Here is a 71,467-nt window from a genome sequence, read left to right as displayed (position 1 = left end):
TCAAGATGGAAGAGGGATCATATGATGGACAATTAACTCACATGACATTCATATATAAGAAAGCTTCCAATGTTTCCCCCTTGTGTTCTTGGGCACTTGGGCTGGAAGGCACAATTTTTTTCTCTTTTATTTTATTTTTATTGTTATTGTTTTTTGGCCCCTTATTTATTTATGGGAAAAGGAACGATAACTGGTGCTGTGTGTGCCCGTGTACATGCGCACAGACACAGCCCGGTGCGAAAGACCGCCACACCCCTGGAAAGGTGGAAAGGTCCAAGGGTGCGATGGACTTTTCATACTGGACTGTGTCTGGACATAGATACACACAGCACTGGTTAGCGTTCTTTCTCCTTTTATTTATTTTCTATTTTTTACTTTTCTTCTTGCTCTCTCCGGAATGGGGAAAAAAATGCTATCACAATCTATAGTGGCAATAAACTATGAAGCCCACACTTAAGACAATATATGCCCACCATTTCAAGTAGGTTTAAAAATAAATATAGAATTCAATAGCCCCTTGCACAAGTGGCTTGCAAGGGGCTGTTGACTTCTTGTTCTCTCATGAATGTGGAGAAAAAATTGTGATGAGAATGTGGAGAAAAAAATGCTTTCACAATCTATAGTGGCAATAAACTATGAAGCCTACACTTAAGACAATTATTTAAATGTTAGTGGTTGTGGCCCCACCTTCACGTAGGTTTAAAAATAAAATATAGAAGTCAATAGCTCCTTGCTCAAGTGACTTGCGACATCACTTTGGACCTCGTACAATTGCAGCCCGGCCAAGTTTGATCCTTCCACCAATGCTAGTGATGGATGTTGTAACATTGTTGGATGATGCAAGGAATCACCATATAGTCTGTATATCACCATGTAGAGAGAGACAGAGAAAGAAATTTTTGCCATCATTTTGATATGGAAAGATATGTGGCCAATTATGCAATCACAAATTTGTGGTTTTCAGATGCAGATTTTACAAGATACCTCGATAACAGAAAGTCTACTTTAGGTTATATTTTTTTGCTAACAAGTGGGAATATCTCGTGAAGAAGTGCAAAACAATCAGTAATTATAATCGAGAAAGTCTACTTCAGGTTATCTTTTTTTGCTAACAAGTGGGATTCAATTGAGATTGCATATAGGAGACTTTGACATTAATATTATACGATTCCTATATAATATTTTAAAGGAGAAATGTTAACGTTTACCAAGATAGGTGATTTTGTAGTTCTCTATGAAAACATTATGCATGTAGGAGACTTTGACATTAATTTTGATAGTTCAAAATGAATATAAAATTTACTTGTAGGCTAAATAAAATTATCTAAAAGGGTAAACAATGAAAGATTTTCTTAATATAATTGCACTTAGACTATAAGTTTAGCAATGATCTAGGCATTTCATAGTAGTTGATATCTCTTATTCACAAATTATAATATAATTCCTCGTACTTTAGTTTAACATAGTTTTTGCTTGGGGATGATTTAAAATTTTCTTAATGATTGACCAAGCCTATTAACCTACTTGTTAATACATTGCCCACTCAAGAGTCTCTTGAAGTTTCTTTGGCAGATTGCATAAAAGAAGGATGACATCTGGGTCAATTGGTTATAATCTAGATATCTTAAATCTGATTCAATTTGGATAGTCTCATGTGCCCCTAATGTGTCATGGACATAGAGGAAGTCTCTTAAGCTTAGAAGTATTGCTTCATATGTGATCAAATGTGTAATCGATGATGGCTCTACTACTAGGCTCTGGTTTGAAAACTGGCACCCATGTGGAGTTCTCCTTTCTACCTTTGGTGAGAGGATAAGATATGATACACGTTCTAGCAAAACGGCCCTTGTACCCTCCATCATAAATGGTGGTATATGGGATCCGAGTCCGCCAGGTTCTTTTGACCTAGCTTTGGTTTGGGATCAACTGCATTTGATCTCTCGAAGACTCCCTAGCAGTGGGGGTATTGTTCAGTGGGCTCTTAGCTCTCCACATCTAAGTGTTTCACCTTTACCTTAGCTTAGGAGTTTGTTAGATCCAAAAGTACTCCCGTTCCTTGGTGGTATGTTGTATGGTTGAAGCATCATATCCCAAGACATAGCTTCATCTCTTGGAGGGTTTTAACTTATACATTACTCACTTAAGAGTTTCTTTCCCATAGAAATATATGCATTCCTAACTATTGCCTTTGTTGGAATGCCAATGAGGATATTGACTACCTATTTTTCAAATGCCCTTTCTGTACGAGATATTTGGAAAGGGGTTCTTCGGAAATGTTGGTCTTCTCATAACCCTCTATGATACACACAGTGCATCAGGCATATGTGTTGTTGTCATTGTTGTCAATACTGTGTATGTCTATTGGTTGTTGTTAACACAATGCATCTTGATGGTATACAGCCAGTAGAGGATCAGTGGTATATAGTAGAGTGGTACATAGCAATACAGGCAGTCACAGGGTTCACAGTGTGATATAATGTGTACAGTGGTAGTCCAGAGCAGTGGCAGCATTAGGTCAGTACAGACAACTTTATGGATGAGTTGACAGACTTCTGAGAGTACTGGCAGTGGTTGGATAATGTTTCCAGTATCTCGAGCAATTATCAGAGTGTTCACAGTGGCATTGGCACTATTACAGGAATTTGGCAGTGTACATAAAGGTCCCACAGTGATTGGGATTCATCTAGGGGTATTTCTATTATTTACGGGCATGTCAATGCATTACAATGTGCAATGTGACATAGCAGTGTTATACTAGTGTTACAGGCTGAGATTAACAGTGCAGATGTAGCACAGGTGATGTGGCAGTGGATATTGGTCAGTTGGTAGAGCTAGAATGGTAAGTGTATGACTTGGTAATGCAGAATGGACACGTGGTAGTTGGGCAATATTTTAGAGGCTTGTGGGCATATCAGGCAGCAAGTGGCAATTCAATATGGCCCACAATGTTGTACATTAGTGGTACAGGAGTCTTGGAAGTTCTGGGAAAGACAAACAATCATTGTGGGCTTCTACACATAGATAGGGTATTTTTGTCATTTTACTTGTTCTGACATTGTGGTTAGACCATATGAAACAATGCAACATACTGTTTTATGGTGTTTGGCAATGTTCTTATGTATCAGGTGCATCAAGTATGAGCAGTGTGCAGTGGAAGCATTGATTTAATAGGTTTTCGCACTAGCAGCAGTTTCTTCAAAAATTTCAGAGGATCTATAGGTTGACCTATGTTTTGGACTGTGGATGAGTATTCTAGTTTGTCGAGTCTTTTTGAAACACAACTAGAATCGCATAATTTCGAGTTCGGACGATGAAGTTATAGCGTTCCCAATTGTTCACTTGTAAATGAAGGGCATTTTAGACAATCTGAATTGTTTTTGGGTTCCATAAGAAAAACAGTAACGATTTTGATGATGTGGACAATTTAGATTGGTAGTGCTCATCGCCATGAACATGTGGCCCCAAGCGGCGCTCAAATCGGAGCTAAAATAACAAACAAGAAATGAGCAAGATACCCTTTTGAGTATTCTGGTTGGCCTATACATAAGTTCTATTTTCCGAGTTTTAACTTGTCCGTGCAATCATATGTCATAAGCCGCGCCACACAGAATCCAGAGGTTGTTTAGATGTAGCCGAGTGCACCACCATGCTTTGTGGAATGATTCCTCCAAAGCTTCTCCCATAGGTGGTATACATATCTGTCCCTATGTTGCATCACACTGGATCAACTCTATTAACTATTAAACGCACACGGCACAATTGAATCACTTAAAGTGACTTTGAGCTAAGAAATCTGGGCCACTCATTCTCTATTATAATCCGATTATCCAAATTGAAGATGCTCCCAAGATCCAATCAATGCTCGAAAAGTGTCCAAGTTGCTTTTTGAATGACATTTGCTGATGTCATGAATATGCAAATCCAAGGGCTGTGTTATAACTTAAATCCCGGATTTTCAAGCTGACGAAACTATGAAGAAGATCTAACGGTCATAAGGCCCTCAAGTGCCATACAAGGCTCAAAGATTCCTTTTGAAAGCCTCTCATTGGCCCAATTTCATTTTTTGCTCATATCTTCTTCTTTTTCTTTTTTTTGGTAATATTGCGCATATCTTCTTCATCCTGTATTCTGACATCTCTACAGAACTTTTATCAACAGGAAAGGAAAGGGCAAAAAAAAATAGAGGGAAATTCTAAATGAGAAATTATGAAAATAAATAGAAGCCTAGAAAGAGAAGAGGTAAAGAGACAAGTACAATTATTTGCCTACAAAATTGGGAGGTTTCTGCTTCTTCTCCTCTTTCTAAACAGACCAACTGAGTATCAACAGAGACATTAAAATTGAACTATCAAATAACCCCAAAATGAAAGGTAGAGATTTCGAAGAAGAAGCTGAAGATGAGAAGATCAACATGGAAAATTCAATTAGCATAAGTCATAAACAGTGGTTCAGTAATATGAATTAATATAATGTCATAACCAAATGTAGATCAAAGCCCCATGCTTTGCTGCCTCACCTGACAGTGAATTCCTAGATCAAGGCTCCCATGAGAATAAATAAGACCCTCAAAGGGTGGGAAGTCACAGTCCATAAATGGCCAGTTTCAGCTTTGCAGTGATAAAATCAGATGCACCAAAATAACCTGAGTATAATCAATAGATTTGAAAATTCTCTAACGTCTCTTTAATGTTCTCTGCTCCAGAATACCCAAGCTGGAGTAGATTGTGCATTGGTGTATATATGCCATGAAGTTTGGTCTCCTCTTTTCTTATGCAACACTCCAAAAATCTGAACAACCCAAAACTTTTTTGACAAACAAATTTGATGGGGAACAACCAACCAGAGCATGTATGACTGAAGAACCTTACTTTGTACATATAAAATTAAAAAGTCTTAATTCAAACTACGAAAACTGGAAATAACAACTATCATGAATAGGAGTACTTACAAACCTAGCTGAAATTAAAAATCAACTAACAACTAAGGTACTGTTTGACAACGTTACTAGTGTTTCTGTGCCGTTTTTGATAGAAAACGTATTTTGGTGTTACTGTTACCAGAATAACGTTACTGGCTTCCTGAAAAGTGTTTGATAAACCTGCTCCAAAAACGTATCCAGAGCACTATTAATACTGAAAGGTGTTTGATAAAACATGTTTCTGTAACAGTTTTCTATTGAATAATATAAATTACAAAATTGGCATTAATAGTATAATACATATAAAGCCAATGATGTTAGGACATTAAAATTTATTAAAAATCTAAATAAAGTGTATATTAAAAAAAAAAGACAGAGATGTACTAATAGGTTTCTATAAATTACAAAAATGCCATTAACACTATAAATTACAAAAGTTCATAGATCGAATAGGCATACAAAAGTTTTAAAGAATACAAATAGGAAATGTCTCATTCGTTTTTGCATCTTCAAAACCAGAGAAGCAACAAAATTCGTTCAAACTATCAACATAAAAAGAAAAAAAAAAAAAAAAAAAAACACAGAGAAGCAGACATTGTATGATGGTCATGATTGTCTTCTATGAACAGTTGAATAAAAAGGGTCATGGTGGATTCAAACCACCATTCCCTTGGAACATGCTTGACACATCCTCATGTTCCAAGTGCTCTACCAATTTGAGCTAAAGACCCAACAAGTAAAGTTTGAAATTTACAAGTAACCATGAGCCCTTGCCACAAACCATGTTTCAATGATAATACCCAATGGGGACCTTGCCACAACCCTTCTTAATGTTCTCACATATATTGAACAAAACAAGAGATCATGCAACAAAACAAGAAAAATATTATTGAAGAGGAAGATCAAAATCAATTGTTTCTTCATTAGATAACAAGTCACTGATGAGCAGTACACCACCCATAACTCAGCTAATCTAACCTTGTCCAACACCTTATCTAGTGCTAGACTTTTATTAAACCATAAGCACAATGTATATGTGAAGTGTTCCACTACAGCATTCTTTTCCACTCAGGTTCATCTTGTATGGCTTATCTACTTAGCAAAAGAACAGCAAAAGAAAGCAACAAGCGCATACCGGATTCTTGATTTAGTAAAAGGCACATGACACAAGGAAGAGGCATTGAGTTGCAGAGAATTCAATTCTGATGTGAGTGAATCCAAGCTCCAATTAATTTGGCTGTGATAGATAGTTACAAAGGGACACACTGATTTTTTACACAATGGACATTGTGAGATTCTTGGCTGGAGGAAGCAAAGCAACAGCTCTGCGTTGTGGACCTGAATATTTCTTGTAAACCCCTTTCAGCTTGCTCTCTGCTGCCGATGAGTGGAAGCTAACTAATAACTTTGCACACTCCCTATCATAGAGAAGGATATAAATACATTATACTATAAAAACACACATACACAGTTTTGGTGCAATGAGAAAGAGAAGAAGAAGAAGAAGAAGAACATTACATAAGCTGTGCTTCTGTGTAACCAGTATGCAATTTAAGCATTTCACTCCACAGAGGGGTTTTGCTCAGTGTGCATCCAGCAGCATAGATTGCTGAAGCTGCTACCATAGATGGACAATACATAATACTTGCATAACACACCAGACCAAGCTCAGCAAGAAAGAAGACCATGTTTTCCATCTATTTTGAATAAATAAAACTTCATGAACATCCAACTCAGTAGAAAATTGGTTAAAAAGAAGTCTGAGCAGAGGAAAAAGTAAGGATTTATTACCTCCTGATCAGACCCAGCAGCCTTGATAAATCCGACAAGGAAGACACGAGGTGTTGGAAATGTCAATCTCCATTCAAGCCTGTCCAATATTGCCTTCTCCATCCCCAATATCTGTTCCCTAGTGTATGCCGTCTCTAAACTGATAATAAAGTCGTTGACCTGCAAAAAATCACAAGTAGCCAACATGCACCTCCCTTTCATAAGGCTGGAGGTACCCCTTCATCATGCACCCTCCTGAGTCCCAACATGCACATTTTAGAAAGATCTAAATTTCCAGAAAGTTCCCTGGCCCACAGATCCTGAGAATGAATAAACTAGTGGATCTAGTAATGGAATTTTATCCCCTTCTTTGCCTATCAATAAGATTCTGCCCCCTATTCAATATAGTTCAGAACTGTCATATTTGCATAAGTTATCTTCCTAAAATTGAGTACCAAAAAAAAGTTCTGATCCTCATATATGGGGGAGTTTATCAGGGCTCTTACATTTTGGCACACTATCAAGCCATTTCATTCCAGCCACCTGTCTTGAATATAAAACCCCTTTGAAAATAATGATGCAATCATTCAATTTGTGTTGAATGGTTAAAGCATATAATACTAAAATGTGGTTCTAGGCCGCCTAAGAAAAAATTCCAGAAACCAACAAAAACCAGAATCGCAGACTCAGAAAATATTTCAGATTTGAGGAGAAAACTGATAGCAATCAATCACCAACTCAGATGCAAGCAATATTCAGATTGAAGGCAATCTTAGATAAATATACAATTCTGTAATTTTTTAATGAAATCCCATGGGTAAATTGAAAAATAGGTAACAGTCCTTGATTTAAATGTCTTAAGAATACAACAGAATCTGAGATTTCAAATAATAGATCAGTGAATCTGATCCAAATTCTGGTCAAAGACCCGTTCCGTAGGGTAGATCAGAATCTCAGATTAACCCAGCAATTGGATTCTGAGATCAGGGAGTTTCCTTGCTGCAGTTTGGAATCTCAGAAACAGAACAATAGAAGCAGATTTCGATCTCAAAAAATTTAGCACTCAGAAGAGAAGTAATCGATCAGCCAAATGTGCAATGACAATCAGTAACTAAGATCAAAATATCACTCACGACAGAACCAATTTGGGATCACAGTATCCAATTGAATCAGATAACCAGAAACTAGCAGAACAATGGTGCACAGGATACTTACATCTAGGGTTTCATAGCAGCAGGTTTTCTTTACAAGAAAACCAGTTCGTTCCACCATGAATGAGAGAGAGAGAGAGAAAGATATTTACCTTGAAGTAGGGAGGGACAGCAGCAGAGCTCCTCGAGCTTGAGGTGAGGACGATGATGACTTCAGGTCCCAACTCAAGCAGTGGAGCTTGAGTGTGTGCCAAAGAGAGAGATGAGTGAGAGAGAGAGAGAGAGTTGGAGCTTGGGGATTTCTAGGGTTTGGATCTTGAGTGTGTGCCAAAGAGAGAGGTAGGTTGAGTGAGCGAGAGATGGAGACAGCAAAGAGATATCGGGGGGACAGTTTTTAGTAATTGGGCCAACAAATGTAAAAACAACAAATTGTTGTCATTGCAAAAACGTTTTTAAGTTCATAAATTGGTATAAATTTCTATTTTTGTTATCAAAAACAAGTGAAACAAAACAGATTTCTCAAACGCGTTTTCTGTGCTAATTGTGTTTTTGAAACATTAATAGCACAGAAACAACAGAAACAAAATGTTGTCAAACGGTACCTAAATTCCTACTTGAATTAGGAAAGAAGTAAACTAATTCACTAACTAAAACTACTAAGAAGCTCATGCGAGCTTGATGAATCAACCCAGCCCAACTGGCTGCTGTCTTTCTACTGCCCTTCTTCTTCTTGTGGCTGTAGTGCAGTCCACCACACTTATCTATATCAAAGTTTCTACCTGCAGCTTCATATGATGTCTTTTTTGTCTAGCTTTATTTTGGGCTCAACAGGGTCTTTGATTCCCCTTAGTAGACTACAAACTAAAAGCAAAAAACCTTAGAAAACTATGGAAAAAAATCTATTATCCTTGAGTTTAATCAGTCCAACCAAAGATCTACATGTTTCACATATATCCAAGTACAAATATGTATCCAAAGATAGTTTATTCAATAAACCATGCAATTGAGAATTGATGTAGGTCCAAGCACTAGGAAGAAGAAGTAGCCTTGAGAAGGCTGTTGTTTTGTTTTTTCGTTGGAGCCTTTTCCCATACTTAGTTTTATTTCAAGTACTTTAACTAAGGGCAAATTACTTTTGAAAAGAATTTTACCCATCCCTAGGCCTACCCTTGTCTTTTGAACAAGACCTTGCTCCCTACGGCTTCACTTCGTGCTTTGTCGCTTTGTCACGTATTTAGGCTTCACTAAAAGGTAGTGAGTGGAGTTAGGCACAAAGCGATCCTCAGCAGCCGAAAGAAGCCTTGTTCGGTCTCCTACTGAAGTGGTGACTCACCTGCAACATATGGTAGCCTGCGACTTCAAAGACTCCGTAACGGACAACGGACCGCTGTGGGGCAAGGGCAACCCAATGCGTTGCTCGTTACATAACATCTCAAGCTCCGGATCACTATCATTCGGCTGACCTGGATTCGATTCCACGTGCCCCAAGGTAAGAGCATAGTGAGATACATGAATGGGGTATATAGCAAATCAAGAGAACAAGCATAACAGCCTTTGCTTCTCAGGTGGTGGCAAACAATGTTGCTTGCGTTGCGGGAGATGCCTGCCCGTAGGGCTCGGCCTGCTTCCCGCCCGAAAGAACCGCTCACTAGCTAGCCGGACTAGTGGGAGGGGGGCCTGACCGTAGAAAACCATGTCCTCTCTGTTAGTTTGCGACGCGGCCCTTACAAAAGAGTCGTATAAGGTCTGCCTCCGCCTCCCCTCTGCCTATGAATGTTTTGTAAACCCCATAATGGTCGATCCCTATCGAAAACCCTTAGTTTTATTTCAAGTACTTTAACTAAGGGCAAATTAGTCTTTTGGCCTTTAGTTATTTTAGTTGTTTTATTTTACTTTTATTTCCCCTCCACGATTTCTTTTAGGAGGATTGCTTTGTTTTGGAATCAGATTTGGATTACAAGTCTGATTGATATGTTTGAAGGAATCAGATTGGGATTTCAACTCCTAGTCTGAGTAGGATTTGATTTCAGTGTTGATTAATAAATACTCACCATCGTGGGAGGCTTCCCCACAGTTCAATTAATCAAATTTTGCTTTAAAGCTTGCTGCTATTTCTGCCATTGTTCTCTGAGTATTACATCCTTGTGGATCTCAAGGTGGATAGAGTGGGTGGACTCCTGCGACTCCTTGCATCGTGAAAATCGGGAGGTTTACTTCAAGTATTCAAGTTGCTGCCCTTGGAGTTTCCTTCAAACCAGTAAGTTGATTCTAATTTTTGTTAAACCTTCTACTTCTCATCCTCCAGCCCAAATCTAACCTCTCCATCGATTCCCCATCAGACCATAAACCAGCAATCCATCCCCTCCATTAAACCTGCAACTTTCTCCCATTCGATCCATAGCTTGATTCTCAAGCAACCCACTTCCAGCCATCAAATCATTCCCAAATTTCCATCAAATCCTTCATTCCTCCCTTCCTACACTCGACCCAAGTTACAGCCTCTAATTCCTACCCTAACCCCTCCATCACCATACTCCATTAAAAACCCAAAACCCAAACCGATAGTTAATTCTGCCCTAAAATTGCAGAATTTTCAAACTTCTCCAAACCCTATTATTTTTATCCCTTAATAACCCCCTAGACCTGCCCATCAAAACCCCATAAACCTCAACATCAACACTTCACTTAAACCCTAGTTTTGCCCTAAATTACTAAACCCTAACCCAATCGGCCAGCCTTGTTGGTGATCCTAGTACACTGGTCCCTAGTGGGAATTATTCCTACCTGGACTACATTAAGAAACTTTGATTTATATTGGCATGTCATTGTAAAAAACTCGGGTTACAAACAAAATCAAGTTGAGCTTCAGGATCTGTTATCTTTCTTGATTCTAAAAAAGAAAATGTTAGAGATGAGAAAATTATTCCAAAAGGCAACAGAAAATAAGAACAACACACTACTGGATATGGATGTGGATGTAGATGCATATTCAACAAAAAGAAGAGTCAAGGCTGCAGTAATTATCTCAGATGTAATCCAGTGAATCAACATTCCTGATCATGTTTGCAAGTGAACTAAACAAACATGGGGATTGCATGTCCCCTGTTTTTAATATTAATAAAAACTAATATTAAAAGACTGTCTGTGGTCTGTAGTCCAGCTGTGAAGTAAATTGAGGATGACTATTAAGGGTGGCTCTTTCACAGACTTGGCAAGCAAAAAAGAGAAGCCGTGTCAATTTTTGTCCTGGCTTGTATTAATTTTTTTTTATTTTTTTGGTTCAATGTTAGGATCAGGAAAAAGAGGAAAAGAGAAAAGCAGAAGCAGTAAGGAGTTCTCAATTCAGACATTAGAGATGATACACCTCCCCTTCCAATCTCAAGGAGCAGAACCCTACCCAATGCACATTATGATACTCAACAAATAAGTGAGGATATTAATGGCCCCTTCCCAACTTCCACCCACCTTTGATAGTCGATACTATTATGGTTGGTTCAGCCATTGCCCATCCATAACCAAGCCAAGCATCATCATTCACCAAAGTAGAAGCACCCCCCCCCCATCCTCAAATTTAAACTGATGTTAAAGGAATGAAATCACTTGCATTCTTTATTACTTCCACCACCCCAACCAAAAAAATATTAATCAAATGAGAGAGAGAAAGGGGACAAATGTTTCATTTTTCCTTATTTTATTCTAAAATTCTAATAACATACTAAGCAAAATTTTGGTGTTTGAATGAAGTATTAATGGACTAAACTGATTAAGACATTAACAATTATAATAACAATGAGAATAATAATAAACAAATAAACAAGAACAGATATTCCTTTTTCGAAATAGGAATATCTTGAAGGTGATTCAAAACCAGCGTACTCATTAACATACTAAACATCATTTTAGAAGCTTCCAAGCTCATTAATTTTGCAAAGACAAATACAGTGGCATATAAATTGGCTACTAAATTATGGAAGGGATAAAAAGAATTTTCTAGCAATGGATATTGTTGTTTCCAGAAGATGTTAAGCAGATGGTTGTGGAAAACAAATGGGGTCATGCTATCCCCCAGGATTGCTTAGTTGAACATTTTTGTATTGTAATTAAAAATGTTAAAAATGAAAGATAAACAAAAAAAAAAAAAAAAGGCAAATTCCCTTCTAACTTTTTTTCCTGGTTGAAGAGAATTTATTCAAAGAGGCCTGAAGAACTCATGAAAGACGGGCCCTCCTAGCCCTTCAATTAGTTGTTCATAACAAAGAGTTTTGTTGGATTGAAACACTATAGTTTAAACAAATAACTAGACTTCACAAACATGATGCGACTATGCAAGAACTTCAAACAGAATTATAATTTCAACCCTATCAGATCATAAAAATCTAAATCTTATCATGTTTGTCACTTCTATCACCCTTTAGATCTACATATCAATAACCCAACTTCTGTTCTATATTGGTAACTGCCCTGTTTACTACATTTTCTATCTTGATCTTTTCTTAACTGAAATTGGGTTGAAATATCTTCCATCTGAAAATGAAACCTATGTGATCTCATGCAAGCCATTGGCCGTTGGTTTTTTGTTTCTAGGTTCAGTCATGAGAAGATTGGGAGCTTTTTTTTTCACTTTTAAACCTTCAAGTTGCTTTTGTTTTACTTTTAAGTGTTTTATGTTCCGATTGAACTGGTGGGTCAATGGTTCAATTTAAGTTACGTTATCTTATCTGTTTGTAGTTCAAGTGATTTACTACTTATAATGGAGGTCAGCTAAGGGTATCTTAGTCTAGTTACAATTGTCTTTAGATGTTGTTATAAATAAAAAACAGGGCAGCAATTGCAGCCCACGATTTTACCCTACAGAAATTTGTTTTCTTGGCTATGGTGAAGCAGTGATCTCTGCCTTTAGGTGATTCAATGTGACAATTGATGATGAAACCAAAGCCCATAGATCCCCATTGCTAGTATCAGCCTCCTAGCTAATTTTACTAAAAGAGTCCTATTATAGTATTATGAGCAAATGCAACTCTAAGTTCTAAGCCACCCAAACACTTGGGCATTCAAACTTTGCTCCATGCAATAAGAGAGGTTCCTCTACTTCATTAGAGCCAACTAAGTATAATTGTTAAAATTGATGTGCAATGGCAACATTCCATCAGAAACAGTTAAGGGTTGCATGTTTCATACCATATATATTGGTCTAAGAGGCACCTTTGAGTTTGACCCGTGGAGATCTCAAGGAGAGAAGTCATAACAATATTTCCAAGATTATATCTCTTATAAAATATTCTGGCCAAGATCCCATGCCTTAAGGCTAACAAAGAGAAGAAAATAATAAGCTGCAGTATCTCAAAGCAAAGTTAAATGAATCCTAATGCAATACCAAGCAGAAAATACTAGACCACTTCTTCCTCTTCTTCATTACTTTCTTTCTTTCTTTCTTTCTGTTTCACCGCTGCAACCTTCAACTACCCAATAATAGTAATTCTGACCGAAGAATTGCAGCCGTGTTGCAGTGCACTCCCTTCACCATCTAGCTCCATCTCCAGCTTCATCTCAGACCATCCATCCCTCTCCTTCCCTGCAACCCCGCCCCAGCCCCTTTCCTGCAACTCCACTACCACCCCTGCTGCCGGCTCAACCATCTCCCCACCCCAACTCATGCTCCCTCCCTGTCCTGCCCTCTTCCCCCATTACTACTGCTGTCCTGTGCTGGCCTACTGCTCCTCATCCTTACAAAAAAAAATTTTTTTTTTAATCCCTTTCTTGTTGTTTGTTTGTGTTTGTCTGGGGGATAACCAAAATAAAATAGGGAAAATGCAGACTAAATTTAGATATAGTAAATGGGGTTAGGCACTTTATGCTTGAATTTTAAGCACAACTGTCTTGGTTTTCTGATTACATTAGTTGGTTGAGACACTTCACAAAAACGTTTCTGAAGGTTGAAGAAAAGGTGTCTTTCCCATTCAGTTCCAAATCTGTCAAAAGATCACGGTTTTTTTGTTTTGACGAGAGATCTTTCTCAATGTTATTGAGGTAGATGCATGTTCAGTAAGCTAGCTAATCTTCATCAGGCTCATAGTTTTCTAAATTGTTTCTAATTTCTCTTTATCTTTTCAGACTCTTGATGTTGGGATCGAGTAGAAAGCAGGAATGCAGAATTTGTTTGTGGAACTATGATTGTCCTTAATTCTTTACAAGCATCAAATCAAAAAAGAGTATAAATGCCAGGGTTCAAAATTATACAACACATATAGTGATAGATCAAGATATAGACCTAGAAATACCTAGATTCAATACTTGAAATTTGATTTTGAGCTCCTAACCCAAGGGAGATGGCCTGCTACATCAGGCCCGGCAAGGTGGCTTTGTACGAGCTGCCCTACAAGTATGCGTTCAGGCTCCCCATCCTCGGCCTGGTGGACCAGATCTTGGACCATTTCCACCTATCCCCGGGTCAGCTGGTGCCGAACTCTTGGCTGGCCGTGTACGGCTTCTACGCCTTATTTTGCGAGATGGGCCGAGGCGTAAGCGTGACGCTTTTCTCTCAGCTCTTCTTCTTAAAGAAGTCTCTAGAAAAGGGGTGGTACTATTTCAACCACCGATTTGGGAAGAGTGCGTCCCTGGGCGGCCATAAGTTTTTGGTCGGCACGCCGAGCATCAATAAGCATTGGAAGCCCCGCTTTTTCTTTGCTTCGATTCCAAATAGCCCTCTCCGAGCCGAGTGGAAGGAGATCTATTTGAACTATGTCAACAGGGTACTACCCCTGACCGAGAATGAGCTGACCTTGCTTGACTTGATCCCCCAGCGTCCGCCCCTCGATGTCCTCTAGCTTCAGGATGAGGGGTTTCTTCAAAGGTGGCATATGACCCCTGGTAGGAACCCGAGCCAAGCCCGTTTCTGTTGACCCCTTTACTTAGTCTTCTTTTCTTTTTCAATTTATTTTTGATGTTTGGTTTCTTTTGCAGTGGCCGGCCATATTCCCCCTATGGATACCGCTCGGCTAAGGGCCGAGACCCTTGCGGACCTAAAGAAGAAAAACGCTGAGAAGAAGTCCTGGGGCGAGTCCTCCAAGGCCCCCAAGGGCAAGGCCGTGATGCCGAGCCCGCCAGACGCTGTGGTCGGCCTTGAGGCCGAGAAGAGTACGGGCCCAGCGGGGTCTCCGAGGAAAGGGAAGGGCCGAAAAGGCGAGAGGAGCCAGCCGAAAGATACCAAGCGTTAGAAGCTCTTGGTCAATCTGACGAGTGGTGGCCTTCCGCCCGTGGCTTCACCCTCCAACATCTCCCGATATGTCTTGGGGAGGGTCTCGGCCCAGCAACGCCTGTGAGGCCGACTCCGGCGCCTGCTCAGGGGACTCGCATTGACGTGCCGCACATGCCAAGGAATGGCCGGACGCAGCTCGCTTCCACCGACAAAGAGAAGCTCGAGGCGCTGTCTGACCCTGAGCTCCTCTCCACCCTGTTTTAGGATTTCAACATGGTAAGTTTCCTGGTCGGCTCTTGTGATTAGGTCCGACCTGTGTAATCTATCCTAACTTTTGTTCTCGTGCTTTTTTGCAGGGCTTCGCCAAGGCAGTGGAGACCATGCTTCGTTTTGAGCGGCTCTTGACCGAGGACCACTCCTTGGGCGTCTAGTGCAAGAAAGCCTACCAGGATGCCGTTCAGAGGCATCGGGAGACCCAAGAGAAGCTTACTGCCACCGAGGCCGAAGTGGAGAGCTCTAAGGCCGAGGTGATCAGGCAGAAAGAAAAGGTCCGGGCTCTACAGGCTCAGCTCGCCAAGGCGAGGGAGAAGGCCAAGGAGGACCTGGTCATGACTCGGGACGAGGCGATCAGCGACTATCTCCAATCGAAGGAGTACGCTGATGTGTGCCATGAGATCAGGAAGCCTCCCTACGCCGAAGGTTTTGAGGCAGGCCGAGCTGATCTCTTGGCCGAGATCAAGGAGGTCTATCCCGATCTCAATCTCTCACATTTTGACGACGACGCGACTACCTTTGCCGGGGAGTTAGGAGATGAGGAGGGAGCCGAGGTCACCCAGGCTCTGCCCATTGAGGAACCTACGCAAGCCGACCTCTTCGCCCTTGACGCTGAACCCCAAAACCCCCTTGCCGAGCCTACCGCCGTGGATGTTGCCGGGGTCGCCTCCAAGTCCACCGCCGAGGAGATTGAGATGTAAAAATTTATTTTTTTTTTTTTTTGGGCCGAACTGCCCTCATTGTAACCATGCCGAGCAATCGGCCTATACTGAATAAAAAATCTATTTTTGCCAGAATTTGTCCAAGTGTTTTAGCTCGGCATTCTTAGCCTTCTTTTCCTTGTGTATGTTGTTCCATTTGAGGTTGTGGCCGAACTGACGACTCGTTCCGCCAGTCGAGCTTAGGGACTTGTCTATTTTTTACCCATGCTTCACGTGGTCTTCGATTTGGCCATACCATGCCCGAGGTCAGGGTGATTTTCACCTTGGTTAGTTAATCCGTCGTCCCCATCGGTCCGATCAGACCGGCTACCATATAAGAGGACGCGTGGCCGAGCGCAATGCCTTAGCTTAGTTTCAAACTTTGTTCGGCTCGGCCAAGGGGAGAGTTTGCTCTTATTGGTTCAGACGTCGGTCAGTCTTTGAGGACCTATCTTATGACTTGATTGTCAACCTATGAGGGCCGGTCTTTGGGGTCAGCCAGGTCTATGAGGACCGGTCTTACGACTTGGTTGCTGACCTATGAGGGTCGGTCTTCGAGGTCGGCCAGGTCTATGAGGGCCGGTCTTACGACTTGGTTGCTGACCTATGAGGGTCGGTCTTCGAGGTCGGCCAGGTCTATGAGGGCCGGTCTTACGACTTGGTTGCCGACCTATGAGGGTCGGTCTTCAAGATCGGCCAGGTCTATGAGGACCAGTCTTACGACACGGTTGCCGACCTATGAGGGTTGGTCTTCGAGGTCGGCCAGGTCTATGAGGACCAATCTTACGACACGGTTGTCGACCTATGAGGGTCGATCTTCGAGGTCCGCTAGGTCTATGAGGATCGGTCTTACGACTCGGTTGCCGACCTATGAGGGTTGGTCTTCGAGGTCGGCCAGGTCTATGAGGACCGGTCTTATGACTTGGTTACCGACCTATGAGGGCCGGTCTTTGAGGTCGGCCAGGTCTATGAGGATCGGTCTTACGACTTGGTTGCCGACCTATGAGGGCCGATCTTTGAGGTCGGTCAGGTCTATGAGGACCGGTCTTACGACTTTGATTTAGGAGCCTGCAAATACGTTAAGTGGTGGAGAAAGACTTTATTTAATTGAATCAAATGTCAGGGTTGAAGCCGAATACAAGCATGCTCAATTACTGAAAAAATTTCTTCAAATTTTCTGAGTTCCAAGGTCTCGGTACCTTCTTGCCCCCCGGAGTCTGCATGCGATATATCCCGAAGCGAATTTGCTTAGAGACTATGTACGGGTCTTCCCAATTTGGTGCTAACTTTTCTTGCTGCCTTGGCTGGGATGCAATAAGCTTTCTGAGAACAAGGTCCCCTTGACAGAAGTGCCGCTCTTTTACTCTTGAGTTATAGTACTTTGCCGTCCTCTGTTGGTATGCCATGTTCCGGAGTAGTGCATTTTCTCGAACTTGTCGAGGAAGTCCAGGTTGGCTCTCAGCCCATCTTCATAGGTCTTCTCATCGAAGTTGAGCACTCGGTACAACGATGCCATAATTTTGACTGGGGCGAGGGCTTCGGTCCCATAAGCGAGGCGAAAAGGGCTCTCCCCGGTTGGTGTTTTTACCGTCGTCCTATATGCCCATAGGACACTTGTGAGCTCTTCCGCCCATCATCCCTTGGCATCATCTAACCTTCTCTTAATGCCGACGAGTAATGTTCGGTTGGACACTTCTACTTGTCCATTTGCTTGTGGATGAGCTACTGAGATGGGCCGGAAGTCAATGTAGAAGTGTTCGCAAAACTCTCGGAAGGTCGGGTTATTGAATTACGTGCCATTATCTGTGATTAGCACTTTTAGTAGTCCGAACAGGTAGATGACCTTATCTCGAAAGAATTTCTCCATGTTCTTCTTGGTGATGGTTGCAAGGGGCTCGACCTCGACCCATTTAGTGAAGTAATCGATCGCCACTACTACGTACTTCCTGTTTCCCGATGCCGGGGTGAAATCTCTGAGAATATCCATTCCCCACATAGCGAAACGGATTGGGCTCAGCATTGAGGTCAGCTTTGTTGCTGTTCAGCTCGGGATTGGTGCAAATAGCTGGCACTTCTCAACGTCTTCAAATACCTCATGGCTTCTTCTTGCATTCTTGGCCAATAGAATCCTTGCCGAAGTATCTTGTATGCGAGAGCTCGACCACCCATGTGACTCCCGCATATTCCCTCATGTACCTCGGCCAAGGCGTACTCGGCTCCCTTCGGTCCAAGGCATCGGAGAAGAGGGGCCGAGATTGCTCTTTTGTAGAGCACTCCGTCGATCATGGTGTACTTGGCAGCTCAGATTTTGACCTTTCTTGCTTCGTCTCGATTCTCCGGGAGTAGGTCATTTTCCAAGTAGTTGACAATGGGGTCCAACCAGGTCTGCCCATCCTCTTCAATGTGCTTTACCCTTTCTTCTTGTAAGGATGGCTTCTCCAAGATCTCTATGTACACTAATCGGCTCAGATATTAGAGGTCGGCTTCGGCCAACTTTGATAAGGAGTCAGTCGCGGCATTCTCTTTTCTCAGTATTCGAGTCATCTTAAAGTGCTCAAGTTCGGAAATCATACCTCGTGCTCGGCTCAGGTAGGCTATCATCCTTTCGTCTTTCGCCTAATAGTCTCCATTGACCTGGTTGACCACGAGTTGGGAGTCTCCTTGCACCTTCAACCGCTTTACGCCCATTGCCTTGCTGACTCGAAGTCCGGCTAGGAGGGCTTCTTACTTGGCCTCATTGTTCGAGGCGGGGAACTTGAACCTCAGGGCATATTGGATCAAAAATCCCTCAGGACTTACCAAGATCAAACCGGCCCCGCTTCCTCCGAAATTGCTTGAGCCATCGACATTCATGGTCCAGGTCGGGTCGAATGTAGCCCCAGCCTCTTCTGCCATTTTTTCTTCCCCGACTTCGAGGTCGGGCCTTGTGCCTTCGGCAATGAAGTTGGCAAGGGCTTGTCCTTTTATCACCGTTCTTGGACGATAGCTTATATCGTACTCACTCAGCTCAACAGCCCAGGTGATCAGCCGTCCCGAAACCTCAGGTTTGTGTAATATCTTCTTGAGTGGCTGGTCGGTCAATACCACGATCGGATGAGCTTGGAAGTATGGCCTTAGCTTCCTTGCGACTGTAACAAGGGCGAATGCTACTTTCTGGAACCCAGAGTATCTTGTCTCGGCGTCGACAAGAACGTGGCTGATGTAGTATATGGGTTTTTGAGTTCGACTTTCTTCCCTAACCAACACCGTGCTGACCGCTACAGGGGTAGCGGCTAAGTAAACTTGAAGCTCCTCTTTTGGCTTGGGTCGACTCAGAAGAGGCGGGTTCTCCAAGTATTTCTTGAGCTCTTCAAAAGCTTGCTGGCATTCATCCGACCATATAAAGTCCTTCGGGTTCCGGATATTCTTGAGGGCCTTAAAGAACGGCAGACACTTGTCGCTCGACCTTGACATGAATCGTGCCAAAGTCGCCACTCGCCCGTTCAGCCTTTGTACTTCTCGGATCGTCCTTGGAGGGCTCATCTCTTGGATGGCCCTGATTTTTGCCGGATTGGCTTCGATGCCTCTGGCAGAGACCATGAAGCCGAGGAACTTTTCTGAGGTCACGCCGAACGCACACTTGGCGGGTTCAGCTTCATTTGGTTCTTCCTCAATACGCCAAAGGCTTCTTCCAGGTCGGCCAAGTAGTGTTCGGCCTTCAAGGTCTTCACCAACATGTCGTCCACGTAGACTTCCATGTTCCTTCCGATCTGCTCGCGGAATATATAGTTCACGAGCCGCTGGTATGTCGCTTCGGCATTTTTCAATCCAAACGGCATGACCTTGTAGTAAAAATTTTCTTGGTCGGTCCGGAATGCCGTGTATGGCTCGTCCTCCTCATGCATCATGATTTGGTTGTAGCCGAAATATACGTCCATGAAACTCAGCATCTCATGACTGGCAGTGGCATCGATCAAGAGGTCGATCTGAGGTAGCGGGTACTCATCTTTTGGACAAGCCTTGTTGAGGTCGATGTAGTCGACACACATTCTCCACTTCCCGTTCGACTTGGGGACCATGACTACGTTAGCCAGCCAGGTCGAGAATTTTTCTTCTCGAATGAACCCTGATCGACGGAGCTTCTCCACCTCTTCTTTGATCGCGATTTGCCAATCAAGGGCATAGTTCCTTCTCTTCTATCGGATTGGTTTTTGGCTTGGATCTATGCGGAGCCGGTGTTCAGCTATATGCCTGGGTATGCCCGACATGTCGGCAGTCGACCAGGCAAAGACATCGGCGTTCGCCTTTAAGAAAATTTCGAGTTGATTCCTCTGATCTTCATTCAGCAATGATCCAAGCTGGACCACCTTTGCTGGGTCCTCATCGCTAAGGGGGAACGGGGTCAGGTCTTCTACGGGTCGTCCTCTCCTCTCGATGAGCTCATCCCGCTGATTCTCGGGGAGGTGTTCGACGCACATTGCCATTCCTCGGACATTGCCTCTGTTTTGCTTGATAAAAGTAGCACAGCACTCCTGTGCCTTCTTCTGGTCGCCTCGGACTTCACCGATACAGTTCTTAGTGGGGAAATTCATCTTCAAGTGCATTGGGGAGATGATGGCTTGGAGAGCGGTCAGTGAAGGGTGGCCCAGTATGGCGTTGAAAGCCACTACCGACCGTACTACCATGAATTTGACCTGGATTGTTGCCTAGCATGGAGCTTGCCCGATCGTGACCAGCAGGCCGATTGAACCCTTAATGGTCGCAGCAGCTCCCAAGAACCCATAAAGGGAGGTGCCCTCCAGCTTGAGCGCTTCGTCGCCGAAGCCAATATACCGATACGCGTCTAGTGACATAAGGTCCACGGATGCGCCGGTATCGACCAATACTCGATGGATGGGTCTCTTTGCAATTTTTACCTGCACCACTAAAGCATCGTCATGAGGCAAACTTATACCTTCGAGGTCGATTTCGGTGAAGGAAACCGTCGCCGCTGGCTTGAGCTTCTTGGTGGGCATCTCGGTGACTCTGACAAACTGGGTGTTTTCCTTGGCCTTGAGAGTAGTCTCTTGTCCGGGCCCTCCGAGGATGGTGTTTATGGGAGCTCCCTTATCACTGCTCGGCCCGGACCCGTCCTCTTTCTTCTCAGCTCGGGCTTTATCTTCATCTCGCTCGATTCGCCTATTTTCGGGCCTCGGCTCGGTTCTTCTTTGATCGCACTCTTCAGGTCACCGATCCCCACGCTCTTCACGGCCTCCCTTGACATATCACTTCAAGTGGCCAGCTTTTATCAGCTCTTCGATTTCTCTTTTCAGCTGATAACAATCCTCGGTGTCGTGGCCGGTGTCCTTGTGGAATTGATAATATTTGTTGGGATTTCAAGATGACCCCGCTTGCATAGGTCGGGGCCGGCGGATGTACCCACCGTCTTGTATTTGCATCAAAATCTCCTTGCACGAGGTATTCAGCAGGGTGTAATCGGGGCTTCGAGCTCGATCCGATCTCTTGGCTCGGCGATCCGTCCTGGGCCGTTTGTCTTCCTTACGATCATCGGTTGCCGGCCTTTTCTTATCGGCTCGGCCTTCGTTTCCCTTCCGGGCCTGGAGAACCTCGGCCATATTTACAAATTCATTACACCTCTCCAAGAACTCGGCCAGGTTTCTGGTCGGCGTCCTTGATGAGGTCCATGTCGGCGACCCTGTTGCTCAAAGCCGTATGGGCCGTGACCTCATCCAAATCCTTGATGTCTAAGGATTCCTTGTTGAAGCAGGAGACGAATGCTCAGATCGACTCATCGGGCCTTTGCTTCACGCTGAGGAGGTTAACCGTTGTCTTCTTGTGTTTCATACTACTCTAGAAGCGCGTGACGAAGGCTCGACAAAGTTGAGCGAAGCTTGTTATGGAGTTTGGCGGCAACCAGGAGAACCATGAGGTCGTCGCGCCCTTGAGGGATGCAGGGAAAGCTCGGTAAGAAACAATCTCGGTTCCCCCGTACATGGTCATCATCTCATTAAAGTAGTTGATGTGATCCGTCAGGTCGGTCGTCCAGTCATATCGGTCGAAGGGGGGAGGTTTGAACCCGATGGGTAGCGGTGCAATCATGATCTCAGGAGGATAAGGGTGACTCCCGACCAGTGAATAGGTGTCCGGGGTCGCTTGTTTCTTCAATCCCTCCACTTGCTCCGCCAAGTCTCGTAGCCGCCTCTCCAGCTCGATTTCAGATGCTCGGCCAATTGGCTCATCCACCCGATACAAATTATTTTGCTCGCTCGGCCTAGGTCGACCATTTGGCTCCTCAGCCCGAGGTCGGTAGGCTCGGTCGTCCCGTTGTGGTCGGCCATTCTGGTCAGCTCGGTCAGCACCATCCTTCCTTATTCTTCTTTCCACCTGGAAGTTGGACCCACGGGGGCTCCCCTATTGTTCTTCTCAGGGAGGCGAGCTTTGACGCCGGGAGGTATGACGAGATCCTTCTCCTTGTCTCGCAGCGCATCTCCCATTCGGCTCGTTCCCTTGTTCTCAGACTCCCCTCGGCTGCCCATCCTCTCTGAGTCGTCCAGAAAATACCGACCTCCTTGCTACCGAGCCTGTTGGTTCGATTTCCTACCTTGTTCCCGGGCTTCGGCGATGCTCTTGCTCATCCCATCGAGCGCCTCTGCTAAGGCGCAGAGGGGGAGTCTTCTAACGAGACGGGTGTGAGGATGCGGCTCGGTTAGGCTCGACCCTACGTCGACCACCATTTTGCTGTAAGTTTCTCTCTGCGCGGACCGGGGTTGGAGGGGGTGCGACCAGTGGTTGGCCCATCAGCCCGCCTCTGGCCATCTGGTTCATGAAGGTACGCAGCATCTCGTTGGTGTGGAGCATCTGTAGCTGCAAGTCCATAACTTGTCGATTATTTGCCGGGGCTTCGGGGTCCAAACTCTTTGGTAAGGGCGGCGGCGCTGGTAGGCCCAGCCCGCACAAGTTTGGCTCGGCTTGTACCCGATCAATCGCAGTTGTGGCTAGCACACCTCCCCCATTCCCACCCTCTGGTGGGGGAATGGGATTGATCGTGGTGCCCATGATGGGCTACGCACCCCCACCCGAGGGGGTCTTCTGTTAATCCCTTGCCTCGCCTGCCCAACGGGCTGTGGCTCATTCGTACGGGAAGTCGAGCCATGCTACCCTGATCTCGTGTGCACCATTATTGTTGCTCTTGAAGTTGGTAGAAATGACGATGACCTGCTGATGTCATTCCCACAGACGACGCCAAATCTGTTGCGGGTGAAAACCTCCGATGCTCGGTTCGCCCACGGATGAGCCTACAAAAACCAAGCGATGAGCACAAGAGAGCCGGTGCGGCTCCGACCAAGGACTCTCCGACGCTCAAGTCAGGTCTCCAATGCAACAGCGTAACTGCGTAGTGAAAGCAAGATGAGGAATGGTGCTCCATACCTGGGTATTTATAGAGTGAGGATGAGATGAGGCGGTTGGGAGAGTCCTAGTATGGTAGGAGTCCTTCTTTCGGAAGGCTCTCTCATGTAGAGCGGAGTGGAGAGCTATTTTCGGGGTCGGGCTCTTATTAAGGTAAGAGTCCATGTAGAGTGTGACTTCGTATTGCGTTGGGATCATGACTCGATTCTTATCCCGTGATTCTCGGGATGCACTGACGTGGCCCCGCGATCCCCGGTGGGGTGCTATGGTAGCTTCCGTGGAGGAGGGCTCAGCCTGGGAGGTCGGCCCGAGAGGTTGGTCTCGGCAGTCAGCTCGACCAGGAGTTTATGGCTGACCTGTGTGAGCTCGGCCTCAGCCCCCGGCTAACTTATGCGAGTCCGGCCCTATCAGGTGACTTATCGGAGATCGGGTCGGCCCGATTTCCTGCTTGGCTCAATTTGGTTCTCAGACTGAGGTCAGGTCAGCCATGTGGCAGCCTCTGATTGGTGGGGTGTTTTATGCCTCATCAGGTTGTTTCGATTTGGAATATTGCTGAGAATGGAGTTTAATAAAATAAGGATCATCAGAGATCAGATTACGCCATCGTTTACATAAGCACTTGAGTCTCAAGAGGATCTTCACAGGTAGCCTCGAAAGAACGTTAATCAAAATATCTTCAAACTCAAAAAGCCGATCTTCATGGCCCAAACATTATCTCTTAATCGTCGTCTTCTCGTCCATATTCTTTTCTCTGTCCACAGAAACTAAAACCCTGAAACTCTTGAACGAGTGAGCGATATCCGAGTGACTGAGAGGTACAGTTGGGAATTTAAAAACCTTATTTCAAGGGGCATATTCATAAAAATACTAAAGCCTGATTTCAAGGGGCATATCCGTTAAAATAATAAAGCCTGATTTCATAAGGGCATATTCATAAAAATATTAAAGCCTGATTTTAAGGGGCATATCCATCACGACATCATGACGCCGGTATATCAACAATGTACCTGAGTCTCTCTATGTGCCAACAAATGACATCTCACATTCTCACCAAACTACATCATAGTATTATTTGAATTTTGGAATTTCAAAATTTAAATCATAAATAATCTCAGCATTCTGTTATTTTTGGGTATAAGAGAGCTTATATTAATAATAAGGGCTCATGTTCTCTGTGGCGCAACGCAGGCTGCACTCAAACACATGGGTCTGCCACTTAGGGGGTAGGGTGGTCATTGTGCCCACCCCCATGTGTCTGGGCATAGCCTGCGCCCTCAGCACAGAGAACATTCTCCTTAATAATAAATAGAACTTGAGATATTTATAATATGTATGAATGTCATTCAATTAATATCATTCCGAACAAGTTTGGAAAGAGTCTCTGTGAGGCATTCAACACTAAGACGGACATGGACTAGTTGAGCAGTCGTCAGTAGTGGCTGAACCTCAATCATTTTCCCCTCCAAAGAATCCAGATCTGACCTATCGGCGAGGAGGAATATTATTATAGCTTCTCCATCTTCCATTTTTTTTTTTTTTAATGAAAAGAAAAACTTCTATTAATGAGTTAGAATAGATACATAGGGATCACAATTCCTGTAAGTTCTGAATTTACTCCTATACAAATTGGATAACCAAGAAATTATAGAGTTATCCCAAGTTAGCTGAATTCGAGTATCATCATTTACAACAATATTAAGATCAAGAAGTAAAGGCACTAAATGCCACGGCCAAGGTTCTTTTATGGGTTGAGGAACAAAAAGTAGAGATTCCTCTCTAATGCACCAAATTTCTTTCAGCTGGAGGTCAACAAGCTGAGCCATCTCAATTCCCTTCTTCATTGCCGTGAACTCTGGCTCCAGTGGGTGTCGAGTATCCATATTTCCAAAGTCTGCCAAAATGGGGTTCTCTTGCAGAATGACACAAAAGGCCCATGATGCTGCTTCTAATCCTGGTTCAAAGGATCCTGTGCAACATAAGATTGGAAATTCTGAGTAAGGTAATTTTGGTAATGCACCAATATCACCAAAATCATTAGTGTCGATATTATCATCAGCATGGTCAGAATAAAACCTCAGATTTCCTAAACAAGGGGGGAAATATAAAGTTTAGAAATCCATCGATTAATAAAAAACATTAGTCGATAGGGGTCGGGCTCATTTTTTCCAAAAATTACTTTGTTCCGGGTTTCCCAAATAAAATAGTATGTTATTATAAAAACAGAGAAAAGCCAAGTTACAGTTTTATGATCAAAACTCCTTTTCTTTAAGAAAAAAACAACACAAAGCTTCCAAAGAAGGGACAGAAAGGTGCTCAATTTTCAATCCAAGGGATCCTGCAGCCCAGATATGCTTGACCCAAGGGCACGAAAGAAGGATATGCCAATCAGATTCCATGGCTGATTCACAAAGAACACAATTAGTATTGATTGTCATCCACTTTGAAATAGTTTCTTTTGTCGGGATTCCTGCATTAAGAACACGCCAAAAGAAGATTTAAAACTTAGGATGGATTGATAACTTCAAAAAAAAAATTCCACCACCTAGATTTTCTGGGAGTATGATGGAAACCATTAAGAGTAATGAAATTAGCTGCTCGTTTAGTGGAAAATTTGCCATCTTTGGCGAGAATGCACAACCATTGCTCCTCCTCAAAAGAAACAGGAAAGTTAGAAATTCTATGAACAAAGCAATTAGGAAGAACCTAAGAAAGTAAAGAGGAATCCCAATGCATCGAAGGGCAAAAATGACTTACCATGTCTTGACGAAGAGTCAGATTGAGAGAAGAGGGAATAGAGCATTCCTTAATAGATGGTATCCATGGGTCATTCCAGAAATCAGATGCACAACCATTACCTATCTTTCTGAACACCATGCGTTTAAGAGTTGGGAGACAACCAACAATACTATTCTAAGCCCACGACCCTCTTTTAGTGATAACTTTAGGATTGAAAATTGATTTTTGAGGCTAGTATTTTGCTTTGAGGACTTTGGCCCATAGGGAAGATGGTTGAGTAATTAGTCTCCAACCCAATTTGAGAATCAAGGTAGAATTTTGGACTCATGCTTTTCTTATTCCCAACCCCCCCCCCTTGTCATTTGGCCTGCAAATCTTATCCCATGAAATTAGATTTAGTTTTCTAGAAGTTGTGCTATTATTCCAAAATTTGATACAAATAGAGTCCAAAGATTTGCAGATTTTGTTGGGGAGGGAGAAACATGACATAATGTAGGAAAGAATTGAAGACAGGACCGATTGAATCATCACACGACGACCTGCATGAGATAAAAAATTAGTTTTCCATGATGCAAGTCTGTGATTAACCCTATCAACAATATAAGCAAGGTCCTTGATTTTAGATTTAGAACAGAATAAATTAGTTCCAAGGTAAGAAGATGACTTAGCCATTTCTTTAATTTCAATCACAGAGCATAATTTGCGCTTTTCTGAGGTAGGAACATTCTTATTGAACCAGAGACCACTTTTGTCCAAGTTTATTTCTTGTCCTGAAAGATCAGAAAATAAATCTAGAATGGCTTTTATAGTAGTGAGATCCTCAACTGAGGCCCAACAAAAGATAAAGGTGTCATCTGCAAAAAGAAAATGAGAAATTTCAGGGGCAGTTCTGGCCACTTTAATTCCTCTAAAAAGTCTGGGATCTCTATAAGTGGCCAGAAGTCGGGATGGGACTTCCATAACAATAATGAAGAGGTATGAACTGAGGGGGCAACCTTGTCGGATTCCCCTGGAAGGCTTAAAGAAATCAAAGGGGCTTCCATCTAATTTAATAGAGAAAGATGTAGAAGATATAAGATTGAATATCAGCTCACCCCATCGATCACCTAAGCCGAGGAAATTAAAAATAGATTAGATGAACCTCCATTCCAACCTATCGTAGGCTTTAGACATGTCTAGTTTTATAGCAACAAAACCACCCTTACCTTTCTTATGGTTGAGATATTGAAAATTTTCATGGGCTATAATGATGCTGTATGAGATCTGTCGACCAGGGATGAAGGCTGCTTGGAAGGGAGAGATAAAGGAAGAAAGGTGTGACTTCAATCGATTAGCTATGATTTCGGCCAGGATCTTATAAGAGACGTTACATAAGTTGATTGGTTTGAAGTCTGAAACCTTGCAAGCCGAATCATGCTTAGGAATAATACATATTAAAGTACAATTAGTACCATGAGGCATAATTCCATTAGTAAAGAAATTACGAACAAAATAAAGAATATCATTTGAGACTAGATCCCAAAACTTTTGAAAGAAACAAGCCTGAAACCCATCCATACCTGGAGCTTTCCAAGGGCCACAAGGAAAAAACCACCTTTCTTACCTCTTCCAAAGAAGGTACTTCACATAGAGAGGAATGACTTCCCAAAGGAAAAGCAGGAGGAAAGAGGCATTCCACAAAGGAAGGGTTCAAAGGTTCGCAGATGGTGAAGATATTCTTGAGGTAGTCCACAAAGGCATGTGCAATGTCCTTAGGAGCATCCACACGTGACCCATCATCCAACATAAGAGAGTCAATTCTTCTTTTTCTCAAGTTGTTTTTTGAAATTGTATGGTAAAATTTTGTATTTCTGTGCCCGTCACGAATGTACAAGTGTCTAGATTTTTGGATCCAGAAAACTTCTTCAGCATCAAAGATCCACTTTAAGTGGTTGGATAATGATGAGAGTTCCTTGGATGGGGGGAATCAAGATTCTCCAAAGAAAAAAAATTATTAAAGAGGTTATTATTGATGGAATCAATCTGTCCAAATGCATTACAATTCCAGGGCTTAAGCAGGTTTGCAAAAGAATGGAGCTTCTCCGGAAGTGGAGTATGTGCCAGATTAGTCCAATTATTAAAACAAAAGAGGGCAAAATCAAGTTGGTGAGTTCAGGCTTCCTGAAAATGGAATAATTTCCGGTAAGAGGGTCTAGGAGTATTAGTTGTAAGCAAGATTGTGTTATGATCGAAGCCCACAGAGGACAGTTTAGAAAGCCGATAAAAGGGGAAAGAGAGAAGCCAATCTTGATTAGCCAGAGTTCGATCAAGACATTCCCTAACAAGGTTAGAGGGTTTCTGTTTATTGGACCAAGTAAAACAAGAGCCCAGCAACTAAGAGCCTGCTTGATAAGCTTATGAGAAATAGTTTCTGGTGTTTTTCTGTTATGAGAAACGGTAAAACACCCAAAAATTGCTTGATAACGAAGTGTTTTTTGTGAGTGCTTTTGGAAACATAAATCAAGATTTATGCTCCCTGGAAGACTTTTGACAGAACATGTTGGACATGTTCTGTCGTTCTGTGCTGAAAATTAAAAGTTGTGCTCGATAATTTCAACAAGTCAACATGCCTTTTCATTTTCACAACCACAAGCCTGTTGTCCTCTTCACCAAGGTCTGAGAAGAAAACCCTAACGGCTGAGGTCGAGTTGATGCTGCCATCATCGAAGCCATCATAGGTACTCTCTCTCTTTGTCTTTCTCTCGGTCTCTCGCTCTCTCTCTCTCTCTCTCTCTCTCTCTCTCTCGCTCTCAAGCTCGACCTCCGAGCGACTCCCTGAGGGATCTCTCCTGTCTCTCTCTCTCTCGCTCTCTCTGTCTTTCTTTCTTGCTCTTTCGCTCTCTCGCTCTCTCTGTCCCTCTGTAACTAGATGCCCTTTTGTCTCTTAAAATCTTCTCCTTCTGAATTCAAACCAAACTGAATCAATTTCATTCTTAGTGTTTTGCCACGGCAACCCAATAAAACTGAATCAATTTCATTATGTACCTCTGTAACTAAATGCCCTTCTGTTCCTGAACTTTAATAGTGAATTCTGGAATAAAAAATCTTCACATTTTGTTTTGATGTCTATGACTCAATCTGAACCCTGGTATTATTTTCTTTCAGAGTTTGATTTCTTCCGGTCTCTATGGTTCATCATGCATCAGTTTCTTTATTCTATATTTGAGGCCCAAATTCTTGGTGTAGCTCTATAATTACAACTATCAACAGATTGTTTTATGGGATGTTGAAGTTGTAGATATTTTTTTGGGTTGGTGGTGTATGGATCCTGTTATTGAAGATTTGTCTAGTTAGAAATTGCATCTTTTTTAGTTCACAGTTTAATTTTCTAGGTTAAAGATGAGAAACCCAATTGCTTGGTAGCTCGCATTCAAATTTGGCTTTTTGAGCAGAAGGATTTGAGGATTGAAGGGTGTATCATCTTCAGATTTCTCCAGAGCAAAGCTCATGTACCACCTATTATAATCAGCATACAGAGTCCTTGGTTTAAAAAAAAAAAAAGGAAAAGGAAAGGAGAACAGTTCTCCAGAATAGGTTTACCAAGCGGGTCAAAAACGGTTTCTCAGCACAGAAAATGAAAAACATGTTCTATTGTTTCTCAGCACATAACCATAATAGAAACACCCATAAGGTTATCAAGCGGGCACTTAATTTCCTCTAGGAAAAAATCCGAAATTAAAATCTTTTAAGTTTTTGGGCCATAGGGGAGCAGTGAAAATTTGCTCTCCTAAGCTTTTCAGATTGAGACAACACTTCATTGAAATCCCCAATTATCACCAGAGGTCCAGAACGAGGAGAAGTAAAAAACCTTAAATCATCCCAGCAGGTGCCTCGAAAAGACTAATGGGGCGGGGCATAAAGACATATGATCCAACAGGGCCGGATGACAAGATCCACAACCAGAACTCCAATAAAATAGGATTGTATAAAGACGACATCCAAAATCTTAACAGAAGCAGAGGTCAGAACCCAAAGACCCCCCTTGCAACCTTTCTTTTCTTCTCCATTAACAACACCGACAGAATCATATATATTTAATAAACTTTGAAATTTAAAAGAAGCATGATCTCCACATTTGGTCTCACACAAAAACACCGGATCAGGTCTATGCTTTTTCAGGTGGAATAATAAACATTTCTTTTAAACATACACCAAGAGCTTTTGAAATTCTCATGTTTAACTATGGTTTCCAATAATCCAAAAAGAGCAAGGTGATTATTAGAGGTGGCCCAATCTCTCATAGCCCTTCTCTTACCAGGTTCATTGATGCCCCTCACATTCCATGCGCCGAGTCTGATCATTGAGAACCAGTAGAGGTGGAGTTGTGCACAGGAGAATTAACTTCGACTCGAGCTTCTATCGCAAATTCTCAAAGTAGTTTCAGTAGGAATCTGTTGTTGACCAGTTTTTGATGCATCTAGATCAGTTAGAACAGAGGAGTGAGTGATTCTCCTTCAAGACACCCTTAGAGGAAGTACCATTTTGTCCTGGAGAGGAGCTCCAAACTGTTGTCTTGGGTGCAAGGTCTGGTGTATGCCTGAGTTCATGTGTGTTGGTCACCTTAGGAGAGGAAGCAAGTTCCGGGTATTGTTCACCCAATTGGGTACCCTGGTCCATTGAACATGACAAACTTTCACATTTTCCAGCACTTAGGAACACCAACAGTCGGGCGAATACACCCACGTGTTTGCCAGTTTGAGGAGTTTGCCCATTATTGGCAGTTGCATTAGTGGAAGGAAGCTACTTTGTTCATGCATGATTCTTGCACGATCATCTTCTCCTTACCACGTCGGACATATCCTAATCCCCAGTGCGTGAAGTAAGCCTCTCATCACCTTTTGCCATTTCAGTTGTAAGTTGTAACTGAAGACATGGGATCCCCATTTGCAGCAAGCAGCAGTTATGGGCAATTGAGACGAAGGGGAATGCCCTCCGAGGCTACCTCCACCTCCACGACAACCATTGCAATGAACTCCGCGCAGGGAGCATTTCCCTCTACCTCGTCATCTATTCAGACCTTTCCAAGAGCTATTGATCACCATATCATCTTGTCCTTGAGCCGATGATTTTCCCGGTTGAACAGTAGGAGTGACAGGGTAAGTACGATCCCTGTGGCCAATTAAAACTTTACTTGTGTTGCAGATTGGTGGAGCCCAATCATACTCTACTCGTTGTTCCAAAACTCAACCATCGTCCAGAGCAATGGAAACAGAGGTAGGCCTACAGGCCCGTCCACCGCTTTGATCAAAATGCAGAACCTGGCAAAAGATAAGTGTTCTCTCTGCGATGTTCGTCAATCGGCACAAATGGGCCTACCCAAGACGCTAGCAATCCTTCCCAAGCCCGGCCCGACCTGACCCGACCCTCTGCTATATAGGTTGGGCTTTTGGGGGTCTATTTTGTACAGTAGGATTTAAGATTTTTGTTTTTGTTAGAACCGTAGGATTTAAATTGGTTTAGAAAACGAAAACCCCTAAGCTCCTTAGTCCTAACATTTCGTTTCCTCTCTCACCCAAGTGTCTGGATTAACCTCATCTATCGTTCTCGTTTGGACTTTGGAGGAGAAGGCTGACGAGGAGAATTGCAAGGCGAGTTTGGACCAATTAGGTATGTCCGATTGTTCTTCTTCTTCCGTATCTCTCTCTTGGTTCTGTCTCTCGCTCTCTTCTCTTTGCTCTTTCTCTCTTTTTTTTTTTTTTTCACTGGGTCGAACCCTAGAAGGGGTTGGTCGAAGTTTGAGAGGGAAAAAAAAGGGTGGTGGGCGTTTTCGCTGGGAATCGACAGTGGGTTTTTTTTTAAGTCAAATGGGTGGGGTGATTTTCAGTGAAAATTGAAGAAGTTATCTGGTTTGGGGTCAAGGAATTGGGTGGGAATGAGAGTCGAAGGGAGGAGTGTTTTGCTGTGAACGTCGAGGGTTTTTGTTTGTTTGTTTGTTTGTTTGTTTGTTCTCTGTTACAGGCTTACAACAGGGGGTAATGAAAGGAGAATAGGTTGTTACTGTTGGAGTCGAGAGGGGGGGTTGGGGAGATGGGGTTGCTGTAGATGATTTTTTTTTACAACTCTTGGTGGCAGAGGGCAAAGGCATGGATGACAAAACTGGGTGTAGAATGTAAAACAGAGATCTCTTGAACTTTTGAATTAATAGATGGAAACGGATAGATACCCAAATCCATGTCTTTTCTTAGATAATTTTTTTTTCTTAAATTTATCTTGGATTATTGAATGTTTTTTTGTGGCTTTTAGTAACCCGGCCTTCGGGTTAGTGTGATGGTATGTACATGTTTGATTTCATTACTGAGGACTTGTAGTACTGCAGTTATTTTTCTTCTTGCGATCTATCTTCTATCTTTTGACTTTCAAGTTTTTTCTTTAGCTATTGCTATTCATACATAATTAAGCTTAGAAAGGAGAAGAGAATGGGGAGAAATTTCAGATCTCAAGCTAATGAGATTCATTGAGTGTACTGTTTATAAGCTGTTCATTTTTACTGCTTCAAATTCAGTTAAAATATTTTACTTGCAAGAGGCGTAATATGACAATCACAATGCTGACAATCCTAGAAACTTACAATTTGATCAACTTTGACATAGTAAAAATTATAGGCATAAGAAAAACCATTTCCAAAAAAATAAAATAAAAATTAAAGTCAGGGTCAAGGTCAATCAGGGTCAGGGACATGGTCAATCAGGGCCAACCCAACCTGCCCGACCCATTCAGGGTCAATCAGGGCTGGGTTGGGATAGGCAAAACCCTGATAGGGTCGGATTGGGTTGAGGGTATTTTAGACCCTTGCAGGGTTGGGTTGGGCTTGGGTTTAGGTTAAGGCCCTAAGGGTTGGGCTAGGGTTTAGGGCAGGCCCAGCCCAACCCGACCCATTGACACCCCTAGTTTTATACCATTTTGATTTGATTTGATTTGATTTGCTGAAGTTATTAAATTATCTCAGTTTCTGATTCTTTTCCATGTCTATTTTTTCTTCTATTCTTCTCTTAGGATTATTTATGTTGGAACTTAGAAACCCATTACTTGATCTAGCTTCAAGTATTAATTTCATGGGATTAAAACACAAAAATCAGGGTTAGGGTTAGGGTCAATCAGGGCCAACCCGACCCAATCAGGGTCGGGTCGGGTTAGGGAAAACCCTGGCAGGGTTGGGACTGGGTTGAGGGTTTCTTAGGCCTTGCCAAGGTTGGGTTGGGTTAGGGTTTAGGTTAAGGCCCCTAAGGTTGGGTTAGGGTTTAGGGTAGGCCCAGCCCAACCCGACCCATTGACACCCCTAATGTAAACCGAGCTGGGCCAAAGTGGGTTTGGCAAGCCCTACCGGTCCGGCTCGGTTTGCAAAGCCCTTAAACCGCTTTTAACTCCTCTTTTTTAATCCTTTACAAATAGCTGTTGGAGTTTTTAACTTTTGACGTGTCACTTGCAGGTTGCAGGGCTGGAAGATCGCTGCTACAATGGAGGCCATTGAAGATCTGAATCCCTAATTCCTACTATTTCAAAGCAAAAACTCTAAACCTACGAAGCAAGGGTTTTTCTTTTTTCTCTGCAGAAAATTTCCCCCGCTCGGTCACCATGGTTTGTGAATTCGATTGTTTTGACCTTTATTTTGTGCAGATATCATGCTTGTATAACGGTTTCATTTACTGACTACAGTTCTCTTTCTTATTCTTTGTTGATCTTCTTTAGCCGCAAGGAGATTATATCGACCTTCACCGCAAGCGACATGGCTATCGCCATGATCACTTCGAGCGAAAGAGAAAGAAGGAAGCTCGTGAAGTTCACAAGCAATCTTCTATTGCTCAGAAGGTATTCTTTATTTTTTATTTTTCTCTTAACTTATTGTTATTGCCTTTCCTTCATTTTCCTTTCTTTCATTCCTGTCATAGATTTATTTTAATCTCCAATTTTTCACTTCTTAAATTTTTTTTTTTGGGATCAGGCCTTGGGTATCAAGGGTAAGATGTTTGCGAAGAAACGGTATGCCGAGAAGGCTTTAATGAAGAAAACGTGAGTTCTCTTACATTTCTGTGGCTTTATGGGTTTAAACGTCTAATTGATTTCATTTTATTATTTGATCTCTTCCTGCATTATTTTTTCTGTCTACCATTAACTTCTAGGGGACTATTTGATTTTCGAAAATGAAATGAAAATATTTTCGTGTTAGATCCTTTTAAGAGGGAAACTTGCATGAGATGCAGCATAAGAAATGGTTTTTATTGATTGAATATTGAGCTAGTTTTGTTTATTTTAGCCTGGTTCTAAAACTGATCTCCTTAGCTACTTAATGCAGTCCTAGGTAGGAGTAATCCCACTAGGAACCAGGGTAATAGGATCAATAGCAAAAGGAACTAAGGGGGTTGCTGGTTCAGCAGTTACAATAAGACAGCAGTGTAGTTTTAGGTCAAAATTCTAAGGTTAGGGTAAGGTAATGGGAAAGTAGTTTATAGGATTAAACTAGGCAGGTTTTAAAGGTCTTAATGAACTAGGTTTGGTTAGATTTGGATGAAGTTGGAAATCTAGGTTTCGGGTTAGAGGCCTTGTAAAAATAGAGTGTTTTCAGGATCTAGGGTTTAGGGGTGGATTTTGGGAAAGGGGTTTATAGGGTATTAATGGGCAGGTTTAGGAGGTTATTTTGGTATAAAGAAGTTAGGGTTTGGATAAGTTACGAAATTCTGCAATTCTGCAATTCTGGACAGAATTGAGTTGCAGGTTTAATGGAGGTTAGGGTTTGATGGATGGAGGGGGGTGTGGATTAGGTTAGAGGATGAAGAGGGGAAGAATATATGTAGGGAACTAAGATTACTTACTGGTTTGATCTCCTTCAAAGGCAGAGGCAGCAGCAGTAGCTTGAAGAAGCTCGATTGAATAAGAAGAAGGACCTCCTGATCTACAAGATGCAAGGAGTCGATTAGAGTCCACCAATCCCTTCACCTTGATATTACCCACAGGGTAGCCTTGATATTACTCACAAGGTTCACTTAACAGAGTAGAGCAGTAGGTATGGCAGCAAACAAAAGCTTTTTCATTAATTAAATTCGTATTCAATGCTGGCCTCCCTTACAAACTTATATAGAAGACTCAAAAATAGACTTAGACACTAAAAAACAAAGGCCTAACCTTATCCCTAACCTATTAGGCAACTTAAACTGACTAGGAAACTAGAATACTAAAGGAAATAGACTCAAAATATGGCTGGACTTATAGAGTCCTAATCCAGCCCAACTTACATCATATGACCACTTAAGTTGTCACATGACCACTTAACCACGTCACATGATCACTTAAATCAAACCAATTGGATGCAACCAATGTGAACCGGTTCAACTAAAAAAACATAAAATAAACTAAGTATTGGGCTAATCCCGTATGCAACCTATGTACCCCTAGTTTAGGCTCATTAAAGTGGCCTAATACATAGAAAACCCTTGGGAACAAAGGCCCAACTTGTATATAACCCAACCCTAGGCCTATTTCTAAAGAAATAAGTCAATTTCTATGATGAACCTGCATCACCGCTCTTGGGAAGTATAGTTGCTGCAAGTAGGATGTTCCTTACATCTGACCATTGGGATTTTTCTTCTTACAAAAGTCTTACCGAACAACATGCTACGTACTCTTATCATCAAAAAACATACTACGTACTCAAAATTAGGATCTGTCCCTTGCAAAACCACTTTTTGAACTGGAACAGGAGAATCTGTATTGTTCAGTACAGTTTGGACTGCTCTCATGTTACAAAAGTTCTCTATAAGGGCACAAGGGTACAAAGCGTTAAAAAATTCTTCTAGGCAAGCAGAACAGCATTGATACAACCATCATTCTCTGGGTTATTTGAAACTTGAGCGTATTTTCCTGCAACCATCAAACCACATTAGCAGAAGAAAATATGAAACAAAGTAAACAAAATAGGAATCAGGAAGAAGAATCTCTCACCCCACACAACTTTCCCAGCTGGAGTAACTAGATTAAGTTCACTAACATTCACCTACAGAGTGGCAAAATTTTCATTAATCAAACACAGGTCTTCAGGGTGGTTCAAGGGGATGAAAGCTATCAACAGAACCATCAAGATTAGGGCCTTAATATTACCTCAATGACGGTTCCCCTGGTGATAACACCCAAAGAAGTGTACATCTGACCATTGGGATTTTTCTTCACTCCTATTATCTCTAGGTTAAATGTGCACTTCAGCTCAGGGTGTGTAACATGGGCTTTGGTAAACCGCAAGCCTGTCGGGCGAATGAATCGCTCGTACTTTGGAGGCTTCCTTGTAAAACTAGGTCCCACGAATGTGGCCTTGGTTTGTTGAAGTACTGTTCATGTGACACTGTTTCCATGAACAGTGATTTGGTTGATATGTGTATCTTCTATTTTCCTAGTCCTAGTTGGAGTCTTAGCTTCTAATTATGTCAAGTCCTAATTCTACTGTGAGTTGTTAGTCTTAGTTTCAGTTTAAGTTGTTAGTTCTAGTTCTTTTCCTATTGTAACTTGGAATCCTATCATGATTAGGAATTCCTAATCTGATTAGGAGTTCCCCTTTCTATTGTAATTTGAGATTATAAATACAAGCATTATGAGGGAGACTGATAAGTTTAACAGTTCTCTCCTCTTCCTCATCTTTTCTTCTCTCTCAAGTTACTGGTTACAGGTCGTAGGTTTTCTACATGGTATCAGAGCTCATAGTCTGAAGTTACCCTGGGTTATTGTCGTCTTGCTGGTTTGAGAGTCGTGTAAGGTCTCTGGTGTGGTGAGCAGCCACCGTCACCGCTGCTGCATGTTTATAGATATTCAGTTTTTTGTTTGATTTTTTGTTGCTATGGCTGTCGATTAAAAGTTCGAAGCCTTGTTTATGTGTCGATTGCTTGCCGCTGTTCCTTTTTGAGGACTGGTTCAAAGGTGGAAGAAGAAGGACATCCACCTGCAATTTTCTGCTGGCTGTGTTCTTTGTCTGGGGATGGGGCTGCTATTACTACCCTTTTATTTTTGTTATCATGGAGTGATTTTGTTGGAGAATATGATTGCTGTTGTGTGAATCGAACCAACATCTGAAGAACCTCTGTTCGTTGAAAGTGCTGTCCTCTTTAGAAGAAAAAGGTCCTGCTGATTTACATATTGATTTCCTGCTGGGTTGGTTGCGGTGTTTGGTGCTCTGGTTGTATGGTGTTTGCAGCAGCTATGGTTTTCTTCTTCCCTTTGGACTACTACTCTTCCCTACTTTACCGTACCGTCGGTTCGAAGACGAAGGTTTCTCGGTTCGACTAGGTCCTCTCCTCCTGAGAAGCTAGTGAACAGAGAATAAGGTGTTCTTCGATTTCTGGTTTCCAGGGTTGATTATTGCTGTGGGAAATTTTATTTGGATTGATTCATCAATTGTCGCTGCTGTTGTTTACTTCGATTGCTATCGAAGGTTTGTTTGTAGAATTAAATTCTGGTTTTCTACTTGCTGAATCGATTTGATGCTGTGGGTTGCTTTCGCTATCAGAGGAGATTGAAGGACCTGCTTTTGTTTGCTGATTGAAAAAGTAGAAGACCTGCTGCATCTTGATCCATCTCGATCTACCGTATTTGAACTAGATCCGTCGGCTGCTGGTTCGAAGTTTGAAGACAACCTTCATCAATGGGTCCTTTGGTTACCGCCTCTCTATTTCCCCTTTGTTTCCGCTGGTTCAAAGCCGTGACTGTCAAGAGGTAGAAGACGGTCAAAACTCTTTGCCTTTTGCGAACAATTCTTTCCTTTTATGAGTTGGTTTCCCATGTCACGTGTTGCCATAGCCTTTGGTCCAGGATTTATCAAGAATGTGTTTCTTACTTTTCTCTAGTTGCGTGACTCAAGAGACTTGGTTCTTTTATTAGTTACTCTATTTTATTCCTTAAGTTTCCTTTTATGCCCTTATCATCTTCTCTTATCTACCTCTGTCCTCATATTACTGCTTATTCCAACATTACCCTTTTGCCTTGGGTGGTATTTGTAATCAGATTTCATCTAAATTACAACTATGCCATCCCTTTTTTAATTGTGTTATTTACAATTCTGCCATTCCCCTTGCAAAATACTGGTTATTTACAGAACTGCCATTAATTTAATACATGCCCCTATTTGACTACCCAATTGACCCTTGAAAATTCTGGTTTATTACCAGTTTGCCCTTTGGCTTGGTTTGTATTTAAAAAGTGGAATTCCACCAAATTACAGTCATGCCATCCATTTTTTCCAACACCATTCCCTTTCAATAATTCTAATTCCCTTCATATCCCATACATTTGGCACATACCCATAACCCCTTTGGAAGTTAATGGTATTCTCTAATTTGTCATTTCTTCCTTTTCCATTACCCTTAGCACCTCTTGGAAAAATCTGGAATATTATGTTTTTGCCCTATCTCTTACATCATCTCTGTTATGTCCACGTGTACTACACGTGAGGGGGGGGATTATGTATAGTATACCTGCAAACATTGCAGAACGCAGAACTTGCAGGAACATTGGTGCAAAACATAGAAGATCAGTTTTCTCCGCCATTGCCATTGGGTATCCTTCGTTATTGGGTTGAGTTTGCTGTGAGGGGGAGATTGAAGTATTGAAGAGTATTAAAGATATTTGGTTGTTGCCTATTTGAGGACTTTCAGTTGGGTTGATACAGTGTTTTTCTGTTGCCTAATTTAGCTCATTTCCGCTACTTGCTGCTCTAGTTATTTAACTTCAAAATTTTATGTCATTATGACAATCTGAGATTCATCACTGGTTAGCTATTGAAGATCGTTAAAAGCTGCCTTTTTTTGGAAGAAATTCTAGTCCCGGTTTGCTGATCATGTCTGTCCAGGTTTTGAAGATCAATTATTCCAAGTTCTTGAAGGTTTATTTGGGAGTTACATTCATCTGTCAAGCTGGATTCTGCTGCAACTTAGTTTCTTCTCATTTTGTTCAAGTTAGGCATTGATACCTTGTATGCGCCAACTTGAGGGGGAGTGTTTGCATTATTATGCAGTTCTTTTTTTTCCTTGTAGTTCAAGCTGGATCTTCTTTCTTTACTTATTTGTATAATCCAGCTTGAGGGGGAGTGTTGAAGTACTGTTCATGTGACACTGTTCACGTGAACAGTGATTTGGTTGATATGTGTATCTTCTATTTTCCTTGACCTAGTTGGAGTCCTAGTTTCTAATTATGTCAAGTCCTAATTCTACTATGAGTTGTTAGTCTTAATTTCAGTTTGAGTTGTTAGTTCTAGTTCTTTTCTTATTGTAACTTGGAATCCTATCATGATTAAGAATTCCTAATCCGATTAGGAGTTCCCCTTTCTATTGTAATTTGAGATTATAATTACAAGCATTATGAGGGAGACTGATAAGTTTAAGAGTTCTCTCCTCTTCCTCATCTTTTCTTCTCTCTCAAGTTACTGGTTACAGGTCCTAGGTTTTCTACAGTTACCATCCTCTTCCATTGCTTTGCTGCAATAATCGAAAATGTTCAGTAACTTTAATCAATGTTAAGTAACACAAGATTTTATCAAGGGGATGAGAATGCCGACGAGAAAGGAGAGGGGAGTAAACACTAAGACACTATAAATTGCATCTCTGCTTTAATGATTTGGAATGACATGTAATTGAGTCATAATACATAAGCCAAACAAGAATGAAAAGAATTTCAATTTCATCAAGTGGACATTACAAAACAGGCCTGATTCATGTGTTGTTAGTATAATGCAATAACCCAAAGATAAATGTCTTAGTATCACTCCTAAATTACAATACGAATCACACGTGTAGTGTTAGGTCCTTGGTGAGGTTGTAGGATTCTAAGAATCACACTTGTAGTGTTAACCTTGCCCACCCCATTTTGGTGTAGAGTATGAAATCCTTAGCCTTATTCTAAGAACTAGTGTTAGGAGAGGCTGGGTAATCACGCAAGCAGATACCCATCAACACCCCTAGACATAACCACAAGAAGCAAGGTGCTTCTTATGTTACAAGACAATGGCCATTGGAGATTTTGAAAGCATCTTGAACTATGATCCTAGAAACCTTCAACTGCACAACTCTATTTCCTATGGTCTAACAAGCAAGAAACAAAGGTTGCTGCTTAGTGCTTACTAAGGGGGGGAAAAACATAAAGCAAGTGATTGCGAGAATAATTTGGTGATACACACCAGCTTGTCCTTCCCAAAGTGGCCTCAGAATATTCCCCAAAATGTTTTGCCAAGACCAAATTAAAACAACCACTACCCATTCAAATTGTCTTGAGGAAATTTCACAAAAGTAAAGACGATATTGTATGGTCTCTCTTTATCATTTTTGGAGTAAGCTGAACCTTTCCAAAGTAAATATCAACTTTGATGCAGTGATGCTTTTCAAGGAATGACATTTTATAAGGAGATATCTCAAGGGAGCCATCATCTGGAGGAATATTTAAAAACACCAGATAGCATTCTGGGAGATTATTGACCAGGTGGCCTTGCAGATGAGTTACCATGAGGGGTTCCTACTGACCCTCAAGATCAAAGCAACATAGATATATTTGGAACCGTCTTATCATCCATGTGTTATGGACAGATTCCAATTTCCGGAACGGCAAGAAACTTTGAAATAAATTTTGTTGGGTGCTCCTTGGGCAATACTTGACCACCTAAAGTTAGGGACGTGTATGGAAACCAGAATGGAAACATACGTGAGTAATAAGACCAACAGGCACAGGGAGTTGAATGAAAGCTCCTTCTTCACAGACTAAAATCCACCCTTAGGGTTTGAAAGTCCTATAGTTGGAGTTGAAAAATCCAGAAAGGTTGGGTTGAGGACGACAACCTCATGGGCTTTCGAAGGGACATTAAAAGCCTGCAGGGCTTGAGTCAGCCTCTGAGGAAAAGTTTTAGGGTTTACATAGAGGTAATCACTGAATTTTGTATCTCTTTGTTTCCCTTTAAATTGTTGCGATTGGGGGTGGAGGGGTGGGGGTTTGGTTATTACGATTGCTGGGAATTCTTTGTAAACACAGAAAGGCGTGAGGAAGAGACCTTGTAACTCTTTCTCCACTACTAGTGAAACTGCTCTCATCTCTCTGTGGACGTGGACACCTTGCAGAGCCAAGTATATTGTTGCGTTGTGCGATTGTTTCTTCTTTCCTTTTCATTGTGTTTTCTACATCGTGTATAGGTTTCGGTTTCCCCAGTCTCTCCCCGCAAGAAAATTGGTAACTTGAACTAGGAGATGGCAACTGTGCGATTGGATTATGCCTGCTGCCATGTCGACGGAACAGTTCTTTTCTATATCTGTTCTCTTTTGAAAGCAAATGGCTCGTTTATTGTTGGAAGAAGTAAGGAAGGAAGGCTATTGATAGTTGATGCTTTTGGATAGTCACATTTCTGTTGGATCAATTGTTAGTTACTTCTTCTGCACCTGCATACAGTATCCTTGCCCCCTCATCCCATCTTCAACTTCATTGCTGATCCAGAGTTTGAGGCGGTGGCACTTCTCCAACGCCAAAATTTGACTCATTTAATTCAAGGGGCCTCTTTTCCTGGAAGGGGACAGCAATTGGTTCTTTCCCCTTGCAGCTCTCAGGCATCTTGACTCACCAACACCTAATTAACATTCCTTAATGTTTATACTTTCAATTTTACAAAACAAGATTTGCCTATTCTGACTAATTTCTACATTGCCTGTTCTTTGAGGAGTTAAGAGGTATGCTAGACATGGCACTCTTTCTTTGGATGAACAAGCTCTCTCTCCCCTGTTCTGTCATCTTGGAAGTTGCATTGCCTGGTTAATGAATTAATCAGGCAATTGTTCTGAATATGGATATTCAGATCTGTGAAAGATGTGCTGGTCAAAGGGAATTGTTGTTTGGGGGGGGGGGGGGTTGGAATAGGGGAAACACAAGATGTGGGAGTCATGGGAAGGCGGAGATGTGAAAAATGATGCTGGTCATGATGATTACGTTAGTGGTGGTGGCGATGGTCTGGAATCGGAGTGGCAGTAGTAATTGAGGTAACAGTATCACCAGAGCAGTGCTAAAAGAAGTTTTCCCTGGAGTTTGGCGAGGATTGGAAATAGGAAGGAGAGAGGGAGAGAACCTGTATTTGTAAAGCCTTGAGTAAATCCTTCATCTCTGGAATAGATTGCCAAATCTTCATCTTTTGATCAGATTTAACTATTCCCTGCTCTCCTGTTTTGTTTGGTATATGTTAGAAGAATATAATCATATCTTTATTAAAAATTTATCTGAAAATCCTGGATTTTGTATCTTAACCTGTCATGGTTAGCAGTTGGTCCTTAATATAGTCTCTACTTATTTTGATTTCATTGTCTTGCTTTTGAATTTCAAAATGAAAGCCTGTTAATATTGTCACTGGTTAAAGACGATTGTTACAGATCTCATGTTACTCTACAATTGTTGAAAGTAGTTCTATTAGTAAATTTGAACTTTCAGCTGGTTTTGTACTAAAGTTCTTTTTACTTCGACAGGCTGGCTATGCATGAAGAATCATCAAGTAGGCGTAAGGTGGATGATGAGGTTCATGAAGGAGCTGTCCCTGCTTATCTTTTGGATCGTGAAACAACAACAAGGGCAAAGGTGCGTAGTTCATGGCAATCAGGTAGTTCTGCTGGTGTCACGCTTTCATGCATGTTGTTGATTAAATCAATGGTTTATGCAGGTCCTTAGCAACACTATTAAGCAAAAGAGGAAAGAGAAAGCCGGTAAATGGGATGTTCCACTACCTAAGGTAAGCTGATCTTTGACTTTGGGCCTCTATTATTATCTGTTGATGTGCTTCTTTGATTTTCTCCCTACTTTAGTGCTGCCCCCCCCCCCAAAAAAAAAAAAAAGGTGTTAGAAACCAGTCAAAAAGGCAATTTAATATGTTATGCCTATGTTTGCAGTTAACTGCCTTTGGTTTTATGACATAGATTTTCCGCTTACATTGTAAATTTTCTTAATCAGTACATTTCTGACTGTCGGAGAACTTTATAATGGGAAGCTATTTTCTCCTGCAGGTGAGACCTGTGGCTGAAGATGAGATGTTTAGGGTTGTCAGGACTGGTAAACGGAAAAGTGAGTTTCTTCTATGTTATTCTTATTTATTATTTTTTTTTTAGTTCTTATATTGATTAGTAATTTTGATCTTTTATGGTGTTTAATGTCGTTTCATCTTTTCCTCTCATTGTACTCTGCATTTCGTTTTTGTAAAATTTGATGTCTGTTACAGTCTACGGTGGTTTGATATTTTTCTCTCATTTTAATATACATGTTTATGGGCTTATTTGATGCGATGAGATGCTTTGTGGACCATTTTTCTCCAAGATACTAACATGGGACTGGGGTTCCGTTTTACTGTGCACTACTACTACTATCTGATTACTCCGACCTTCAAAATCCTTGTCAGTACTAAAACTAAATCGAAATTGGTGGCAAGCTTGCTGAGATAGAGGATGTTTTCATTTTTAAACATTTCTGAGACAGCAGATGATGTTGGGATGGATGAGTGATGAGATTAAGAAGCCTAGAGGTGGAAATGCAACGTAGGAGTTGTTCCAATGGGTGACAAGATTGAGCTCGATGCTAGGTGAGTTGAATGCCTGTTTGAAGCTGACAACTTTTATGAAGGAAACTATTTTCTAGTCAAATCACATCAAAGATATTGCTCGAGACAAATTCCAAGCTTGATATATAGTATCTCTTTGGTGGTTGACATGGATGCATTCCTGAATCCTGATTAGAATATAAGAATCCTGCAACCTCACCAAGGACTTAACACTACACGTGTGATTCGTATTTAGGAGTGAAACTAAGACATTTATCTTTGGGTTATTGCATTCTACTAACAAAACATGAATCAGGCCTGTTTTGTTATGTCCACTTGATGAAATTGAAATTCTTTTCATTCTTGTTTGGCTTATGTATTATGACTCAAATACATGTCATTCCAAATCATCAAAGCGGAGATGCAATTTATAGTGTCTTAGTGTTTACTCCCCTCTCCTTTCTCGTCGGCATTCTCATCCCCTTGATAAAATCTTTTGTTACTTAATATTGATTAAAGTTACCGAACATTTTCGATTTTTGCAGCAAAGCAATGGAAGAGGATGGTAACTAAGGCCACATTCGTGGGACCTAGTTTTACAAGGAAGCCTCCAAAGTACGAGCGATTCATTCGCCCGACAGGCTTGCGGTTTACCAAAGCCCATGTTACACACCCTGAGCTGAAGTGCACATTTAACCTAGAGATAATAGGAGTGAAGAAAAATCCCAATGGTCAGATGTACACTTCTTTGGGTGTTATCACCAGGGGAACCGTCATTGAGGTAATATTAAGGCCCTAATCTTGATGGTTCTGTTGATAGCTTTCATCCCCTTGAACCACCCTGAAGACCTGTGTTTGATTAATGAAAATTTTGCCACTCTGTAGGTGAATGTTAGTGAACTTGGTCTGGTTACTCCAGCTGGGAAAGTTGTGTGGGGTGAGTGATTCTTCTTCCTGATTCCTATTTTGTTTACTTTGTTTCATATTTTCTTCTGCTAATGTGGTTTGATGGTTGCAGGAAAATACGCTCAAGTTACAAATAACCCAGAGAATGATGGTTGTATCAATGCTGTTCTGCTTGTATAGAAGAGTTTTTTAACGCTTTGTACCCTTGTGCCCTTATAGAGAACTTTTGAAACATGAGAGCAGTCCAAACTGTACTGAACAATACAGATTCTCCTGTTCCAGTTCAAAAAGTGGTTTTGCAAGGGACAGATCCTAATTTTGAGTACGTAGCATGTTTTTTTATGACAAGAGTGCGTAGCATGTTGTTCGGTAAGAATTTTGTAAGAAAATACAAGGAATTTCCTGGGCTTCTATATGTGTTGCAGTCCTGTGGATCATTTATGTATTGTCGTATGATTTAGGGTAAATTACATTAATATCTAGGTAAAATATAATTTGCTGAGTAGCGATGTAAATGGATAGTTAAGAATTCTTTTTTTTTTTTTTGTCCCTATTTGTTTATTGGAATCCATATTCAAAAAAAATAGTTTTTGGAAACTATCCGAAACCGATCGAAAGTTAGTCGATTGTGTTTATAAATATTTTAATTGCAAATTGAATATTATCTTATCCATTTAGTTGCAAAGTGAAATTTTATTAATAAGGGAAAAAAGATACAAGATTGTTTGAAATACAAGTATTTTTTTATTACTATTTTATTTTACTACATACATTTTATTAGAAATTAGTTTAAGGAAGAGGGATGGGTTTGCTAGCACATTCTCTCTCTCCCTTTGAAATGATTCTCTTATGTCTCAAAGGGAGGAAGAGAGAGATAGACATATAGGGTGGAATTTAGTTTGTCTGTAGGGAGCTTAACACGTCCAGGGTGTTGTTAGCCGTTGGGCTGAGTTGCACACATCCCTAGGTGTACACTGAGATGTGTGGCACAATTTTCTAGCATACTCAGCATTTTTCCGTAGTTTAAATAAAAACTCAATGTCCAAGAGAATAGGAAAAAGCTCTCATCGATAGGTTCTCATTTATTCAGTCAAAGTCTGGCAATCAGACCCAAGGACAACTGTAGTGGTTTTCAATTCTCCTCCTTTTTAAAGTTGGAGCATTTCCTTAGCTTTGGTTTCTTGAGTGCTACCTTATATCTTTTATCAGAACTGCAATTTTAGTGTTAAGAGATTTTTACTGTAATTTTCATCAATCTTCAGGTTTGCCCGTGAACATATTACATTATATTGGTGTGTGAACCACGTTAAATTCTTGTCAACTCTGTTTGTTTTGTTTTGTTTGTCTGTATTTCTTAATGTTTGTTTTAACAACTTATTAGCTAGATCTAGATCGATTTTCCTTTTGATCAAAATTCAAATTTCAAAGAAAAATACCAAAATTATTAGAAAACTCCGAAGATACCCATAATTTCGTTTTCTGGGAAAGAAAAAAAAAAAACCCGTAAAATTTTAGGCGAAATATCTCAAAAACATCTATGAAATTGGTACCTAAGCATAGACCAGCTTTATAAGCAATATTATATTCGAAAGTGGGATAGACCGAATTCGAAGCAGAGACACCAATATCCGAATATGTACTGATTAACTTATCCATTATCCAGCATCAGAAAGCCATAGCAGCATAGGAATTTTAGTACTAGAAGGAAATCAAATCAAGGCAAACAGAGCTTGCACAAGACCCACCAAGCAGTTCCAAACCCCACCCCCCCAATGTCCCAACTCCCAATGTAATTAAAAGTTCCACAAACACTATCACACCAACATGTTGTGATCCATAGTTTCCAACAATTAAGAACAAGCCTACTATTGCATACTCTGTTCATAAAAATCAAGAGTCACTGACTCACTGACTGAGATCTTCCACAGCTACCTTCACCACATCCCTCCTCATGCCAATATCAGCAGCATACCGACTAGCACAGTAGACTCCGATCGCTCTTGCTGTCATCCCATACACGTTGGTGGTAACAAGGCACAAGGGTGTTGACAAGACAGCAGCAAGGGGGCCACCGATTATTGATATTGCCTGGCCACTCTGGCTAATTATTCCTTGTTCGACAACAAGCAGACCGGTCTTACAGTAAATGGCAAAATCTTCACAGTTCTTGAAAACATTGCAACACCCAAATCCATTGTCAAGCAAGTAGGTTGCACGGTGGACTATGATATCGTCTGGGTCTGAGACAGCAAGGGTGCATGTTCCACCCCGTGCTTTTGCTAGAAAGAGAGCAGGACTGACACCATACTCGAAACGGTACAGGACTCCACCAGCAAGAAAACAATCTAGACAGGAAGAGACAATTCCATGACCTTCTTCTATTGGTGGGCAGGTGGAGCAGGGCTGAGATTGGGCTGGTCCGGAGCTTAATAGAAGAAAATCCAGCACAGTTCCAGTCCCTACTTCTTGACCTCGTCCTCTAGTGAAATGGATTACCTTATCATTTCCAACATAGATGCCTGCATCCATAAGGATAAAATAAGGATATTGTCTAAGCCTTAACAGAGAACAACAGAGAAAATATGATATTATCTATAGTGCACCACAGTATATTCTAAGCATAAGGACCCACAGATCAGTGTATAGAAAAGCATGCAAAGGATGAAACAACGGAGGTAAGAAAACATGCTAAATACTCATGCTATAGCTCCATGGATCTAGCAGTAAACCATCTCATAAAAACTGAAAAGTCAGGAATTACAAGATTCTGAGGCCAAAAAGAACAAGCTTCCTGCCACAAAACTTCAATCAGAATTTTACTCTGAGAGTTTTTTATTTTTAATCCAAAAGATTGACTTTTCCTACCCTAAATTCTTAAAACCAACCAGGACCATTCACGAGAATGGGGGTCAATCCTGTATTGACTACAGTATCCTGTCTACACAAGGATAGTCTAACCGAAAACATCATTTATGCGAAAATGTAGCTGAAAAATGGGAGAGGAACATGATATTGATTAATATTCACAAAGAAGCGAAATCTTAATCTGAACAAGAAGCGGAATAAAACAAGAAATAAAATGTGTTAAACATCGGGCAAGGCAGCAATAGATATAAAGTGCTATTTATGACTGAGACATTGTACTATAGCGCATAAGATATCTCAGCCAACCTGGTTAAGGTATCTTCTGACCCAGGTCATGCAAGAATCATGAGATTGAGCAGCAAGGCACATTGAGTAGAAGATTTGTGTGATAAATTTTAAAATAAAGCTGGAGATAGACCCAGAAAGAGAGTTGGTTCACAGTCAAGAAAGTTTGAAATGGTCAACCTGGAAAAACAAAAGACATCATTAATAAATAACTCCCTTTTTTTCCCCCCATTAACTTAGGCTCACAGTGCCTAGTTTATCAGATTCAAACACATTAGTTAGATACTTAACACAAGTTTGCTACCCTGTATTATTCAATCCGTTTTTTCACAGCTACCCTGTGCTAACCTCATCTTCTGGTAGCTTCTGGTTCAAATGTTCCATCCAGCAGATTCTGTTTTAAAAATTCTCCTTCTACTGTCTATCAACAGAAATATGATTTTTCAAACATTCTTCATTGATACTCCAGAATCAAACAAATTTTATTAAGCTAGAGATGATACTGAAAGTAAACAAAAAAAAAAAAGAGGGGGAAAAAAAGAAAGAAAGAAGGAACATATATAATGGTCAGCATGAAATCACAATTTCCTAGTTGTGGAATAATGCAGGAAACAATAGGAGAAACTGATTCTCGAAACATCTTGATTTGTCAACAGTGTTCTGGTGTAGGCAGATTTCACAAAACCTGTGGGTCATTTGGGCCCAACAGAATTGAAGAATGTTGATACAAAAAAAAATAGAGAGAGAAATAGGAGGCTTGATCACAATGAGCAAAGCTAGAGTTAGTCCACTTGAAAGAGAACCAATCCTCAATCATAACCAAAAGACCCAAACAATTCCACACAAACATGCTGTTTTCAAGGCTCCATATAGGTATTAACCACACAGATTTGGCCCTTTTGGCCTAACTAGAATCCTGATATAACTCAAATTACAGTTAGAAACTCTCATGAGCGCTAAATGTCTTTAATAAATAAATAAAACTACAGATTTAAGAAATAGGAGACTCCTAAGCTAATTATACTTCTTTCTTTTTTCTCCAAAGCCACATAAAGCACACAATGACAATAAAAGAAAACTGTGCACATGAAAAGATATTAAGGCTCCGTTTGTTTCAAGTTGAAGAAATGTTGAAAGACAGTGATCAACTTGTTGAAAAGTAAAAGTTCTTATATTCGATTTCGAGAATTACACATTACAACACAAAGAGAGAAGCTAGACTTTAATCACAGAGATTCTCCTGGAGAAACCAAGCAATTGACATCAGAAAGCAGACCCTTTAGATCCAAGATACTCAGCTGCTTGAACTCTTTCGTTTTCTGATGTCCAATGAAAAAGCCATTCTAACAGCCATGGACCATTTAATTAAGATCAAATGTCATTTAATTCTTCAAGAAATGAAAGTCTAGTCATAGGCTGAAGTATGAACCAATCATTAATGTGCTTCAGCTTTGCAGATAAACTGTAGTCCATCATAGAAATTGCCACTGCATAACAAATCGGAGACCCTGGTTCAAAGTTCTAAATACAAGAGTGATGCAGAATCATCACCAAATAGGGTTTATTTCTTCAGAAATAGGCCTAGAGTTGGGTTATATACATGTTGGGCCTTTGTTCCTAAGGGTTTTTTATGTAATAGACCACTTTAATGAGCCTAAACTAGGGGTACATAGGTTGCATACGGGATTAGCCCAATACTTAGTTATTTTTATGTTTTTAGATTAAACCGGTTTAGAATTGATTGCATCCAATTGGTTCAATTGGTCTAATTTAAGTGAAGTGTTCCTATTGGTCAATAGGTCATTATATCCTATTGGCTAGTATGGAATCTTCTTTTTAAATTAGTTGTTTTAAGTCAAATTCTTTTATTTTAAGTTAGTAGGGGTAGTTAGGACATTTTACTGTTTTAAATTAGTAGTTTGATTGCAATTAGATCCCTTCCACGATTTTAAGTGAAGAGGAAGTTAGATTGTATTAGGACTTGGCCTTTGGCCTTTATTTATAAAAGGAGAGATCATGGGAGGCTCCCCCACAGAATTTTGAATTTAAAAAAAGACAGATATCATGGCTGCTTGCTGCTGTTCCTTGCTCCCTTGTGAGTGTATGCATCCTTGTGGATTTCAAGGTGGAAGGGTGGGTGGATTCTGCGACTCTTTACGCGTGTAGTGGGTGGGGGATCTCTCTTGAAGGTGGTTTCATCGTTCAAACATTCAAGCTCTTCTGGTGGATTCCAATGTGAGTTTGAATTTTAATTTTCTGTTTTTATCTTTCCTTCCCTTCCCCATTCGATCCCCTTTTCTTTTTCTATTTTATTTTCATAAACCCTAGGAGGATCTCAGCTCTGTCCAGATCTGTTTACCCATCAGAAATCATCCAAACTTTGACCACAGCCTCCCCTCACCATTGTCTATACTCGATCCTGACTGCTGCCCCATCCCTAGTTAAAACCCTAATTTCTGTAAAAACTCCATTAACCATTAAACCCTAAAAATGACAGATTCCACACTTCTAACCATCAAAACCCTCCCATATTTGGATCGAACCTTCCCTCTCACAATCCCCTAAACTCGATCCCAAGCCCAGCCCTATCCATCCATCTAAACCCTAGCTTTAGTGATTTCCCAAATTTCTAAAACCCGAAACCCTAACCCTAATTCTGCAGGAATTTTAAATTGATCCAAATCCTATTTTTTTTATATCATAATAGTCCCCTAGACCTGCTGATCATTACCCTATATTACTTTCATCCATAACCCTAGCCTAAATCCTAGGTTAGCCCTAAATAGCCCCCAAATCTGACAAGAACCTGATTCTACTTGGCCCCTAGTAGGATTATTTCCTATTCTAGGACTACATTAAAGAGTCCATGATAAACTCTGAGCTTGGTTTCCTCAGTCATGCCTAGCTGTGTCTTCTGGCTGGACCTAAAGTCTACTTGCTTAGTTTCATCTGAAGCCAGCCCTCTTAGATTCCATGTTAGAATTTGAATTCCAATTTTGAGAATTATTATATGTGGTGAGGATGAATATCCAAGAATATGATCTCCTGAGTTCCCAATCATAAACCAAATTATTCCAAACTTGATACTCTAAGAGGCTGCATTTGTTTTGATGAAAAATATTCTATGGAAAAATAATTATTATCTATAAATTTTGGTGTGGTCATAGATGTCCGTTATTTTTCCAAATGCCACAGAGTATTCATTCTTCCATGTCGACAGATGATATGTCCATTCCGACCATTGGATGGAAAAGACATGGTCTAAATTAGCCACATGTCAAATTCCGGAGTCTAATTCAATCAAATACCCCTTTTTGTATTAGCACACATCCCTTGTATGTCCATGCATGTGTACCAGTACTCTAGACATTATTGTGCACTCTCCCAACTCTAAGTGGAAACCATGGTTTAGGTTAAAAAGGATAAAAATGGATGGCTCAGATTTATCGTGTGATTTTCGGAAACATCACCTTCCATTGTCACATAGATATATTTTTCTGCCATTTGGCAATTTTTTTGGTTGGACATGGCTAATAAGAACATTTAAACATGATTGATTAAGGGAAATAATCCAGCCATATGATTTGGGGGGGGGGGGGGGAGTGGAATCTTCCATGGGTGCCAAGAGTACCAAATACCAATAATCAAGATCCCATTACTATTTTGGTAAACCAGCCTCCTGAATTTTGAAATGAATGTTGTTTTCCAGCTTTCTGTATTGCATATCAGTAAAACATTTCCTCCCTTCCAAATTTTTATACAATTTTGTATATATAAAATAAAAAAAACAGATGTCTCAGAAGTTCCTGTGTTGTTTCCGAAAATGTCAGAGGTGTACTAAAGGTTTAAACGGATCAGTAGCTGTTGCTGCTGTTTGGTACATAAGATTATTGTTCTACCATCACAGGTTTAGCGTTGAACTATATAAAACAAATCAAAATAACAAGTGGGTCAATAAAAACCATAATGGACATATCACTATACTAAAAAAATTCTTCCATCACTCGATCGATTATTTACACTTTATAAACGCTACAAAGAAACCTTTTTTACTTTTATAAATAATGTCTGGAAAAAACAGTAAAAATGAATGCAGATAAATTTGATAGAGAGAGAGAAAGAGAGAGAGAGAGAGAGAGAGAGACCGTGATGGGCGTAAACATAAGCAGTCCTCCATGAATAGATGTGATCACCTGGTTTCAGGCTGCCTCTGCCGATCCTGCGCCACCCACGAGCCGAGGAAAACAATAATCAATAAATCCACGAAAACATTAACTCAAGAGTTTCCATCTCAGGAAATAAAGAGAACAATACCTATTGGCTATTGGAGAGCAGCCCCATCTCTCTCTCTCACAATCGCTCTCTGCGCAACTCGATTAAATCGATTCCCTTATTTCTAGGAAGAGAAGAAAGAACAAAATTCTTCACAAATAAGGAAAGGGAAAGCAAAGCAGTTTTCACTTTTCCAGGCCTAATTACTTTTCCCTTAAATTAAAACTATCACAAAAATTAACACTTTTAGAACTTATTTATAGAAGAATGGAAGAATTTACTTCCTCTCCCACTCCTTTTGTTCTTCCAGATTCAGGAAGGTTCTAGTTCATTCCCCCCCCCCCCCCCCCCCCCCCCAAAAAAAAAAATTCTTAGGCTGACAGTTGTCCAACATGCATATGATGGAATCAGGCCGGAGAGGGAGAATCCATAGCTGACCCAATCTTATTCCAATATTTGAAGTGGAGATCGCTGGGTCAGCTTGAAATCAGGATTCGGATCCAACCGATTCTGATCCAATTCGACCGGAATCGGTGATCAGATTCCGATTCTTAAAACCATGGTTGTAATAGGTCTTAACCATCTCAAAAACTACAGCAGCTAAACAATATGTAACACGAGATGATGAGTGACCCAATTATAGTGGTTCACAAAATATTAGGATCCATTATAGTATTACAATCCTCTAGGAGAAAATTCAGGATGACTTGATTCATAAAGGCAAAGCAGGTGTCGTGGTAATCAGTCTTGGATGCATCAAAGTCTTAGTTGAAAACACAAATGCACAGTGCTCTAAGAAATTGATAGAAACGTGAAACTTTACCAGGTGATCTTAATTCTGACATGTGTTCCCATGTCATGATCAAGTAATCTCTGTCACTTAGCCAAATATACTGGCTTGTGAGCAATGGGCTGATCCCAACCATCAAATCTATACATACTATCAGATAATAGAAAGGATACTGCGATCAGTCCAACTATAGATAGGGTTTTTCTCTGCCTTGTCAGGCTGGCTTTTGAACATGGAAATCTTGATGGGATGAATTACCTTGTAATGTATGGTCCCTTGCAAAACAAGCCTTATACCTCAAGCTTGGCCATGGAAAGATGTAGTTATAAGTCATTAAAAACTGAAATAAGATACCTCTAAGCACGTATTCACAGTATAAAGTACAGTAATATACAATCAAACTGGTTCTTTTCCGATTGAACAGCAACATCACAAAATATAAGAAAATTACCCCACATTCATTTAGATAACATAGTAATTGATTAATCTTCTGTATCAAGTGTGACCTCGAATAGAACTAAATGGAGGGCAAGGATCCATGTAGCCGACCCCATTTAGTTGGGACAAGGCTGAGTTGTTGTAGTAATTGATTAATCTTCTATGAAAAATGGTACAATATTTTTCCAGTGTTGCCTGATGGAGTCAATAACTTTGACTGCTAAAGCCTCATCTTCTGGATAATAAGCAATGGGATCAGTTAATAGAGGAACTGGGAGGTTGAGCACACCTTCAAGGGTTGCATGCAAACAGTATGCTGAATAAGTAATATGATATCCACCTTCCAAGACAATCAGAAGGCGTCCATCACTGTGCTTATCAGCCAGTTTACGTACTATCCTTCCAATCTCCCTATAACCATCCATGGTCAAGCACTGCCTTCCATTAGGATCAAACTGGAGAAAAGAATAAGCAAAGTTATCTCATAAGGTATTGCCACCTCTGGCATCAGTGACAAGAATATCTCAGACAAAAATGGAACGAGTAACATCAACAATTATCCATACAATGATGGCACTACAATCAATCTTCAGCAATTTTATACATTGATCCTAGAGAATTTGGGATGGATTACAGCAATGTAGAAATAGGCATTAGGGATTCTAAAAATGTACACGTGCAGTATGCATGGTGATCCATATAAGCTTGAAATCTTGATTCTCTATTGGAACAGATTCTTCAATATCATTCCAACTATAATTATTCCAAAACAAACCCTCTACTGGGCGAGGCCAAAATCAAAGCCATTTTCAATCCTCCATTGAACCGTCTTTAATTGGATGAGACCTAAATGTAATTCTCGAATCAGAACTCCATTCTCTTGCTTCACAAAACAATACCTCATATTGACATCATACCACATTGATCAGAAATGAGACATTGTTCTCCCAAGATTAACAGATCTATTTATCAATGTGTACCCCATGTAGGAATGTTTTGCATGCTACTGTGTACTTCAGAAACAGTCCTAGTAAGTTGACTTTGATTAGAACTGGTATATTTGTCTACATATCTAAGATACGATCCTGTGGCATCCTTTTTTTTTTCACTTCTCAAAACAGTCCTCACTAGATTGCTTAGCATTAAGATGATGCAGGACAATATCAATCTTGAGGTAATGACCCACTCAAATAGGGCTTGTAGGAGGAAACTAGGGGCGAGTGATAGGCACAGGTGGGGCAGGAATTTTTATTCTCTGTTTTCTTTCTCTTGGGGGGGGGGGGGGGATTGGGGGCACAAAAACAAAATGCACTGGAGTCTGAGAAAATGAGAAGAAATATGTTTGGATAAGGAAAACAGTAATTCCAAAATTAGCCATCAAGGACAATCTCTAAAAATACAAGTAATCAACAAGAATTCCAGTAACACCAAAAAGATAATCCCAAGGAATATCAGGTTGTTTCAGATGGATGCTCATGAATCCATGATGCTGCAACAAGATTGGGTTCACATGTTTATAAACTAAGAATTCCTTCTATTTGCATATTCCAAATAAATTTTCTGTTAATTGGAAATTAAGTTAGCTACCATTCAAATGGGGAGATGAGAAATGTTCGCTGATACAAGATTCAGTCTTCAGTTTGATTTGCACTGTTAGTTAGGATTCTTTGTTTTTTATTTTTAAGCTGAGAAGTATGCAAGCCATAATTTGTACCTCTGCACACCTTGCAGTTGTTCCAAAATTTGTTTTCTTGTTGTTCCTCTTTTTTTTTTTTCAAAGGACTGAATGAGTTGGGTTCATTCCAATGCACTTCCCAGGGGTCGAACACATGACCTCCCTGCTCTGATACCATGTTCACTACTGTTTCACCTAAAAGCTCGAACTATTAGCGAAGGGCAGCGTAAATGTATACATCAACACCTTAAAATGGACTTTAATTCCTTGAGTTGCACAGAGTCAGAGACAAAATTAAGCTACCTAGAAGTGCAAATATACTGCAACCATAGAAGTGTTGTTCATTTTAACTGAGAAAAGGAAATACTCTTCACCATAACTCCCCACCCCCAACACACAGAGTTCCACCAGGATGTTAATAAGAAAGAAACAAACATGGTTAGTTAACTTACAGCACTAGAATCTTGGCCAATAACCAGAACCATCATTTCTGGCTCAAACTTCTGAACAGCAGAGACAACCAATTCATTCATGGCATACTCATATCCCCGATCTCCAGTTCCATTAGGTAGAGGTATATTCAGATTAAAACCTAACCCTTCACCTTCACCAAGTTCATCAATGGATCCACTCTGCGGATGCGATGGTCCCCATGAACCATGATTCATATGAAGAGAGGTTGTAAGTGTTAGCCAAACAACGGTCCAGGGATCAAACCATGGTTCCCTAGGAGACCAAGATATTTATCTTTAGGGTTTTGCATACAGGTTGGCCCATGGTGTCCCATGGGTGCCCCATTTTAATTTTAGGGTTTCCCATGGTCGCCCATGGGAACCCCGGTGCATCCTATTAGGGTTTCTCCTTCCCTATTGCATTCCATAAAATTAATTCACAATAGGGACGGAGAAATTCGCTCTAGTCCATCACATGGCAAGAGGGATCCATCCCATACTCGAATGCGCGCGGAAAATAATCGATTCGAGTTTCTTTCGCATTCCATAAATATTAATAATCAATGAACGAAGGAATTAATAAAGAACTACTAACCTGGTGAGCCTCAAGTGTTGCTCCTCCAATAGATAGTGGTTCTTCCTCCAATGCGCTCCAAGCAAACAGATCTGAACCTCCAATGGTGCTACCAAGGTTCTACACGCCAATCCCGGATGCCCTCAAACTCCTCAGGCCCGGATCTAGGGTTTCACAAACCCTAACTCTCAAACACAGTGAGAGAAGCAAGAAGAAGAAGAGAGATCACAAGAGGGAGAGAGAAAACCAAAAACGTAGGAGAGAGAGTGTCTGCTCCAAAAACGGGAGAGACTGCTCTTCTGTATTTTTGGTCCCCTATTTATAATAATAGGGTTTAATTAAATCCTAGATAGATTTAATAGAGCCCTAGTGAGAGTCGACTCTCTCTCTCTCGATCTGGCGATTCTGTTAAAACTCAAAGTGCTACACGGTGAAGAAGCGAGAATCTAATAGGGAAAGTATTAATTAGATTCTTTATTTAATTATTAATGGATAATTACAATTAGCACCAAATCCATTAATTAAATAAAGAGCCAATTAAATTAGCAAATTCCAAATAACTCCCTATATGATAACAATTTATCATATGCAACCCCCACTAATCAACACCATCATTATGGAATCTAGGGCATGTACACATGTACCGCCAAACCCCAATCCATAGTACATGTCCATATAAGAGCGTCGTGCATCCGATCGGGTCTGCAAAACTCGATAAAACACTTTATTTGAAATAACTATAAATAATGTATCATTTTATGTAAAATAAATTTTGCAAAACCATTTCCAAAACAGTCTGGATCTAGATTACGATCCGACCATGCCTGAGCAGTCTCTATCTTGGTGTTCCCCAATCGGGCGTGGTGACCGTGTTGGATAACTCCTTCACTCACAAAGTGTTCACACATTCCCGAACACCGGCTTTGACTCGCTTGAGTCTCGGTCATTGATGAACCAAAGAATGCGATCACACTTTGCAGTGTGACAGGTTCCCTCAGTGCAGGTGTCGGTGACACATGTCTATCCCTTCCTACATCCGGCAAGAATACATGAGGGAATCGACAAAGTAGATTCTTCGCCAATGCACACATCAAACATGTGAGCACTCGCATTCGTCACTCGACATCACATGTCTAGGCATACCCAATGCGACGACCATATGATAAGGGTGCTGACCAAACCCTAGTCGTGACTACCATTTTAAGTATAACTTACGGACACATAATGCTCAAAAAGTTTATATTGCATGTGACAATATTAAACTAAAATGTATAAATGTTCAATACAAAGGTGAACCGGGTTGAACCGGACCGAACCGGGTTTGATGGACACACACTTGTCCAATAATCTCCCACTTGTACATCAAAGCCAATTCCCCATACATTTTAAACCCATACCCTCCATGTGTTTCTCAAACACTCCGGTGACAAACCCTTTGTTATGGCATCGGACACATTTTGATTGTGTCCACTTTGGAGATACTCACGTCACTCTGTTGGATAATCTCTCCGATGAGGTGATACTTCACGCACGTGCTTGTTCCTCGATGAGCCCTAGGCTCCTTAGCTTGTGCAATGGCCCCTCTGTTGTCACATAACGGGAATAGGGCCCTTGACAAGATCGGACTACTCGAAATGTTAGGAACTTCCTAACCCAAACACCTTATTAAACGCATCACATGATGTAAGGTGTTCATAAAAATAGGGACCGGCTGTAGATTTCTATTTTGTACTCCTCTATACAATGGTACCTCCACTCATTAAACTCGTAATGACTCACAATACCTACTACATAGCAGACGTCCGGCCTCGTGCGCAATATGGCGTACATAAGACTCCCTACTTTGCTGAGGCATAGCGAATCCTCTTCATCTCTTCAATGTCGTGCGAGGCGAGGACATTGAGATGCGGAAAGAGCGACTCCATGTCCGAAGGGAACACTTCCCCTCTTAGAGTTCTCCATACTAAATCGGCCAAGACTTTGTCTATATAGGTAGCTGTGACAAGCCTAGCATCCTTTTCTGGCGATCTCTTACTAGTTTGATCCCAAGGATATAGCTAGCTTCACCAAGGTCTTTCATCGAAAACGTTGGGGATAACCACTATTTTACTGATGAAAGGAATCCTACATCGTTACCAATTAGCAATATGTCATCTACGTATAAAACAAGAAAACATACTGCCCTCCCACTGATCTTCTTGTAAACGCATGATTCATCCATGTTTTGATCAAAACCAAATGATTTGATTGATTGATCAAACTGATGTTCCAGCTCCTGGAAGCTCACTTCAGCCCATAAATGGACCTGCAATTTGCACACCTTTCTTTCTTCCTCCAAGGAAGAGAACCCCCTCGGCTGTTCCATGTAGATTTCCTCTTGAAGGAACCCATTTAGAAATGCGATCGCACATCCACCGCCAGATCTCATAATCAAAGTGTGCTGCGATAGCCAATAAAATCTGATGGACTTCATCATCGCTCTTGGTGAAAAGGTTTCCTCATAGTCTATACCCTCTTTCGGGTATAACCCTTTGCCACCAGTCTCGCTTTGAATCTCTCGACCTTTCCATCTGCGCCCTTCTTCCTCTTGAAGATCCATTTACATCCAATCGGCTTGACGCAAGTGGTGGATCGACTAGAGTCCGGACCTTGTTGGAATGCATCGAATCGATTTCAGAGCGCATTGCTTCCAACCACCTAGTGGCATCAACATCCTTTAGAGCCTCAGTATGTCATCGGATCATCATCCGATTCAACCGATACCATGTGGAACTCTTCCACTGTTTCCTCTTCGGTTAGAAGAGTTAGCCTGGTGGGTGGTCTAACGTCCTCCCACTGCGTCGAGGTTCCTCGGTGTTGGTATTTCAGCGGTATGTCAGTTGGTCTTACTTCGGAAGTGACGTTTCGAGCCATCGATAGCTCTTTTATGACTACTGGTTCGGACCTCGGGTCATCATTTCTTCCTCCAAAAATGTGACATGTTTACTTACAATGACCTTTTGGTCAACTGGGTCATAGAAATAATAGCCTATCGTGCCTTTGGGGTAGCCTAAGAAATAGCATCTCGAAGTCCTGGATTCTAACTTGTCTGCATTGCTGCTTTCGCACATGTGCTATGCAACCCCATACCCTAAGGTGTTGAATACGGGCTTTCGCCCTTTCCACAACTCAAAGGGTGTCTTGGCTCTGAGACTTAGATGGAACCCTATTCAAGATATATATCGCCGTCTCTAAAGCGTACCCCCAAAAAGAAAGAGGCGCTCACTATAAGTGAGCATCGTCCCGACCATATCCAATAGGGTTCGATTGCTCGTTCGGATACACCATTTTGTTGTGGTGTGCCTGGATTAGTTAGTTGACTAACTATCCCTTGGAATATGAGATGTTCTTTAAACTCATCCGATAGATACTCCCCTCCACGATCTGATCGTAAGGACTTGACGCGTTTATCGAGCTGTCTTTCGACCTCGGCTTGGAATTCTTTGAATTTATCAAAGGCTTTCGATTTCCTACGCATCAAGTATATATAACCATATCTAGAGTAATCATCGGTGAACGTGATAAAGTACTCATACCCATATCTTGCTTGTATGTTTATGGGTCCACACACGTCGGTGTGTATCAACTCCAACGGATCTGTGGCTCTAGCACCTTTATTGCTAAAGGATTTCTTGGTCATTTTGCCCTGAAGGCATGACTCACAGGTGGGGAATGGTTCCACCCTCAGACTCTCTAAGGACCCATCCCTCATCAATCTATTGATTCGGTCCACATTAATGTGACCCAATCTTAGATGCCACGGATATGTTGAGTTCACTGAGTGCTTTCCGTTTCAAATCAACATTTGAAACAACATTCGTTCTAATAGGGCAATCTAGAAAATACAAACCACTTTGCATATATCCGGATGCCACAAAGGAATTATTAAAACGAATAATCAATTTAGAATTAAAGGAAAAACTATATCCGTCCAAAACAAGTTTTGAAATTGAAATTATCTTCCTCTTGAAAGAGGGTACATAATAGCAATCCTTTAAAACTAAACTAAGCGAGAACTAAAATTTAAAATAAAAGTTCCCACAACCAACGCCATGGTCTCGGCTCGATGCCCATCCGAAGACGCACTTCATTTCTTTCCAGGTTCCTTGTCTCCTTGAACCCCTGCAAATCATTGCAAATGTGAACAGTGGATCCACTATCCACCAACCAAGAATTGGTCGGTTCAAAAGACAAATTAGACTCATAAAGAACGTGAACATCACATGTACCTTCTTTAGCAACCTCTGTTTCATCCGGCTTCTTGTCTTTCAAAGTTGCCAGGTAAGCACGACGTTTCTTTTCTAGTGACCCTCCTTCTTGCAATAGAAGCACTTGCCTTTGCCTTTATTGCCGACTTCCCACCCTTGGCTTTCGGGTCTTGCCCTTACTTCCCTTTTTCTTCTTCTTCCCATTTGAAGAAGGCTTTGCCTCGATTGCATTGACCTCAGCCTTGTTCTTTTTCAAGGACGCTTGGCCTCTACAGTGCATTAGCAAGCTCGGTGAGCTCCATCTCCTTCTCGGACATCTTGTAGGACATCCTAAAAGGTGCGTAGGCGAAGTGAGTGACGCTAAGATCACATCGTCTTGTATCGCGAGTGAAATCGGTCCCCATAGATTCCAATTTTTCAAAAAGATTGATCATTTTTATTACATGATCCATCACCGAGTCCCCCGAGACATCTTGGAGTTATGAATTTGACTCACCGCATCGTAATGTGCGTGTGTCAATCGCTCTGAACAATTCAACAAGCTTATCCATTTTACCCCAGAGCGTATATCCTTGATCGAGTCTACAACTGATTTTTCCAACAATCCTAGGATATAGAGTGATGCCTTGGAATCCCTCATGAGGAACCCTTGCATCTCGTCATTTGCCTCAAAATCGTTTGGGTCGGGTTGAGGAGGAACTTGTTCATCTAGAACCGTGTCATCCTTCAGATCGGAGCAACTTAATGCTCCTACCAATCGACATAGTTTGTACCATTAAGTTTGTATTCGCTAATGAGTGTTAACAGGTTGGAATTAACGGCAACCATCGTATATTAATCTATACATGCACAAGTAAATAACCACATGCTAATTAATGACCATTGAAAATAATAAATTGAGCACACACACTCAATGGTCTTTCATGATTTGGGTTTCCCTCATAACCCAAAAGATGAATTGGATACCTACAACCCTTGCATGCATAACTTACCTGTCTGAGTCATTATACACACCATGGTAGTGTGGACTAAGCTGTCCGCCTCATGGGCTTTCAATATTTTCGGTCACCTGGGTGTCATGTCCGGATCTTGTCGGTGACATACACCCAAGTCATGTACTTACCTATCGCATTAGTTAGAATCATGGAATCATGAAAGATGGCCCACGTCGCAGGTGCCCTCTCACTATCCATACCCTAACATATCTAGATGGAAGTAAATATAGATAAATGCGTGACGAGGTCCTGGCAATGTCTGTCGCTTATGCGGGGTCATGTCACACATTTTCTACATTTATCTTCAATAGGAGGCTATGGACATGTCTACCGATTAAGACTAGTCCATATCATACATGTATTGTGAATAAAGAGGGATTAATTAACTCTCACATACATGGATAGATTTAAACAACATAATTAATCAACATTAATTAAAAGTGATTATGGGATGGCGGCATTTTTATCGAAGCAATTAAAAACCCTCCCAATAAAAATAAAACTAATAACTTTGGGTGCATTTATCATGCCATGGATGCCACGCCTCGATCATCTCCTCCGCCCGATCACGTCTTTAAAGTAGGTGACTTGCATCTCCATAAGCTTTGAGCACCACATGTGGATCACCATCTCGCATGCCTTGGGAGTCCTAACTCCTCTAAAATTACAATGGAAACCTAGAAAAATTCTATACACTTTCCTTTCCATAATAATAAAGAAACCCCGCATGGAGAAACCAACCCACCATTTGGGTTGCCCATGGGGTGGAGACATTTGTTTATAAAAAGAAAGGGGAGAGAGAGAAAGAGAGAGAAGCATCACATCCACCCATAACCCCATGTATCACATACATAAACAATCCATCCATTTATTAGAATGCCATTCCCATAATCACATCATAATATAATTTCATGCATGGGCATTAAAGCAAGTGAACCAAAAATTAAAACATGGATTCCTTCAATTATTGAACCACCACATCGCATGTGATATCATGTATCCAAGCCCATAAAATTAAAATCTTTTAATTGCAAGTGGGTAAAGAGGGAATCTCTTCACCCATCATCATCCTCCAAAACAAAACAAAATAATAAAATTCTGTTTTGAAAAATCTTTTTTTTTTTTTGTTAAACTGGAGGGAAAACAAGGGGGTGCATGCGAGCCCACTTCGCGCAGTGCCGAGCACTCCTGCGCAGCCCATAGGCACAGGGCCCACGGACGGCCAGGCCTTGGGCAGAGGCCGCTGCCCCTGCCCATAGGCTAAAGACCACGGACAACGGCTGCGCAGCCCGCAGCCGCAAGCTTGCTGCCGCAGTGCAGAACCCACAAGGGTAGGTTCATGGGGAAGGGCGTGCACGGAGGCTTGGCGGTGTCGTTCCCCCACATATAGAACATGATTAAAAATTTTAAAATAAAAATTAGTAATCACAACTTAATTGGATACATGCTTCAATAATTGGAATAAACAAAACAAACCAAATCCATTATCACATGGGTAGGTTGTTACACTAACAACCTTGTAACTACCCATGTGCATGTGGAAGGTTGTTACAACAACCATATCCTAACCACCCATGTGTACTTGCTTGCATCCCACTCATGATAATCATATTAACCATTAATTATCTAATATTCATGGATGGGAAAGGTGGCTCGATACCACCTTGTTGGCCAAACAACGGTCCGGGGATCAAACCATGGTTCCCTAGGGAGACCAAGATATTTATCTTTAGGGTTTTGCACCTGGTTAGCCCATGGTGTCCCATGGGTGCCCCATTTTAATTTTAGGGTTTCCCATGGTGGCCCATGGGAACCCTGGTGCATCCCTATTAGGGTTTCTCCTTCCCTATTGCATTCCATAAAATTAATTCACAATAGGGACGGAGAAATTGTCTCTAGTCCATCACATGGCAAGAGGGATCCATCCCATACTCGAATGCGCTGTGGAAAATAATCGATTCGAGTTTCTTTCGCATTCCATAAATATTAATAATCAATGAACAAGGAATTAATAAAGAACTACTAACCTGGTGAGCCTCAAGTGTTGCTCCTCCAATAGATAGTGGTTCTTCCTCCAATGAGCGCTCAAGCAAACGGATCGAACCTCCAATGGTGCTACCAAGGTTCTACACGCCAATCCCGGATGCCCTCAAACTCCTCAAGCACAGATCTAGGGTTTCACAAACCCTAACTCTCAAACACAGTGAGAGAAGCAAGAAGAAGAAGAGAGATCACAAGAGGGAGAGAGAAAAACCAAAAACGTAGGAGAGAGGTGTGCTGCTCCAAAAACGTGGAGAGCTGCTCTTACTGCGTATTTTTGGTCCCCTATTTATAATAATAGGGTTTAATTAAATCCTAGATAGATTTAATAGAGCCCTAGTGAGTCCGACTCTCTCTCTCTCGTCGCAGATTCTGTTTAAACTCAAAGTGCTACAGTGAAGAAGCGAGAATCTAATAGGGAAAGTATTAATTAGATTCTTTATTTAATTATTAATGGATAATTACAATTAGCACCAAATCCATTAATTAAATAAAGAGCCAATTAAATTAGCAAATTCCAAATAACTCCTATATGATAACAATTTATCATATGCAACCCCCACTAATCAACACCATCATTATGGAATCTAGGGCATGTACACATGTCTTGCCAAACCCCAATCCATAGTACATGTCCATATAAGAGCGTCTGTGCATCCGATCGGGTCTGCAAAACTTCGATAAAACACTTTATTTGAAATAACTATAAATAATGTATCATTTTATGTAAAATAAATTTTGCAAAACCATTTCCAAACAGCTGGATCCAGTTCGATCCGACCATGCCTGAGCAGTCTCTATCTTGGTGTTCCCCAATCGGGCGATGGTGACCGTGTTGGATAACTCCTTCACTCACAAAGTGTTCACACATTCCCGAACCGGCTTTGACTCGCTGAGTCTCGGTCATTGATGAACCAAAGAATGCGATCACACTTTGCGGTGACGGGGTTCCCTCAGTGCGGTGTCGGTGACACATGTCTATCCCTTCCTACATCTGCGGTAATACATGAGGGAATCGACAAAGTAGATTCTTCGCCAATGCACACATCAAACATGTGAGCACTCGCATTCGTACTCCGACATCACATGTCTAGGCATACCCAATGCGACGACCATATGATAAGTGGTGCCCACCCAACCCTAGTCGTGACTACCATTTTAAGTATAACTTACGGACACATCATGCTCAAAAAGTTTATATCGCATGTGACAATATTAAACTAAAATGTATAAATGTTCAATACAAAGGTGAACCGAGTTGAACCGGATCGAACCGGATTTGATGGACACACACTTGTCCAACAGTAAGAACATTATCGGAGTGATAAAACCCCTCCGCAGTCCCATTTCCATAATGGACATATCAATTGTTACAACCCTCCTGCAGCCAGAGTCTAAAGCCAATTGAACAGCAAGACCAGCATTGTTAAGGAAGCAATAACCATCAGCTTGAGTAGGCTGAGCATGGTGACCAGGAGGACGAACTAATGCATAGGCAATCTTTCCGTGCCCGTCTAGCATGTACTTCATTGCTGAGAGTGCAGTCCCAGCAGCAAGAAGGGAAGCATCCCAAGAGCCAGGGTTCAAGAAAGTGCCCGCGCAGAGTGTCTTACCCCCTGCTTCTTCCGCTTGAACAAGTTCTTTTATGTACGCTGAAATTCAAATACGATTAAGCAACATGAAAAGCTCGAGAACTTGACCAAAAAAACAAAAAAAGAAATGCTCGAGAAATAGATCCAAAAAATTTATTATCTCAGCAATCATTTTAGTTTTCATAAGACCATTAGTATCAAACATCGCTTCAAAAGGGGGAAAAAACAGAAAAGAAAATGAATTGTCTTACTTTTAATTTTTTGTAATCGATCAAGACCAGTATTTTTAATGAATCGGCGAGGAGAAGGGTACCTGGATTATGAAAGGAGAGCAATTCAGGAATCTGAGCAGGTCTTCCTGTGTGCGAGGAGATATAAGGAGAGATAGGACCCTTTTGAGGATGGAAACCATGTTCTTCACCCGATTTGAGTTTTCAGGATGCTTTTCCAAGACATCGAGGAACCCTGGATCCATGGCGGAATCGAAAACGCCGGCTACTGCATCATGATTGAGCATTCCTTCGTGCCAAAACACTTCAATTCGATGGGATGATGACGAGGGAAGAGAAGCCATGTTTGTGCATTATAAAGGAATGAATCGAACTGCTCAGAGATTCAGGTTACCCATCATTGATCTCTTTCGGGTACTCGTTGTGCAAATTAGAACTTGAAAGTTAGAGAAGTTGCAGTTATTGCCTTACCAAATAATCTGATAGTCTGATAAGTGCAGTCCACTTGTTCGCTCTATTGCTTCAGAAAAGCTGGCCTTCTCTGTGTAGACGTGGAGTTCTTCGAGCAATGATTTAAATTAGAATCTGATTTGCACGGATTCCCCCAAGATGCTTTTATTTGCACTGCAGTTTGAGACTACCAAGAAGCTTAGCAGTCAGTGAAACAACCTTTCCTTTCACTGTGAGAGTTGGCAATCGCAATTCACACAAAAAGTGAAAAAACGCATGGAAGAAATGGATAAACAAGTGGAGGGTTTGACTATGTTACTATCCATAGTTGACACCGCTCTAGCTGATTCAAGGCGTTGGAGGGCTGTCCAAGCGCTTGACAACAAGGCGTCGCCGTCCGTCTATTTCTAGCATTGCCAAGGTACCCAAGATTAGGGATGTAAACGGATCGAATTTGGCTCGGATAGTGCTATATCTGCATCCACATCCGATTAGCTTTTGGACAGATTCGGATAGTACTAAACGAATACAGACACAGATACGAGTCGAATATTTTATCCGTTTACATGAAAATATAGTTTTTCGGATAGCTATAGCCTATCCGTATCCGCATCCGTAGCCTTTCGGACGGATTCGAATAGTGCTAAACGGATACGGACACTGAATCAACATAAAAGATCTATCAATGCAAACGGATATATGATATTATGCCGCTACACCGAGACACATGGGGATGGGAAAAAATGATCACTCCACCCATTGAATGGCGGAAATATCACCCCCATGTGTTTGAGCGTAGTGTAGCGTATGATGCGGAACAGAGAACATTGACCCATTCAGTCTCATTGTCAGATCACAATACTCCAAAGATTCATCCTACCGAAAGAGAAATAGAGAGAGAGAGAGAGAGAGAGGGCAAAAGGGGTTTATAGATAGAAGATGACACAAAGAAGATTGGTATAAAATGTTGTTCTCAATGAGGTATTGGTACAAAACTTTCGTAAATCAGAGGAATTCCTGATGTGATCGAGTTGACAAAACAAAGTCAAAGATCACATTGCAATTGGGAGAACCAAAACTAACTTATTGGGTCAATATCTCATGGGATCGATCTTAGTTTATGATAAGAGCTCTGACACTCAACTTTCAAATCTTTTCTTTCTTAATCGATCGGTCAGATCCTTGTGCAATTTCTTTTTCAAGTAATGTCAAACTTCTTCTCTTTACCTTTTTATTTTGGAAAAAAATTCTTCTCCTTTCACACAGCCCCATAGTCCTTCGAGGTAAAGCTCACAAGACAGTAAGTGGGATGCAAATGCAAGTTGTGTACCAAAGGAAATCTTTAATTGTCATGAGCATTTCTTCTTCTTTCCTACTCACAAGTTTTTGTCTTCTTCTTATTCGATCTACTTCTGCTGCTGCTTCTTCTTGATCTAGAGAGGCTCTGCATTGAGATTTGAGACCAAGAGTCAACATGTAAGTTGGCTCCTATTAAATCTCGAGAATATATTCTCTCCTGTGGTCACCAGAATCTGATCTCCCCACCCTCACCCTTGCACTCAACCTGTCGTTGGCTATAAACAGAGGCTCCCTAACCTCCAGAATTGTCATTGGCATTGCTGTGCAGTGAAGGAAGGAAATGAAATGGGAAGTTAATTGGTTTTGTGATTAAGAGGAAGAGAGGTCTTACATGAAGATAAGAGCCGCGTTTGGTAGCCAAGGATGATTTGCTTATGTCCTCCCAAGTGTGAAGGAGGTTTTCTTCAACTAACACATGACCCCATCACTCCTCTGCATCCCCTCTCCCCACCTTGTGTTGTTCATGGCAAGCTTCTTGGCTAACTTGACCGGCTCTTACATGTCATGTTAGACCTGCTTTTCTTTATCGACAAATGAAGGAGATAAGTGACTCGATGAGAGATGCAAGTATGAAGATGATCTTATTGTTTTAGTACATGGGTTCTGTTTCGTGTAATTGTATGTGATTGGTTACACTGAGCTTATCACCATACCAAATTTGAAGTCCTTCACACAAGAGGGACGATTTTCTTAACCCTATTGGGAAAAGACAAGATAGATTTTATAATAATCCTTTTGTCTTATATGGTCCACATCTGCTCCTTCTAACATCTCCATATAACTATGTTTGGGTTATATAGAGAATATCCGTTTAGTAAATAAGTCCTAATAAAATAATTGTCGGCTAACAACATTGCCCAGTTAATATTGTAAACTTCAACTATTGTTGATACATTTTGTGCATGCATGCATTTAATTATAATATCTATCTGGATTAATGCATGTGTATCAAGGTATAAACATTTTTAATTAAGTTACTATCTATTTTTAATTTTTTAGGTTTTGTCGCACTTTTTGTAAAAATGTACCCTTTTATTTTTTTGGTAAAATAAAAAAAAATGTATCCTTTAAAGCAATAGTTTCGTGAATTTGTCTATAGTTGCGTGTCATCTATATGTGATTACAAAATGTATCTTTTTTTTAGGGGGGGGGTTCTAGGCCCCACACCGGGTGCTAGATAGAGACCCACAAGGGGCCAGCAAGGGACCCCTACTACTAAGTCCATAATGGAGGATGGCTGAGCAATTCTGAAACTTTTTAAAATTGCATAAATTCTGGAATTTTGGTCAATAGCAAGCTTGGTTCATTCCATATTTGGGTTTTGGAAGACAATATAATTTGAAGATCATCAATTTTGAACAATTTGGGGCAAGTCTATATTGGATGAAGACTAGATTCATTAAAAAGTGAACTAACTCCTCCACTTGAAGGACTTTGAAGAATATCTTCCCAAGCATTAATTTTAGGAAGACATTAACTTGGAGGATCTCACCAAAATAGCTCACCAACAGGCCACACCCCCTTGATGATTTTGACAAGTTTTCCCTTTAATTTAGAGCTTGAGATTAGGGTTTTTCTTTTATATGTAATTATAATGCTTTCAATAACAAAGATGAAGTGAATAGAAGAATTGAATTTGCTTTGAGCAGACACCCAGGGTGCATAAACCCTTAATAAATCACAGAGAGTTTTACTACAGTCTAGAAGAACTGTAGCTTTCTCCTTTACATTTTCTTTCTCCCTTGTGTTCGTGTTGTTCGGTTGCACACCTACAAGAGTGTGTCTTGATTCTCTTGATCCTTAGCTTCTAACGAGGCTACATTATTTGGTATCAGAGTTGTGGATCAGAGGAGAGCGAGAAGTTGTGATGGTGCCCAGACAGAGTGGTGCATGTGCAATTCCCGTGGAGGACATTGATGTGAGAGATGAAGTAATGCAACTTCGACAACATATTACTAAGTTGACTCTTCAGAAAGAGAAATTACAACTTCAGCGATAAGTTGCCGATTTGGTTCGTGCAAATATATGTTTGAGGAACACTTCGCACAGAAATCATTATCCTTGCTTTATTCTACAAGATGTTATCTTGCATCGTGCGTGGCGCCAGTAGGTCATGTGGCACAGTGGGCCCCACATGGCCACATGGCCTCTGCAGCGCCGCACGATGCAGTACAACACCGTGCAGTTATAGCATAGGATAAAAATTACTTCGCAACATCCGACTCTGACTGAGGAGATGTGTAACACTTACTATTCGTATTCAAAAAATAAAAAATCTATTCGAAGGAGGAGTACACATCGACATAGAACACCTGACTGGAATTCAACAGTATGAGATAGTACGACAACGAACATAGTGCAATTTTGAAAGCTTTGAAACCGATTGTGTTTTGATAGCACAATAAGATTTGTAAATTCATATCTATACAAATTCTTCCCTTAGAATATCAATTGGACTGTGTCACTAATTTGATATATCCAACCTTTTTCTCCTCCCAAGTTAAATTTGTACTGAAAAAATTATAATCACTTAGAATAATAGGAACAATGTTTTCAAAAACATTTTTTAGAGACTTCAATCTTTCTCCTCCTTTGTCATCATAAAAAAATAAAGAAGACGAAAAAGTAAAGAATGGGCTATATGAGGAGATAACCAATGAAGCATGGAATATGCATTTTAGCATGAAATCAAAACAATCAAACAACTTCACCAAAAAAAAAAAACAATCAAAAAATATATAAAAGGGTAAAATACACATACCCCCCAATAATGCACCCAATATTCCTCATATACCCCTAAGGTTCTGACAAGTTCACGTATCACCCTTGAAAATTCCACGTACCACCCCTACTTTACCCCCTAATGCCAGACAAGTCCAAACCGTTAAGTTTAGGTGTTAAGTGCTAAAAATTTGACCATTTTACCCTTTCTTCTATTTTTATAAATTTGAAAAGACCTAATTGCCCTGACCTATTTGTTCATAATATGAAAAGACCTTTTTGCCCTAACCTAATTTAAAAAGACCCTTTTACCCCACTATTTGTTCTTAAGAACCTAACCCAACCTAATTACAAAAATGCCCTTGCTAAGGCATAATTACCAAAATGCCCTCACCTTCCCCAAATCGTTTTCCCAAAATCCATCTTCCATTTCTGAAACTTCTCTCAAAAGGCTCAACAACCCTTAATTTTCTGGCAAATCCTATTCTGTGAAGGATCATCCTTGAGAGATGTGATTTCCCACATGAGAAGGCATAGATCTTTCAATCCGGATCGGCCCAGAATCTATGTGCCCGCTTGATAACCTTACGAGAAACAAATTTTGGTGTTTTTCCATTATGAGAAAGAAAACACCAAAACCGCTGAAAAACACCAAAATTTAGCTTGAAAAACCGCTTGTTGTATATAAAACACCACTTTATGTTATACACCTCACCTCACACTCGACGGTTTGGGAGGAACTTGTGCAACGCCTCTTCGTCAACCTGCAACTCTACCTTGGAGGTAAGTTCTAACCCTTATGAAAACCCAGAGGGTGCAGGGGCGGCGTGTCTGGCACGACTGAGTGGCGTTCTTTCTCCCATTAGATTATTAAAATAAAAAAAAAAAACTATAAGGGAGAAAGAACGCTAACTGGGTGTGTGCGGTGTGCTGCCCCTACACCCAGACACAGGGACAAGCGAAATAAAAGCTGTATCCCGATGGAAAGACAGAATTTTTTGGGGGTAAGATGGTCATTTTGCGTACTCCTATGTCTGGGCACAGGGACATCGCACCATACGCGCCTAGGTAGCGTTCTTTTTCCCAAAATGTAAAAATGATTAGATGGGAGAGTGGATAATGTATCAACAAAATGGCGCCAACACATTACCACATGGCAAAATAACCACCTCAGCTAGATGACTAGATCCCACCATCGTATGCTATCTTTTTTTTAAAAAAAAAATTAATTTTTAATGCAATATCATATGCTACAACAGTCTTCACACGTGGTTGGTTCCCAGATTATTATTTTTTCTCCCTCTCTAAGTCTCTAGTTTTCTTTCCCCACTTCCTTTTTCTTTTTCCATTTTTTCCATCTCTATTCTATGGTTGGTGGCCAGACCGCTGGAGGCTGGATTCACGCATATTTCGCACAAACTCTTTGCCTTCCGCTTTACTGGTGTTACAATCCGGAGTGTAGGACCTTCTGTCAATATCATTGGATTGGAATCTATTATCCTAGATCGGTAAACTAAACCCAATCTATACAGTTAGAATAATCACAAACCGTAGATTGAACCCAACATGATTCTAATACAGAATCGATATAGAAGATAAGAAAAGATTCTAATCTATCGGTCCTGGTATCATAGGAGTATAGGACAATGAAACGACAATGTGGCTTAGTGTAATTTCATTCTGGAAGTGGGAGACCGGAAGTTTAAAAGAACTGGTAAAATCGTAAATATGTATTAAAAGAGAAGCTTATTTGATTCATGTTCTAACTTCTAAGTCCTAACGACTGTGGGTACCACATGAATATATGACAATGAAATAACACCGTGCGTGGCTTAACTGTGATTTTCATTCTGGAAGTTGAAGTCCGGAAGTTGAAATGAACTGGTATATTCGTA

At 41.0% G+C, this 71,467-nt stretch overlaps 3 protein-coding genes, 2 long non-coding RNA genes and 1 pseudogene across 5 annotated transcripts; 2 read left to right on the top strand and 4 right to left on the bottom strand.

Annotated features, from left to right (window-relative positions):
* Window positions 1–6,186: 6,186 nt before the first annotated feature.
* LOC122661578 (G2/mitotic-specific cyclin S13-7-like) lies at window positions 6,187–6,860 on the bottom strand. The gene is made up of 3 exons (XM_043857018.1): window positions 6,710–6,860; window positions 6,437–6,615; window positions 6,187–6,336 (listed from the first exon to the last, which is right to left on the bottom strand). Exons 1-3 carry the CDS (start codon window positions 6,809–6,811, stop codon window positions 6,192–6,194), a joined length of 426 nt encoding a protein of 141 aa, XP_043712953.1. The 5' UTR covers window positions 6,812–6,860; the 3' UTR covers window positions 6,187–6,191.
* Window positions 6,861–14,676: 7,816 nt separating this feature from the next.
* On the top strand, window positions 14,677–29,591 carry LOC122669598. Its single transcript, XR_006334052.1, has 3 exons — window positions 14,677–14,689; window positions 15,578–15,582; window positions 29,533–29,591. It is a non-coding gene; the product is annotated as an uncharacterized LOC122669598 (long non-coding RNA).
* A 4,103-nt stretch (window positions 29,592–33,694) lies between these two features.
* On the top strand, window positions 33,695–44,911 carry LOC122669573 (ribosome biogenesis protein NSA2 homolog). Its single transcript, XM_043866368.1, has 9 exons — window positions 33,695–33,744; window positions 33,856–33,975; window positions 34,109–34,176; window positions 42,624–42,732; window positions 42,815–42,883; window positions 43,155–43,212; window positions 44,227–44,462; window positions 44,567–44,618; window positions 44,700–44,911. Exons 1-9 carry the CDS (start codon window positions 33,742–33,744, stop codon window positions 44,765–44,767), a joined length of 783 nt encoding a protein of 260 aa, XP_043722303.1. The 5' UTR covers window positions 33,695–33,741; the 3' UTR covers window positions 44,768–44,911.
* LOC122669593 lies at window positions 35,794–36,466 on the bottom strand. Its single transcript, XR_006334050.1, has 2 exons — window positions 36,259–36,466; window positions 35,794–36,154 (listed from the first exon to the last, which is right to left on the bottom strand). It is a non-coding gene; the product is annotated as an uncharacterized LOC122669593 (long non-coding RNA).
* A 1,535-nt stretch (window positions 44,912–46,446) lies between the features above and the next one.
* LOC122669582 (protein LEAD-SENSITIVE 1-like) lies at window positions 46,447–52,082 on the bottom strand. Its single transcript, XM_043866378.1, has 3 exons — window positions 52,062–52,082; window positions 51,883–51,959; window positions 46,447–47,106 (listed from the first exon to the last, which is right to left on the bottom strand). Exons 1-3 carry the CDS (start codon window positions 52,076–52,078, stop codon window positions 46,493–46,495), a joined length of 708 nt encoding a protein of 235 aa, XP_043722313.1. The 5' UTR covers window positions 52,079–52,082; the 3' UTR covers window positions 46,447–46,492.
* A 1,107-nt stretch (window positions 52,083–53,189) lies between these two features.
* LOC122669564 lies at window positions 53,190–65,483 on the bottom strand (annotated as a pseudogene).
* Between the last annotated feature and the right edge of the window lie 5,984 nt (window positions 65,484–71,467).

The sequence above is a fragment of the Telopea speciosissima genome, chromosome 1 (assembly GCF_018873765.1).
Source record: "Telopea speciosissima isolate NSW1024214 ecotype Mountain lineage chromosome 1, Tspe_v1, whole genome shotgun sequence".
In the NCBI taxonomy this organism is placed as follows: Eukaryota; Viridiplantae; Streptophyta; class Magnoliopsida; order Proteales; family Proteaceae; genus Telopea; species Telopea speciosissima.
This window is presented reverse-complemented; position numbering and strand designations above follow the sequence as displayed.

Bases quoted from the DNA above. Each gene is read 5' to 3' on its own strand.
- LOC122661578 (XM_043857018.1), bottom strand. From the start codon at position 6,811: ATGGAGAAGGCAATATTGGACAGGCTTGAATGGAGATTGACATTTCCA. The intron at 6,616-6,709 runs GTAATAAATCCT...TATTCAAAATAG, and splicing joins CTGCTGGGTCTGATCAGGAG to ATGGAAAACATGGTCTTCTT. The intron at 6,337-6,436 runs GTAATGTTCTTC...TCTCTATGATAG, and splicing joins TACACAGAAGCACAGCTTAT to GGAGTGTGCAAAGTTATTAG.
- LOC122669573 (XM_043866368.1), top strand. The intron at 42,733-42,814 runs GTGCGTAGTTCA...TGGTTTATGCAG, and splicing joins AAACAACAACAAGGGCAAAG to GTCCTTAGCAACACTATTAA. The intron at 44,463-44,566 runs GTAATATTAAGG...GCCACTCTGTAG, and splicing joins CCAGGGGAACCGTCATTGAG to GTGAATGTTAGTGAACTTGG.
- LOC122669582 (XM_043866378.1), bottom strand. The intron at 47,107-51,882 runs GTCTCTCTCTCT...TTATGGATGCAG, and splicing joins TTATGTTTACGCCCATCACG to GCATCTATGTTGGAAATGAT.